Genomic DNA, 60948 nt, shown 5'->3' with positions numbered 1-60948 from the left:
CAATTTATCTATAGGTTTTCTTTGGTAATGATTTGTATGCTATGCTTTTTAGGTTGATTCATTTTGCAATGCTTGGGGTTTCTTTACATTTTACCTGCTACCATATTCATAAGCATTTCATCAATATTGTTCACGAGATTCGTCTATCATTTTATGCAGTTAAAAAAACTCGTTTGGCTTTGAGACATTAATTGCCACTGACGTGAGAAGATTTGGGGATAGAGGAATTTTTTTTTGGATATTTGAGGGGAACCAATGGAAAAGGCAATTTCCAAATTTGAGAACTTATCAAAAGCCATGGGAACAAAGGTTATGGTCTGCTTCATATATCAAAATTCCAATGACATCAAAAACCAGGTACTTATCTGGAGACAAGAAAAAGGAAAAGGACCAACTACAATGACACAAAAAATGCATAATATTTGCATGATTGACAGCTTTTTTTTTTTTTTTAGATTTTTTATACAGTTGAGCGATCAATCCTTTATCACGGTGACAATTTGTCTCATTTGGATGACAATTAAATTATTTAAGGAGTTTGTAGCATTCACTTTAAAGTCAAAACAACTTCATAGTATAGCACTTAGAACCTGCTTCTTCGATGGAGTTTCTACTCACATCGAGTCCCCTTCCCCCCCTAGATTAGGCTAGATTAGGTTATAGGAATTTTATCGTTGCGACAAAAAAAAAAAAAAAAAAAAAAACTTAGAACCTGCTTCTTGTAAGTAGCTGACAAGATAATGAGCAGGAAATCAACAAGAGTATGTAGATGTAGATTGAGACTGAGAATTGAGATGTTATGTATAGAATTTCTTTAACACACGCAATGTGTGGATGTTTGACCATGTAAGAGGTAGTTCAGAGGTTAACTGGTCATTCTCGTGGTTTGGCACTAATTAAGATTTCCTCTTGATTATTTTGTTCGCATGTCTCTATGATCTTTTATCAATTCTCTTTTAAATTCATGTTTTCGACTATTAACAGTCATGTTCTTAGACTTGCTTGGTGCATATCAAAGTTGGTATAAATCTGCAGTAGGTTCATTCATTACTATTAGCATTGACAATTGGATTTTACAGAATCCATATTGTTACTATGAATTACTATGTTAGAGGTGTTTTGCCTCTTTTTTGGTAGTTTTTGAACCATCAAGGGAGTCTTAGAGGTATAGTTTGCATGCTCATTCTCAACTATACGTACAAGTGCCTGATCATAATACATTTTTGCACTGTCTTTAATATTTTGAGAAAGAATAAACTGGTTTCCGACACCGTTTTTGTTTTGCAATGTTCTCCATAATTGCTTTCTACATTTATCTCACCTATTTTTTAAGTTTTCAATTCCCTAGACTATAAACTTACACAATGTACTCTGACAGTCTTTTTTCTTCTTGTATCCGCCTTGATCAGAACTAAGAATTACAGGAGAGGTTTACTCTTAAGTTTCATTGGAGGAGTATTGTTGATTGCATGTTGATATTGGAGTATTTTGCGGTGAAAACCTTTTGACAGAAAAAGTTATTTGACAATTTGAGGTGTGCAAAAAGCACTACCAAACAAGAGTTCGGTTAGCTGTTTAGAGTATAGCTACTGGAGTACTTTTGGATCAATGTAACTTTGATTGTATATCTTATTTCCTCCATGCAGCATAATTGAAATTTACATTACTACTGTACTTTTGGATCAATGTAACTTTTGTTCTCTGTCTTATTTCCTCTGGACAGGATTGAAATTTACATTCATAGAGCCAATTTCAATGTAATTTTTATGTTATTTATTTTTCATCAAACGCTACTGGGCATCATTGAGCAGACTCTACAGTTAACCAACATAAGGATACACACAAGGAGATGTATGACTGCTAGAATATAATGGTATCTTTAATACGGATTTGGGGTAGGAACGGTTGTCAAAATGGTATCTTTACACCGTCCTTGAATGGTGTAATTCTCTCTGCACAAATTGTAACTTCTCCTTAACTATTTGTACATCTTTATAATAGAGGTGTGATATTCTACTATTATTTATATGAGTTCCATATATAATAATTGCGTGTCAGTTAAAAAGTTTTACAAATAGTGCACATATGGTTACAAGCTGTTTAAACGAAATTACACCGTTCAACCGTTCCTGCCCAAGCTAAATAACAGTATTGCGAACGCCTCCGACCAAGAAAGCCTCCAAAATGCACTTTAGCCTTTTCACTTTAATTTTTTCAAGGAACTAACTTTACATTGCACCCTTAAACTTGTTCTACTTCCTCACTTTGCATCTTAAATTTTACTTTTAAATATTTTGCATGCTAAATTCTTAATTTTGGATACATTGCACCCGAAACTTTCAAGTTTGTCCTATTTAAATCTAATCAATAATTACATTTGTAAAATTAACAAGACAAATGATGGTAAAATTAATGACAGTGTACCATTTTGTTTAAATTGCGATCCGTTAACTTTTTTTTTAAATTATTTTCATCACATTGTCATTGATTTATATGGTTTCAATCACTAATGTTGTTAGTAAAATTAACAAGACAAAAGATGGTATAAATTAATGACAATGTATTGTTTTATTACCTTTTGCAAAAGAAAACAAAACAAGCATGCTACTGCATATTCAGTAAAAACACATAGCAGATGGAATTCAGGGGCCATGACAGTTAGATTTGGCCAGTGGATTACAACGTTAACACTTGAATTCTAGCCTTTATTGGCACAGCTATGATTATATGTTTTGTAGTTGAGTAGACTTGATACCGCTCATTATATGTTTTAACTGTGGTAACAAGAGACATGGACGGAAAAAAATTGAATTGGTCTAAACCGAAAAACAAAATAACCAAACCAAAATCTAGAAATAGTTCATTATTGAATTTACTCGAGGAAAGAGAGATAGGGTACATTTAAGAGGGCTTTCGAGTATTAATTTTTTTTTTTTTTTTACAAGAGAAAAGTAAAATCTTAGAAGTATCTACACGAGTATACAAATATGCATCTATATTTAAATGTGCAGTTACATGAGCTAAACCGCCAATATTGTTTCATTGGATGTTTTGTTAAATGGGACATGACAGCAGCATTAATTGCATTGAAAGTCAAACAATGCAAGGAAATTTATATTGCAAATTGCATGCATTGCTAGTTCATTGGATCTCACCACCTGAACATTAAATATTCGGAAAACATTGGATTGAGAGATTCATGATAAGTATAGTACTGTATGTTATGCAACAACACCATAAAGATTGCATTGTAAAATGTCTTCCTTGAAGACGAGAGGAAAGAAGATTTAACATTTTATAGAACTCTAAGTACATGTCTTGTAAATTAGTTTACATACGAAAAATATACATTATCATAATAGTGACTGTTGACCAAGAAATAATCACTTCCCAAAGTATTCTCTGCTCATCAATTGATTTGTCCACAATTTCTCCAGTCTTTGCTGAAAAAGTTTTACTTTTGATCTAAGAGTGATTAGAACAAGAAGAAGGCTAATACTTCTGTGATTCTGTTTTTAGCTGTGATAGATCAGAGAAACTACAGGTCCCAGTTCAACCAGGCCTGACTTTCATATGATGGATAATATCCGTAACCTGCAAATGGAATTAAGATTCCTCAAGATGTTTTCACTGTGTTTGAAGAAGCGTGAGGAACCTGGAAAGGATATGCATGTCGGTTCTATCATGATTGGGATTGAAACATTACAGAAAGAAGCTGAAGGAAGCCTGCATGATGCCTGTCTTGCTGAAATTCCTGAAAGTAAGATCGAAGATTGGGGACCTCTTGCTTCTAATTTGCTGGAAAAGATTCAGAACTTTAAGAGAGAGATCATAGAAATTTCTGCTCTTTTGTTGGATTGCTCTTTGCAATCCAAGTCTTGCAAGGCTGAGGAGATACTTGAATTAATTGATTCTATCCTCTGGAATCTAAAGGCCCTTGTCAACTTGGAAGGGGATGTTCTTGGTCATCTGAAGGACCAAATCAGGGCTATTCAAGAGCAGCTAAGTTTCCTGGGAAATTTTGTTGGCTTCACTGCAAAGCGATGCGTTGACCTGGATACCTTTGAAGATTTCCTGGTTTACATGGGAGATTGGGTAAACAAAGCAGCATGTTTGCTTATTGTTTACTGGCTGCAAGGGAAAGATGAATACATTTCATCTAGATTGGAAATGATGCTATCTGATCTATTACAAAAAGTTACGCCTTGCCTTCCAAAGGTCACAGAGATGTACGTTGCTGTCCTTAAAGCTTCAAAGTCATCAAGATCAAGCAAATTTCTTGCAGGTCAAGTTGTTACAAGCTTTGTTGAACTTATCCTCCAAGACCTGACGGTCCTCATGAAGGATTCTGTTGATGTCCTCAAAGAAGGGTTGGTATTCTTGATAACCTTTCTTATAGATCCTCCAGAGGAATGTGCAAGAGATGTTGGAAATATCTTTTTGGCCCAAATTGATGCCATCATAACTGATTCGATGTCTCTGATCTGCTCAGTTTACATTGATGAAAGCAAAGAAAACTTTTTCACGGAAAGGAGAACTTTTCTTTCCAGGTTCGAGAGTAAGATTAAGAAAATCGAGGCAGATGCAAAAGAGATTTATGTCCAGTTGCAAGTTTTATCCCAGATCAATTTTCCTTCAACAAATGGCATGGGATTTATTGATTCCTTGTTAGGAAATCTGGAGGAAATGCTAAAACATGGGGCCAATTGTCCTCCTTTTGCAAAGCATAAAGTTTTGAAAATCCAAGGGGAACTGCTGTCTCTGAGGCCACTCCTCAAGGATGTGATGGAGTTGCAAAACGAGCATGAGGATTTAAAAGATCTTTGGAAAAGAATTATCAATGTCTCATACAAAGCAGAACATGCTATCAACTCGTGTTTAATTATACAGAAACCAATTTGGTACAACATGATATCTCTTGCTGATGTGGTGGAAGAAATTAAGCTGATCAGGATTGATCTCGAGAAGATTAATGTTGACAAGATGCTGAAACCCAGAATGCCTGGTGCTGATATGAATCTGAATCAGCTCAATCCAGGACAGCTTAATACTTCAAGACTTCAAGACGTTGTTGTGGGCTTCAAGGACGAGGCAGAAACCATAATAAATCGCCTTACCAGAGGATCAGCACAACTTGATATAGTCTCAATCGTTGGAATGCCTGGACTGGGTAAGACAACTTTAGCCAAGAAAGTCTACAATGATCCTGCTGTTAAATATTACTTCAACAGATGTGCATGGTGTTGCATTTCACAAGTGTATAGGGTTAGAGAGTTATTGCTTGACATTTTAAGTGATATTACTGTTTCTAATGTAAGGCTCTCTAGCTCTAATACAAGTGATGAGGATTTAGTTGAACAGCTTTGGAGATCATTGAAAAGACAGAGGTACTTGATCGTTATGGATGATATCTGGGAAATTCAGGCTTGGGAATGCCTAAAAAGATCACTTCCAGATGACAGAAATGGAAGCAGAATCATCTTCACTAGTCGAATTCATAATTTGGCTTTGCAAGCTAAACCGGATTGCAGTCCTCATACTCTTCGTCCACTTTCAGGGGAGGAGAGTTGGGAATTATTAGAACAGAAGTTGTTTGATAAGGCTGGCTGTCCTACAGACCTAGTGGAGATAGGAAAAAGAATTGCAACAAACTGCAAGGGGCTAGCTCTAGCAGTTGTCTTGGTTGCTGGTATCCTCACAGGAAAAAGCAGGAATCTAGATTGGTGGTTGCAAGTTGAATCAAGTATAGGTTCACATATTGTTGCTGCTGATGGGTGCATGGACGTACTGCAATTAAGCTACAAGCATTTGCCAGATTGCTTGAGACCATGCTTCCTCTATTTTGCAGCATATCCTGAGGATACGGTTGTTGGAGTCCAGAAGTTGATGAGATTATGGATCGCCCAAGGATTCATACAAAGAATTGAGGGCAAGAGCTTAGATGATGTGGCAGAGGAATACCTGATGGATCTGATCAGTCGAAGTCTGGTAATTGTTGCAAAAAGAAGTTCCAAGGGTCGGATAAAAACATGTCGTGTGCATGATCTAGTACATGAATTGTGCTTGGTAAAAGTTAAAGAAGAGAATTTTCTACATTGGGTACATGAACGTGATGTTTCTCAGAACTTGGATCCCAGGGAATATGATCAATATCGCTTATGCATAGACAGTGAATGGACACATTTCACCAAGTCAAGCTCTCAAGGTCCACTAGTTAACTCTCTGCAGTTGTTTGGGACTTATGAAATGTCTCAGCCGCATTCTAGTCCATCTTCTTTCTTTAACAACTTTAGACTTCTTCAAGTGTTGGATTTGGAGTGTCTCTATTTGGAACCCTCTTTTCCTGAAGAAATAACATTGATAACTCCTTTAAGGTACTTGGCATTGTGGTGTTCTATCAGGCATGTTCCATCATCAATAGGCAATCTGTGGAACCTAGAAACTTTTATAGTGAAAAGTGCCCAACTTGATGTTCCTTTACCAGATTCATTTTGGAGGCTTAAACACTTAAGGCATGCAGCTGTTGGTGATCTGAATCACACCTCTTTCATTGATTCTGAGCAGGGTGAGTCCTGTCAGTTAGATAACATTGTTACCTTCTCAAAACCAACTCTTGCATTCGGTAAAGATTCAGAGGAGCTAATGAGAAGGTTACCAAGACTTCAGAAGCTGAACTGCGTATTCTTTGAACCACAATATGACCATTTGAAGCCCATTCTGTTCCCCAAATTGAGCTCCTTAAGTAATCTCGAGTCACTGAAAGTATATAGCTACGGCATGGTGTTTTATGGTGAGAAGCGTGATCAATTTCCAACATTTGATTTTCCCAACACTCTAAGAAAGTTGACATTGGGAAGGTTTAGCGTGCCATGGAGCGCAATATCTGTCATTGGGCAGCTGCCGAATCTTGAGATCCTCAAATTAAGAAGGAATTCCTTTTCAGGACCACGATGGGATGTCGAAGATGGGGAGTTCCAAAAATTGAAGTTCTTAGAGCTTTGGCAATTAAACATCGAAGAATGGAATGTCTCCAGCGAGCCCTTCCCTCGTCTCGAGCAGCTTACCATCAGAGATTGTTACAGCCTGCAGGAGATTCCATCCAGCATCGGAGACATTCCAACCTTGGAAAAACTGGAGGTGCACTGGTGCTTCGATGCAGCAAGTTCGGCCAAGCAAATTCTTGAAGAACAACGGGATATGGGAAATGATCTTCTTGAAGTAATTATTCGGACTTAATCAAAGTGTTTTCATTGAGAACAGGTATGTCATAGACAAATTTGTTTATTTTGTTCTCGTTAATTAATTTACACTAACATCAACTGTTACTGGAACTTAAAACACGTTGTTAACTTGACAGTGGGGTGCCTGTACTGACCCTTGCTATTTCTTCGGCAACTTGAAGAGATGCAGCCTAGACTTTGGTACATTTCCACCACGAAGACAATATGAGAAAATCCCTTCTGGTCCCGGAACGTTGCAAGGACAATTCTTTTAACAGCAAACGGATGAAATAGAGGGCCTGAATGTAGTCGTTTCAGACTCTGAAAGTTTGAATTCCAGATGAAGAACTGTCATGTATATCTATAGCTACGAATTGCTAGAAGGATTCAAGCAGTTTTATTTTGTATAGGTACTAAATTGAGGTTCTTGATTTGTTTCTAATGCCTGAATCTAAATCTTGTAGAATTCAACCAATGACTATAGCAGCAGGCTTCTGAATTCTTATGCCAAAATATGGAAGCTTTATCTTTAATTGGATGATCATTTATTGGTCATCTCATCACTACATTTATTCAGTCGCTATTTTTCTTAGTTTTTTATTTTTTGAATATCCTCCAATAGATTTGGAATTCTCCAAACTTCCTCCTGATAACAACCCAAAAAATCTGACCAAAACTTTGCAAAAGATTAACAATGACTTGACAAATAATTTGTTAATGAGACAAAAGCTAGAAAACAAGAAAGTGATAGAAGGTGTCCAAGTTAGCATCTATGTGGACGTGGCTTTGGGTTGTACTTTTTGCATATAAAGTAGATGTCTAAGAAAAATACTTTTTAACTTATAAAACAATTAAGATAAGAGGAAAAAGCATTTAACTAATGAAGTCACTATTTCTCAAGGGCAAGGACTTAATTTCAAATTTGGGGAGACTGGGGGCAAGAATTTCTATATTGACCGGTTTCTTGAGGTAAAACTTCATATCAATAGACTTATGAAATTCTTGCTCCCCCCCCCCCCCCCCAACAAAATGTTCCACCAGCGCGCATTGATTGGTCACTTGGAGTTCCAGATTCAAATCCCTCACTTCCAATTGTATAAAAAAAATAATAGAAATAAAAAATAAAAATAAAATGATAACTCTATTATTGCGAGTCATCAATTTGATATATATTAGTAATCCCATCAAACAGAGAGTTCTGATTCACAATGTTGAACTTCTATTCTAATTGTGGATCTTGTTTAGAAGGTTTTTTTCCTAACAAGATCAAAATTTTGGGTTTATGCTACGCATCGGGATGATTTTGTCCATTTTGCTGAAACTTGTTTTAAGAATCTTGGCAACCGACTTAGATATCATGAGCGCATGCATGACAAGGAAGCAACATGCAGGACTTTGGGACAATAGACAAAACTACAAGGAGGTTATATGTAATTTAATTACAAATTAATGATAATACAAAAGTGATCAAAAGTGTCACGGTATTGTGACAAAATTAAAATAATATATTGTCATTAATTTATACAATCTTTTATCTAATTAATTTTACAAACAATATTACTGATTTAAACCATATAAATCTGTGATAATGTGCTGAAAGTGATTAAAAAGTTAAGAGATCGTAGTTAAAACAAAATGATATATTGCCATTAATTTTTGCCATCCTTTGTCTTGTTAGTTTTGCAAACGTAATTATTGATTGGATTTAAATAGGGCAAACTTGAGAGTTTCGGGTGCAATGTATCCAAAATTAAGAATTTAGGGTTTAATATTTAAAATTAAAATGTATGATGTAAAGTGAGAAAGTAGTATAAGTTTAAGAGTTCAAAGTGAAGTTAATTCTTTGAAAAAATAAAAGTAAAAGGCGAAAGTGCATTTTGGAGGCGTCCGTAATACTGTTATTAAAGATACCATAACATATTTATTGTGTTCTGGTGGTCATACATCTCCTTATGTATATTACGGCTGCAAATGAACCGTTGCCTTGATTAGCTCGAGTTTGACTCAATTTTTATCAGAATCCAAATTGAGTTTAAAGTCGATTTTGATCTCGATGTAGAGTCTCAAGTTCTAGTTCAAACTCAAGTTTAAGTTTAGTCGAATTCAAGTTTGAACCAAATCGAGTTCAGACAAAAATAAAAAATAATGATAAGATTTCTTATTATGTATAAAATAGAAATTTTACTCTAATAAATAATAAAAATATATATAATTTCGTTACTTATAATATGGGAGAAATGAAATTTTGGTACCTAATGTTTGATCCGTATGCCAGATTGATCCCAAATAATTCGATCAAAATAAATGTGGTCCCAAAAGTTTCTAATTTTGAGCAGATTTAGAATAGTTGACTTCTATTAGTCAACTATTTTGACTTTGCATTTTTAGTCCCCCAAAGTTCAGAATTTGCATTATTATCATCCCTTAACTTTCAAACAATAACATTGAGCATTTTAGGATGAAATTAGATATGAATTGTGTTATATATACCCGAAATTAAATACGAAGGTCAACTTTGGATTCAACTTTTTTTATTTCTTTATTTTATTTATCCATGCAACTAATTACTAGTATGTTTCTTCTCGACTGCATAGTTGGTCTCAAATTTGACAAAATACTTGTAGTCATATCAATAATTAATTGATAATGGATTTTATCATATTTTTTCACTTAGACTGATAGTTAAGTACTCAATTAAATATCACTTTAAAATGTAAAACACTCCATGTAAATTAAGTTGATTGACCCATAGATTTTCTTTTTCATTTTTTTGGCATTTAAATCAGTTATAAATTAAGTTTCAAATGAAATAGATATTTTATATAATTGTTTTTACTAGTATATAATCAGTTAAAATATTTTTTTTAAACTAGTATATGAGTATATCTAATTAAAGTTTGCTATTGTTTATAAACTAAACTTACATACCCAACAATGATTGAGTATCGTTCGATTTATGAATTATGGATGGACTAGTAAAAATTTTAAAGTTTGCTATTGGTTATAAACTTCACTTACATACCAAACAATGAATTTAGTATCAGTCTATTGGTGAACTGTGGATGGATTAGTAAAAAATCTTATCATGCTATCATCACTTCACCAAAATGCCTAATTAATAGTATAGGTGGCAAATAAACCTATTTAAATAAATTTATCCATACCCGGCCATGAATAGATGGATATAAATTTCTTAAGTTTTTGCATATAGATGTAAATGTGTTACCCAATAATACTCATTTATTAAATGGGTATTATTGAGTAACCCACCAAACCCAATTAACCTATTTAGAATTGTCTTCCCTAAACCTCCTCTCTTCCCCCACCCATTTAGAAGAAATTTGAGGCCTGCATTTGATTATTGAACTCATTGTTGGAGACTTTCATGCATTAATATTGCTGAAGCCTTGTATATAGTGAAATGTTTTATTTTTCAGTCTTAACAAACATTTGATGCATTTTTGACGCAAATAAATATCCTTCTTAATTTTTTTTTTCAAATTCTTTGTTTTGTCATGATGTTAACTACTTTTGTTTTATTATTATTATTATTATTATTATTATTATTATTATTATTATTATTATTATCATCATCATTTGTTGATTTTATCTTATCATTTTATTTTCTGGTAGTTTGTTAACTTGCTCATTTTTTAGCATTACCAATTTATGACAACTTTTAGCCTCCTGTCTTGCCTTTCCAAAATGAAATTTTAAATTTTCACACAAAAAAATGCTAGGGGTTCAAAGTTTTTTAATTAAGTTTTTATGCTAAGTTTCATAGTACTTAGTTCAAATTTTTGTATTCTTATTGTTGAATTATTAAATAGTATGTAATTTTGCGACATAAAGAATGGTTGGGAAAAAATTGGTAATTAGGCACGTTGAGCATTATAGGTCAATATTCAAAAGTAATGATGGATGCAAATGGTGGTATAAATTGATAATTTAGTTTGCAAAAATGAATTTACATGAGTTTACAAAAAGTTAAAATAAATGGGTAATTGCGTTACCCAACTCATTTTTTGACTTATCCATTTATACCCATCTAATTAAATGGGTATAAATGAGTTAATTCACTTATACCCATTACATATTTCAACCCGCGCAAATTCGTTTAAATCACCCATTTTGACACCTCTAGTTAAGTGTGAGCACACATTAACCAAGAGGTAAAAATTAAATAATTCAGACTTTGGCAATAAGAAAACCGAGGCAATAACTAAACTAATAAGAAGTCAGAAGCCTAGAATCAAATATCATCTATAAACGTTTAAAATCAACTCCCCATTCAAAACTTTCTCCATCCCATTTCTTGGTTAAGTAATTATATTTTTATTTTCTATCTCTAATGTTTGTTAACCATGACCAACTAGTCAACAAATTGTTGATGGTAACCGAGTCTTTGTTCCAAACCTCCTGTTCCATCTTTGAATGTTCGAATTCTTTTTTCAATCTTTGAATGTTCAAATTCTTTCATCAACATCTTCAACTGGTTCTTGATTGATGCAACAATGAAAAAGCTAAAAGAGATTTGAGCTGCGTACCACTAATATATAACCCTCCTAGTACAAAACAACGTATCAACATGCTTTTCATTTGGAAAGCGTTGTCCATATTAACCAACTTCTCAAAGATTCGAGAAAATTGTTCATAACATACCTATCAAAAACAAGTCATACAATTCATAAAGTGTACCATATGCGGTAAATGATGAACACTAAGGCATAATAGAGTTTGATGGCAAATCCAACTACATTGGTATTGAAAATCAAAATGCCACCAATACAGATGAATGAAAGACCATAAAATATCCATATATATTGCACAATTCAACGATGGTGCAAGACACGGTTTTTTCGTGTAACTCAGATTTAATCCATATATAGTATTGTTAAGGGATTGGGAAAGTCGAACAATGATTCTATTTTTTTTTTGTTTTTTCTATATATGTATGTATTGTGTGGGAACAATAAAATGATGAAATAAACAAGCCAAACATATCACGTTTCTTTGATAGATCAAGTAACTATGATTAGAAGAGTTTATATAAAGGGAGAAAAATGAAACAAGCACCGTAAAATTTTTACTTATTTATAGAAAGAACTTAATTTTAAAAAACTAAAGCTTAAAAAAGATTAAGATTCTTCTTTTTCTTAATTCACAAGGTACTATAAACCTTATAAAGGAAAGAGAGGGACGGGAGGACTTAAAAGTCAAACAAAAACTAGTTGTTGGTAATGTCTTTGCTAACTAAGTTAGGTTTTGGACATAGATAGATTGAGATTATAGTATTTTTATCAAACTTTTAATTTTAGTGCATATGATATTAAAATCATTACAATTCAACTAGAAAACGACACTTAAACGTGTTGTGTTTGTGCAGTGCAAGATTTTTGTAAAAATTTTTTATTTTGCTGTTTAATTTGGCTTCTAATGTTTGCTAATGTAATCTAGTGGCTGTCTAATTATATGAAATGAAATGAACCATCAATAATTTAGCTAGTTAGGCTAGTCTTGAATAAACGAGAAACATGGTATATATAGGCGATGAGAATAATTAATTAAGCTAGCTAATTTTTTAGAAATCGCCAGACTTCACTTGATCTTTGTCCACCATCTCTAATCTTAGTATAAGTGGATGCCTACAACCACAATCTGTTGAGAAAATCATGGAAATACAAAAGAAAACGGTTAAAACAAATTTGTATTGTAGAAAATTTTAAAATTTTTCAGTCCAATGAGAACAAACATGTAAAACATACACTGCAGATCAAATAAAAGAATCTAATATTTTTCTTACAATTGTAGCGACTTTGACTTCTCAAAGTACACAAATCATATATATGTATAATAAAGTCATATTCTCATTCTTATCGCTTTATACTTTCTCTTTCCTACGTGGCTTAACGACAGGGCAAGTGGTTTCAACACGCTCTATAAAATAACATACGCTCTTCCATCTCTCTCTTCTTTTTGCCTTTGTTCATTTATTCCATGATTTCCACTTTTTTTTTAAAAAAAATAACCTATGCTTTCATAAGCATGAAATCAATTATCAATATCTATCTAAATTAAATTTTAAATATAAAACCGTCCTTATAATCCATGTATGTCTTATAAAACCGTCCTTAGCATTCTATCCTATATTCACGGCCGATTATCATTCTATCATAATCATATATTTGCGGCCGCTTGCTCCTCTTTTGGTTTATGAACTTCTAGGTATAACAACAAGGTATGACCCGCATAATTTCTTTAGCATGCACGCCTTTAGTAAAACTAATTTTTATTATCATCTTTTTATATTCTTATCAATATCTCTTTATATCCTTATCAATTCTTATTTCCTACCCAAAATTATGTATTTTAAGCAACTTAAACGAAGATAAAACTACTTTTAATATTCTTATCAATTCTTACCCAAAGTTACATACTGTCAGCAACTTAAATTAAGATAAAACTGCTTTTAATATTCTTATCAATATCTCTTTATATGCTTATCAATTCTTATGCCTACATATAGCTTCTTTATATGGTTAGGTATTTCCAATGCAAGCGGTTGACACATTAAAACATCGATTTTGGGTTTTCACTCCTCTTGATTATCAGGTAAATCTTCCTTCGATACACATTTTTCTTTCTTAAAAAGACATGTTCATCTTCAATTGTAAGAATTTAGTAACATATCTTGAATTTTGTGTGTTTTGGTTTTATTTCTATTTGTTTTATATGAAGAGATAGGATTTAAAATAGTATTTTCATCGTAAGTTTTCATATAGAAACATGTTAAATGTTTCCACCGAATTGGACAACATTCATATGCTATAGGATGTATGTTAGATGTTTGTTAATTTGCCTTTGTTTCGTTTGTCCAAGGTACTCTCTCTTCTTTTGCCTTTGTTCATTTATTCTGGTTCCTTTTGCGAAATTTATGTATGTTGGTGTTCAAGGGTCAACGCAACAAGATTTTCATGGGCATAATATATAGTCAACTAAGTCTACAAATGCAATTTAATGTAAAAGTATTGCCCATTTTAATACATCAAATACCATAAATAGTCTAGCTAATTAAATGTACAATATTTTATTTTAGCTCAAATTAACATTATTGTATCATTGCACATTTATATTTACACTTAATTTATTTAATGGTATTTATGTAGGAATCATGAATCAATCACGAGTTTTTAAAATTTCATTCAATACACTTCTTATGAATCATTCATCAGAGGGTTCAACAAAAACCACAGAGGAATGGAATCCTCATAAAAAGGTTTGCATGAGGAGGTAGATTTAATATACTATCTTACTTTCTTAATCTATAATCTTTATGTATTGTCTTACACAACTTTGAATGTGATAAATCATTTATTTTTTTATACTTAGTTGTCCTACTTTGCTATCATGCAGTGATAATGAAAAATCAATAAATGCTGATTTGCACGGATAAATGGAGGAGAATGTTCAAACAAAAGAAAAACGAAAAAAAGGTTCTGAAGAGTAGAATATTATTTGGTACTATTTACTGCACTTTTTATTTCTTTTCAAGTTTTTGAATGTTATGGTATTGTCGAATGTTATTTTTTCCATTTTTAAATTATTATTTACTGAATTAGATTTTCACATTTATATTGTAAGAATACTTTATATTATGATGCGCACATAGTAATATACTTAAGAAAGGTTATAATAAAATATACACTAAATTTGTATTTCATATCGACATTTTTATAAAATTGACTAAATAATTTATTATTTTACGAAGATTCCCGTTTGACGAACGGGTACAAAACTAGTTGAATCAAGATAGCAACACAAGTTTAGAGAATATGGATATGTCCTGGCAGTCTAGATAACATAGATAGGAATAGATATAGAGATTACCCAACTCTTTGAGAGAGAGAGGGAAAGAAAAGTATCTTTTTCTTTTCTTTGCTTACGCTCCCACCCCTCCCTACGCGTAACTGCCACCCTTTCGACTTTCCCCACTCCAATTATTCGGTACAAAATTTGAACCCTGAAACTAACAGTGAGGAAAATTCTAATAGCTGTTCCTTGATCGTTAGTCTTGTATCAAAAGTTTTGTGGTACATTCTGGTAGTCTTCAAAAACAAATTCTTCCTCTCGAAAGTTGTTCTGGAAAAGTTTGGTTAAATGGTTAAAAAAATATTTTGTATAGGTACTAAATTGAGGTTCTTTTCCACTTGGTATTGGATTTACAAAACCTCCATATTGGCTAATAGTAGTGTTATCAATTCTCTTTGCATATTTGTAATGACTTTGCAAGCTAAACTGGATTAAACGTTTGGATAGAATGCAGCAGGATTAGTCAGTTAATTAGGTTCATTTCCAGTTCGTCGCAGTTACTTCCAAGTAATATCAATCGATACAATCTCTCCTTCTACCCCAAATTCTTGTTCTGCAACTTCTCCCTTTATCTTTATTCTTCATTTTCTTTCATTTCCCTTTTCTAATGAAATTCTTGCTCAAGCGATTGCTACGTTCAAGGAATTTAGGTGGTGAAGATTAAAATGGTGGACAAAGATCATGTGAGGTTCCTTCTTGAAATTATTGGTGAGTTCTAAATAGTTAGCTAGCTTAGATTATTTGCATTTTCTCTATGTACGTGGTGTTCGTTTATTCATGATTATCAGTCAAATATTACTAGCTTAAAATCTTGAAGATATGTCTCAAATTACTAGACAGCTGCCATTGGCCAGCCAGCCAAAGGGCTGGAGGTAGGCATGGCCACGGTTCCAGAACCGCCGGTTCTGGTTCCAGAACCGCCGGTTCTGGTTCCAGAACCGGCCCAGAACCGCACCATATAAGATGGTTCTGGTTCTGGTTCCAGAACCGGCGGTTCTGGTTCTTCAAAGAGGTAGAACCAGAACCGCATAGTTCTGATTTCGATTCCTTATGGTTCCGGTTCCGGTTCCGGTTCTGTATGGTTGTTTCTTTCTTCCGTTGAGAGCCCCCGAGAGCAAAAATTGAAGAAGCTCCCTTTTTTTCTTCGAATACAAGCTTTTTCTTTGGAGCCCTTCTTTGCAATTTTTTCCTCTTGGATCCGTTGAGAGCTTGGTCAAAAGGTTGTGGTGGATCATGATGATCATCATGATGTCTCTACTTTTATTATTTTTTATATTAATTATTTTTAATTTTTTTAACGGTTCTGGAACCGGCGGTTCTGGTTCTGGTTCTATTTTTTAGAGAACCAGAACCGGAACCTTTATCCAAGGTTCTACTACGGTTCTGGTTCCACGGTTCTGGTTCCGGTTCTGGTCCGGTTCCAAACGGTCCGGTTCCGGTCCGGTTCCCGGTTCCAAATGGAACCATGGCCATGCCTAGCTGGAGGGATCCTATCATGCGACCTGGGATGAGGGGCAGGAGCGATCATCAGATGGACCGCTCCTGAGCTGTTCATGGCCAAGATTTGGGCTAAAAATATTGTACAATCCATATCACTTTTTGTACTTCATTTTTAACAACATGTGTGGAACTTACAAAAATTTGTTCTAAAGTTACGCTGTGTTGTAAATCACATTTGTGGTGCTCTCTTATTCATTAATTACCTGGCTTAGTCATTCTTTGAAATTAGAGAAATATAGACTATTATGCAAATTTACGGTACAAAAAGTCTTGAAACTAGGTGCTTAAGACACGGATGACTTTGATTAAACTGCCTCTTGAAATTGACTTCGACACATTTATGGGAAAAGAAATCACTGCCAAAGTCAGGATGCTAGGAATCCCGGTCAAAGAAAAAGTAGCACCTCAATGAATCTTTAATGACAAGCACCACAATTGATGAATAATTTAACAACCACCGCAATTATTTTTACCAAAATGAAAAAACCACGTGATTGTGTTTAATCGAAGTAAAAATAAAAAAAGGGCAAATTCCACTTTACCCCCTGTTGTTTAGTTTTTTTACATATCTCCCTATAGTTTCAAAAAATATACATAACCCCCTCATAATTTGGATTAAAGTGTCTAAGTGATAAAAATGATCATTCGTAACGTAATCAACTAAAATGTCAAAAATACCCTTATGTAAAGTTGAAAATTATTCATTAATCAAGGGGGGTTATGTGTGTATATTTTAAAAACCATAAGGGGGTTATATGGTAAAGTATTAAACCATAAAGAGATTATATGGTAAAATATAAAAATCATACGAGATTAGTTTGTCATGTATTTATAAGGGTAATTTCAACATTTTTAAAAGTTCCATTACAAAGGACTGTTTTAGTCACTTTGACACTTTAATTCAAACTATGAGGGGGTTATGTATAGTTTTTAAAACTATAGGGGAGTTATGTGAAAAATACTAAATCACAGGAGATAAAATATAATTTATCCAAAAAAAACTTTTACAATTATTATTTTTATATTGGATTAATTTTTCTTATACTGTCAGTGAATTTTTAAGCGTTAAAAAGACCAACAAAAATCTATGGAAAAGCATTCCCCATTCTAGTGCCAATTCCCAATTCTCTCGGTTCCTGGAATTCTTTCCCAAGAAAGTACCATAAGCTGCACAGAATTCACAATGGATGCCACGATAGTACCACAGACCTGTTTAGCTTGAAAAACTCCAGCGCTACTAGCATGCCAAAGTTCATACACTGTCTAAGGACTTCGTAGCTTCATGACTCAATTACACAATTCGCAGATGTTAGCTGCACACTTTTTAATACCCTTTTGGATTTGTTTCTTTTAGACAATAGTTTGGCAGCAGGTGTACTGATTGTTGTATATACTATCTTTTTTTTTGTCCCTTTTTTGTTCTGCATTCTTGTAGCTATGTTGTATTTGACATTAACTCGGACACATTCGTGTAAGCTGTGAGAATGAATGAGAAGCCCGTGTAAATTTTCTGAACCATACTTGACCACTTCTTTTTGTCTATGGGCAGGTCCAAAGGGTGCTGATGCACTTTCGAGATTCATTTAGCTTGGATTCTATGCTTATTATTACCTCAATGGAGTACTAATTTTGGGGATGGTGATGACAAAAAGAATTAGAGGGTTAGTTGTGGAATTTCACTCTACACTTTTAATACAACAGTTTTTGCCTTTTTATTAGTATCTAAAACTTGCTTTATTTAGCACTGTTGGCAATTTTATTTGTGGTGCTCTCATTTTCTCATCACCTTGCTTAATTAGCCAAGCGAATAGGCCTAAAGATTTAGTACTACTTGTTTAGATTAGAAAAATATTCACATTATATGCGAATTAACTGAAGATAAACTTTCCAAGTTGGGCCCTCGAGATAATAAGCTGTGGATCTCACAAACGAATTTGAGTCTGATGCACAAGAAAATGATTTTGAGATAGACGACACTGACATAACGTTGAATGAAGTGACACAACGTGCAATGTATGTGCTCCAAACAAGCAAAATAAAGGAGTAGTGAAGAAGAAAACAAATAGAAGAAAAAGAATATATTACTTGTCATGATCCTTTTTTCCCTTTCCACTTTTGTTGATGTGTGCGATGTGATTGAATCAAATCTTATTGTCTTTCCTACCCCCAACAACCAAATCTTATTGAATCATGCTTTAATGTGGTGTGGTAAAGTTATAGCGTAAATATGTACTCAGTGAAACTCAAATTCAAACTTAAGTAGACCTAACTCAAATTCACACAGCTGATTTTTGGCTGCTCGAATAGCGTTACGACCTCGAACTTAAGCATTATGCGTGCGGCTTGAAACATCAATCATCGAGCCTAACACATATTCATTTAATTTTTGGTTTTGGTTAGTGTAAAATTTGTAGTGTATCATCCCTTATTTAGAAAACACAAATATTAATTAATGTTGCATAAAGCTCGTTTGATCTTCATTCAGTTAGGGTTGATTGAGTTTGAAATCAAGTTCAATCAAACTAAAATTATAATTGAGTCAAGCTCGAGTTTCAATTTCAAGAAGAATGTTGAAATAGACGTAGTTTATAAAAAAAGGGAATGAAAGAAAAATTGTGTTTGGATTGCATTTTCCGTGATTTTTCGTAGAAAAATTACTGTAGCGATTTGATGTATGTGAGGAAAAAAGATAATAGGGAAATGTGATCACGGAAAATGACGTAATTTTTCGACGGAAACCGGCAATCCAAACAAAGCCAAAGAAACACGGAATGACGTTGCCAAAATAAATAAATGAATAAGTAAACTGGATGACAGCTGTGCTTGACTGTTCGCAGAATAATTTATCCCTGTGCTTTGGCATAGTTGACTGTACTAATTTAAAATTGGAACTGTCAATTAGTCTGCGTCACATCATTTTATTGGTGTCTCCCATTTTCCATGAGGCCAGACTTTCTTTTCTTTTTTTTTCATTTTTTCTTTTTCGGTTTTTTTTTGGGTACAACGCTAAATTATTGCATAATTACGTGTAGTTTTTGGAGTTTTAATGTCAGATGAATTTCCTGAACCTCCCTTGTTTCTTAGTTAATTATTTGATATTTCTAGTTTTGCCTTGTATCAATCAACAATTCTTCTCCCTATTTCTGAATCTCTGTCTGGTACAAATTAACAGTGATTTTGAAGTTACAAAAATCATATTGTTGTGTATGTGTGTGTCTATATATATATATAAAATAGTAAATAGTAATATGGGAGGAATTGATAGTAAAAAGTCTTAGATTTAAAATTTTTCACTTATTTAAAAAAAAGAGTCGGGGAGAAGGGTTGGGTTGCCGCATTTCGTTACCTTGTATACATTTCGCTCTATTATTTGCCACCTAATTAAATTAATAACAAGAGGAATCAGCACAATTGATTATGGTACCTCAATAATTTCATATATTTATATGTTTGTTGATTTCATAAATCAGGAAACATATCCTTAATCATTTTCTTTTTCCATCCTAAAAGCATATATATTTTTGCATAAACCCCTTCGTTTCTCTGATATGCCTTCACTAATCAACCAAAGTTTCAATATCTCGATCCAGAAAAACTGAAGAAAAAAATTATGAATATATAAACTCACAAATTGATCATGTCCATGTTTACTGTTTTGAAGTTTTGGTTAAAGTGGGGTTGACAGCTCATACCTGTGCGGGGAGGCTTCATTCAACGAATTTGTTGATGTTGAACTCTCTAAACTTTTGTCTAAGTTAATTAACAAATATTTTATTTATTGTGTTTCTTTCTTTCTCACTCATATATTCTTCAGATTTTACATGCACTAATCACTTAAAATATCTAACTGATTAGTAAAACCAAATTTTAATCACATACTTATTGTCCAATTTGCAGGTATATGATACAAATAATAAAAGAAAGGGTATATGTAGGATTAATTACACTTTTCCCCTTGTGGTTTAATTCTTTTTACATAATCATTTTATGGTATTAAAAGGTATATAACCCTACACGGTCAGCACACGTAATCTTGACATCTCAGGTGGCTTCATTATGAAGAATGTTTATGTCATTTTGGCAATAAAGTCAAGATGGAGAGCTTTAAAATCATAAAAGGGTTATTTAGAAAAACGCTAAACTGCAAAGGACTAAATTTAGAAAAAGCAAACCTAAATGGATCAGCAAAAATATCATGTATTAATAACGCCTATTATTAATAATTTGTAAAAAAAGTACAATGATAAATTCAAAGCAAATAAATGAGAATTCAGCTTTCAGGTTCTAATACTAGCATTGAATGAACAATGCTGCATCCTTACCTAAGCAAAACACTTGCTACACGTTTCTGACAAGGTAGAAGGTATTGTCATAAGATTTCATCCAACAAGTGATCTTCTGAAGTGCGATATTGTCTCAACTACCATTAATTTTTTATGTCTTGTTTCTATTTTCAGACAAGTTTCTATTTTCAGACAAGTGATCTTCCTGTCTCTTGTTATGCCAAATCAAAGAATAAATTATCTTTAGCACTATCATGACACCACTCGAATAATCAACTTATGAAGGTCACCACTATGCTATCCTCCTCCTCTCTTCTTCTCTTCATATTGCTCAGTTCTGCAAATCCATATGCAAGAGCCCTTCAAGAAGGAGGCAATGGAATAGAAGAAGAGCTTGAAGATGTGAAAAGATCAGATTTCCCAACTGGATTTCTCTTTGGTGTTGCCACTTCTTCCTATCAAGTATACAAATCATGTGTTTCTTTAACTTTTGTGTATTTGCCTGTGTTTTTGGTGATATATTTTTCCATGCAGTTCTCTTGAAATTTGTCTAGCATGACACTACTCCAATGGTTTTAGATTGAGGGTGCAATTCTTGAAGATGGGAAGAGCCTTAGTAACTGGGATGTTTTTGTCCATAAAAATGGTGATAGTGATAATTTTTTACTGCTGCTTATAACAAGGTCTTTTTCTATACAATTTTGGATAAAGAAATCTGATTAAGTTTCTACTTTGTTTCAAATTGTATTAGGGAATGTAAACAATGGAGACACTGGAGATATAGCCACTGATCATTACCATCGTTACCTGGTACCAAATTAACTAAGTTACCAACTCCAGTACTCTGATATCCTTTCACTTTACCCTTAACATTTTACTTGAATGATATGAAGATGTACATTAAAGATTTCAAGTAATGAATCCATTTAAAGCATGTGGCTTTTGAATCATTCATGACAGGAAGATATAGAGACAATCCATTCTCTTGGAGTGGATGCTTACCGGTTCTCCATTTCCTGGTCAAGAATACTTCCAAGTGTGTTATTTTCCTTCCATGGATAAACTACTTAAGGAGTTCCTAAACTATTTCAATAATTAAGTTTTGACTTCTCATCTATTTCAAGTCTCAATTTGGTCCATCAACCATAAAAAATGTCAAATTTTGATCCTTTAGTCCATCTCCACTAGTCAAAGTTGACAATTGAAATAGTTTAGAGGCCCTTTAAGTAGTTTACCCTCAATGGTATAATCGCTTTTGGTCCCTTCTTTTCTTGGAATGCCACAAACTCACAATAAATCTTTGAATGGTTTGTTTAGATGGGAAATTGGGTGGTGTTAATGCAGCTGGAATCATGTTTTACAGTAGTATAATCGATAACCTTCTACTCAGAGGTATTGAGCAAACATCACATGTTTCTTCCACCCTTCATCTCTTATTTATTACTACTGTGTCGCTTGAGAGCTTTAGATCACATTGTATCCAACGCAGGCATTCAGCCTTTTGTGACAATTCACCACTGGGACATACCCCAAGTGCTTAGTGACGAATATGGGGGCTGGCTAAATCCTCTGATTCAGTATGTTGAACTTAATATTATGCTGGATTTCTGATTATGGATTTTATGTGAATGGTATATAACTCCGCAATATGATCAAAATCTTGGGTCTATGTGAATTGAATTAGGGATGACTTCGTCCATTTTGCTGAAACTTGTTTCAAGAATTTTGGTGATCGGGTGAGGTATTGGGTGACCATCAATGAACCAAATTTGGCTGCAGATTTTGCCTATGAAAGGGGAAAACATCCTCCAGGTCATTGCTCCCCTCCTTTTGGCAACTGCTCAGCTGGTAATTCAGATACTGAGCCCCTGATTGCAATGCATAACATGTTACTTGCCCATGCCAAGGCTTCCAAACTCTACCGCGAGCAGTTTCAGGCAAGTAAAATACCTCGTTGGCATCAATGATATACAGTATCCGCTGTTTTACTGGATTATACAGCTAAACTACTTTTTTTTGTCATACCAATCTTGGGACAGCCCAAACAAGGTGGTGTAATTGGAATTGTGGTCCATGCAATTATGTACGAACCATTTACTGATGACGAGCATGACAAGGAAGCTGTAAAGAGGGCATTGGCTAATAATGTGGCATGGTAAGTGTTGACATCTCCTCCTTAAGCTGTGCCATTTAGCCTGCGATTGGGAGCTTTTACTGTCCTCTCCTCTCACGCGATTGAAGCCTCGTTGGATTGAAAGATTGAAATCAAGAAGCTTCTCTACGTGAAATAAATCAAAATAAGACAAGATGACACGTTCTTGATGTGCTATGTTTATAAAACAGGGCTTTCGATCCTCTAGTGTTTGGTGATTATCCTCCAGAAATGCGTCGCTATCACAGAAATGAGTTACCCAAATTTACACCAGAAGAAAGGCTGCTCATAAGGGATAGCATTGACTTCCTTGGACTGAACCACTATGCAACTCTTTATGCTAAGGACTGCATACGCTCAAGTTGTGCCAGCTCCGACTCTGCCTGTGCCCCTGGTGGAGACCGTGCCATCTGCGGCTTTGTCTGTACTATTGCAGAGCGTGGTGGTGTTTTGATTGGGGAACCGGTACGAGAATCAGATATTCGCTGAAATATCAAATTCAGATTGCTATATGACTCTGAAGATTAGTTTTTTTTTTCCTCATGATTTTTTTTTCTGGTTTAAACAGACAGGGTTGCCAACATTCTCTGTTGTTCCAAGAGGAATGGAAGAGATTGTGGACTATGTAAAGAATCGATACCATAACAAGCCTATGTTTATTACTGAAAATGGTAAAAATATACTTTCGATAACATGCTTCTGTTATCATTTGTCTTACCATTGAGAACTCATAAGTTTAACTAATCTGTAGGTTATTCTACACCTCCACAACAAGAACAAGTTGATGACTTCCAACTTGATGTCAAGCGAATTGCATTCCACAAAGCATACCTTGCCTTCTTGGCTCGAGCCATGAGGTGGTATTGTTCCCATGATTGTAGTCACATTTATCTATCCTCATATACTGCCATTAATGATGCTTTTGTCGAGCAGATTCTTCTCCAATTATGGGATAAATATTCTCTTTTCTACTGATTTAGAAACTAAAAAAGGTTTATAAATTTTTCAACACTATTGGAACATTTTTTCTTTAAGAAGCTATAGCCTGCAAGCCTTCCCCTTTTGCCTCTCATCCTTCGGGCAAGGTATGAATGCATTTAAACAAATCATATCACCTCTCGTACAAAAAAGATTCATGATTTCATGTTTTTCTTGATGCATGCTTTCTTTCGTACTTAAAATCTTTGCTAGAATAGCTGATCAATTTACATACTTTTGTCTGACAGAAATGGTGCAGATGTGAGGGGCTACTTTGTCTGGACATTGATGGATGACTTTGAATGGTCATCGGGTTATGATGTAAAGTTTGGATTTTATTCTGTTGATCGTGCAACCTTGAATCGAACTCCTAGGTCCTCCGCCAAGTGGTACAGAAACTTCCTGAGGAACATCAGCTCCGATAGCATGAAGCCAAGAACTGCAGTTGCATTTTGGAGCAAAGTTGGTAGAGCAGAAGAGTGATGAACTGGTGTTTTCTGTTCATTTTCCCCTTTGTATATTTCACCATTGTTTACACATATGTTTATGGATTAATCTCTCCTATATTGTTAGTATATACATTGACGGAGTTGAATGGCAGTTGGGATCCTCTGTGCCACTACTCCGTGCCAAATCCAGTGCCAATCCCACTAATCACGTGATGGTTGAAGAAATTTAAATAAACGACGTATGACAAATTAAATAAATAGGACATTTGGCATAAATATAGAAGTAGCACTGAGGATCCCGTGTGCTGGATGCTACATCATCTGTATTTGAATTTAAATCTTAAATTTTATATATGTAGCATGCATCTAGACCCGCTGGTATGTTCACCGTCAGTATATAAAAGATTTACCCTATGATGAGGAAATAGTATACAAGCTCAAACTGAACCTCACTGCAATGTGGATCCTTGGTACATAAAAACATATTTGTGTCTTTTAATTTAACCAAAACTACATAATTGTCATTTCATGTGTAAGTGTCATTGATCATTATCTTTTGACACTTGTATTTTGACAAAGTGCTTTTGAATTTTTGTTCATAAAAATTTCCCAATATATTTTGTTGATACCAAATTTATTAATTTCTTACACGCTCATTTCCTTTTATAATTCTTGAGGTTAAAGATTTTAGGGTTAATTGTAAAGTTTTGAAAAGGTATTATGCTTGATGAGGTTATTTATAATTTATTGTCAACAAAAATTGACTACATAATTTGCTAATTCTATTCATTTTTCCCTTGGATATTTACCATTACTTGTACATATGCTTATCCTTGGTATATAAAAGTATGGTGAGGAAGTAAGAATCCAACAGTTGTATTACGCAGGATGAAATGTGCTCTTTCAGCGCTGAGAAGAATTGCAAAGTCTCATGCCTATTGAGAGGGAAAAAAAATTTTCTGTCTCTTTTCACCAGGCGCGGTTCCTCTTTGTCCAAGAATAGGAAAGAGAAAAAATATCCCATTTATTAATATATTTTTCTTTCTTTTTTTTTTTGGTTAGTTATATTAAAGTGGTTAAAAATTTACAATTAAAATAATTCATTGAAATTTAGGAACTTTTCCCTAATCAAAGCCTTAACATGAACATCAAACTTCATTCTTTGATGCAATGCTGAAATTACCTCCTCCAAGGGTTCATATAATTGCAGGAAGCTCCTCTCCAATTAATCACTTACATTTACCTCCCTTGACTCAATGGAAGATGGAACAACCACAAGAACACACAATCAATATTTTAACAGTTAAAAAAGAAAACAAAAAAAGTAAAATTAGAATAACACAATTATTGGATGCTTGGATCAATTCATGGGACAATAATAAAACTAATAAGTATTGCATGATTATCTACCTATCTCAGTCCCTAATCAAACCTTCTTCCCTAATACCTTCCACACAGCCTTCTTCATGAAAAATTGAAAATTCCCTCAATCTATTTGCCTAATTACCATGTCATTCCCATAGATTATGGACACTAACACTATTACGGATTTTATGTCTTATGCGTATATTTTAGTAAAAGGATAGTTCAAGTTTGTTTGCCAGGTTATAGGTAGGTAAGGCCTCAGAGTCAAGAATCATTTTAAAAAACGGAAAGGAGTACATGGGAATAAATTAATAAAAATGACAAAATAAATTGTAATTACTAGATGGGTGCTCAATAAATTTCAATCATTGCCTTTCGAGTCCAAGTGTTCTCATTTTTAAATTTAACAAGTTTTCCTACTAATTCATTATGCAAGTTTTCCTAGTATAGAATTCAACAGGACAAAAGCCTAAAAGCATTTGGCTGACAAGTGTCGAGCCTGTATAATAACAAATACCTACTCGAGAAAAATACAAACTTATATATAGCGGTGAGTAGGATCGAATCCATAGGGATTGGGGATAATTTATTTCTTTTAGAATCCAGAGTATGAAGGCTTATGTATAGTTTTTGAAACTATAGACGAGTTATGTAAAAATATACTAAATCACAGGGAGGTAAAATGTAATTTATCCAAAAAAAACTTAGGAAAATTACCTGTTTCATCCCTTACATTTTACAAAAATATTCTTTTCGTCTCTCACTTTTAAAATGAAGCAAATTCGTCCTTGACATTTAAAAATTAAAACTATTACATCCCTGAACCTAATTTTCAATCTGAATCAAACCATCCAATAACCCAGCAATAAATTTCGAAAATAGAATTGATAGATCATTCGGTCAACTTCATCATATTCACATGACATTTATTAAACCAAAAAAATAAAAATTATAACATAAAAGGCCATTCTTTGTCTTGGAATAGTGGAATTTTTTTTTTTGATAAATCTTTTCATGCACCGTTAGTATATCCGCTTGCGAATCTAAATGTGTATCATAAATATAAAATTTGGTGTTTAAATTTAAATTAAAATGATATGGCGGTACATAAAACCGTCAGTGTACACAATGATAATGTAGAAAAGATTAATCTTTCTTTTTTATGTTATAATTTTTTATTTTTTATTTTTAGGTTCATTAAATTTCACATGAATATCAAGTTGAGTTAACCAAGTAATCTTTCAATTACACCCCCAAAATTTGTAATCAGGTTGATTGGTGATTTGATTTAGATTGAAATTTAGATTTAGGGATGTAATAATTTCAGTTTTTAAATACCAAGGATGAAATTGCTTCATTTCAAAAGTGAGGGACGAAAAGATTATTTTTGTGAAATGTGATGGATGAAGCCGATCATTTTTCCAAAAAACTTTTACAGTTATTATTTTTATATTGGATTAATTTTTCTTATACTGTCAGTGTATTTTTAAGTGTTAAAAGACCAACAAAAATCTATGGAAAAGCATTCCCCATTCTAATGCCAATTCCCAATTCTCTCTGTTCCTGGAAATCTTTCCCAAGTAAGTACCACAAGCTGCACAGAATTCACAATGGATGCCACGATAGTACCACAGACCTGTTTAGCTTGAAAAACTCCAGCACTACTAGAATGCCAAAGTTCATACACTGTCTAAGGACTTCGTAGCTTCGTAGCTTCGTAGCTCAATTACACAATTCGCAGATGTTAGCTGCACACTTTTTAATACCCTTTTGGATTTGTTTCTTTTAGACAATAGTTTGGCAGCAGGTGTATTGATTGTTGTATATACTATCTTTTTTTCCCCTTTTTGTTCTGCATTCTTGTAGCTATGTTATTTTTGACATTAACTCGGACACATTCGTGTAAGCTGTGAGAATGAATGAGAAGCCCGTGTAATATTTGTAGCCTATAATGTTAATAATTTTTTTTTTTGTCACAGTTTTACTTGGAATATAACTAGCGTGTAAAGCATATATTTAGTGGAAGGAAGTCAAAATTATATGATCGAAGAAATGAACACGATTACGGACAACAAATATCTTGGAAACAGCAATTGGACATGTTTTCGATTGGTCTATGATGCCTATGCGTCATTCTTAAGTTTGCAACATCTTCACTTGCACAAATTTTTCTTGAGTCATTTGGGCAATTTAATACTTTTTTTTCTATACATGGTTCTGAATGTAGTCAACTATAGGACGAAATCAATAACAATAACTTGAAACAAAGAGAAAATAAATAAATAAATTGCTAGCTATCCAATCAATGGGTATTTGGAACATCATCATGTACATTTTGCCAATGACAGTCACGGTTCGGGTATACTAAAGCTAATTTCCCTCCTATATTGTTGTTGGCAAAATACAATGCCTTTGTTTGGATAGAGTATTATTTCAAATAATTATTTGGAATAATTACTGTAGCTTTTTTTGTCATGTGATGTATATGAGATAAAAAGGAGGTTGATAATATAAAAAGGTACATTGGGAATTGTGTTTATGATGCAAGCGAAAATTTTTTTTTGGAAAAATTGGCTATAATTAATATTTTTCTTATGTCATTAACTTTTGATTTTTTTTTTGACTCATATTTGATTCCTTCATTTTGGTAAGTAATGCTATCTCTTGTTAATTTTCTTAATGTAGTCATTGAAAGCATTTCTTCAATTTAATTTCCTTGTTTAGCTAATTTTTTGAATTAAAATTTTCTGAACCATAATTGACCACCTTCTTTTTGTCTATGGGCAGGTCCAAAGGGTGTTGATGCACTTTCGAGATTCATTTAGCTTGGATTCTGTGCTTATTATTACCTCAATGGAGTACTAATTTTGGGGATGGTGATGACAAAAGGCCGTTCAAAATTCCGACAACACCCCTCGAGTCTAAAAAGAATCCATAGGGAGGATATATGTCTACTTTTTCTTTTAATTGTACTATTGCTTAGCAGAAAAAGAATTAGAGGGTTAGATGTGGATTTTCACTCTATACTTTTAATACAACAGTTTTTGCTTTTTTATTCGTATCTAAAATTTGCTTTATTTAGCACTGTTGGTAATTTTATTTGTGGTGCTCTCATTTTCTCATCACCTTGCTTAATTAGCCAAGCGAATAGGCCTAAAGATTTAGTACTTGTTTAGATTAGAAAAATATTCACATTATATGCGAATTAACTGAAGATAAACTTTCCAAGTTGGGCCCTCGAGATAATAAGCTGTGGATCTCACAAACAAATTTGACTGACATAACGTTGAATGAAGTGACACAACGTGCAATGTATGTGCTCCAAACGAGCAAAATAAAGGAGTAGTGAAGAAGAAAACAAATAGAAGAAAAAGAATATATTACTTGTCATGATCCTTTTTTCCCTTTCCACTTTTGTTGATGTGTGCGATGTGATTGAATCAAATCTTAGGGGGTGCTTGGTTCATGCTTTGGAATTGGTATTGGAGATGGAATAATATACAAAAAATCAATATGGATTTGAACCCCTGGTATCATTCTAAAGACTGGTGCTTGGTATAAATATAGTTGGAATGGTATCAAAATTAATTTTTTATTTTTTTAATTATTGTTCTCTTTCCTGGATTGATAATCACGCCCACCACCAAATCACTACCAATCCAAATCTTTTTTTGTTTTTTGTTTAACAATTACCAACAAAAACTCATGACTAATCAATAAAAGATCTGGATATTTGTCATTTTTTTTCTTTTCTCAATAAGTTGCAACTGGAACTTTCAAATATTCGCAAAAATTTTGCAAAAGGAAACGGCAAATTGCATCCTTTGCTGAAACGTATGAGAAACACCATACAATGCAATCCAGCTAGAGACCTTCACAAAGAGAAGAGAAGAGATCAATTGCGATGAGGAGAACGATTTGATGGCGAGGGAGGAGAGGAGAGGGTCCACTGGGGTGAGGGGGGAGTGACCGGTGGTGGGAGAAGAAGAGTGATTTGTTAGATGCCATGGAAAAGGAAGAAAATCGGAAACAAAGGAGAACGAGGTGTTGTTAGATGCAAGGGAGGAAGGGGAGGGCAGGATTGTTGAAGTCAAGGGAGGAAGGGGAGGCTCGACAGTGGAAGTCTGGGAGAGAGAGAAAGGAAGTATTTTAACAAAATATTTTATTTTTTGTTTATTCACTGTTGGAAATGAGTTGAGAATTTTGAGTGAATCCTCCCAATTTACTCAAGAATCATGAATTGGATATGATTCTAATATTTCAATTGCCATTACAGTGTATCAGGAACTAAATATTAGAATTATTGTCATTCCATATGCCAAACCCCTCAAAACAAGCGGCTGTCTTTCCTACCCCAACAACCAAATCTCCACCAACCAAACAAAAGAAAGGAAAAAGAAGAAGAAGAAGAAGAAGTCATATAGCCATGAATATCATGCTTTAATGTGATGCGGTAAAATTATAGCATAAATATGTATTCAGTGAAACTCAAATTCGAACTTAAGTAGATTTAACTTGAGCTGATTTTTAGCTGCTCGAATAGCTTTATGACCTCGAACTTAAGCATTATGCGTGCAGCTTGAAACATCAATCATCGAGCCTAACAAATATTCATTTACTTTTTGGTTTTGGTTAGGGTAAAATTTGTAGTGTATCATCCCTTATTTAGAAAACACAAATATTAATTAATGTTGCATAAAGCTCAATTAAGATTGTTTGATCTTCATTCAGTTAGGGTTGATTGAGTTTGAGATCAAGTTCAATCAAATTAGAATTATAATTGAGCCAAGCTCGAGCTTCAATTTCAAGAAGAATGTTGGAATAGAACTTAGTTTATAAAAAAAAAAGGAATGAAAGAAAAATAAAGAAACACAGAATGACGTTGCCAAAATAAATAAACGAATAAGTAAACTGGATGACAGCTGTGCTTCACTTTGAGCAGAATAGTTTATCCCTGTGCTTTAGCATAGTTGACTGTACAAATTTAAAATCGAAACTGTCAATTAGTCTGCGTCACATCATTTTATTGGTGTCTCCCATTTTCCATGAGGCCAGACTTTCTTTTCATTTTTTCTTTTTCGGTTTTTTTTGGGTACAACGCTAAATTATTGCATAATTACGTGTAGTTTTTGAAGTTTTAATGCCAGATGAATTTCCTTAACCTCCCTTGTTTGCAAGTTAATTATTTGATCTTTCTAGTTTTGCCTTGTATCAATCAACAATTCTTCTCCCTATTTCTGGATCTCTGTCTTGTACAAATTAATAGTGATTTTGAAATTACAAAAATCACATTGTTGTGTGTAGGGATGGCAACGGGGCGGGGTTGGGGCGGGGGTCCCCCCCCCCGCCCCGTTGCCTATTAGTTCCCCCCGTCCCCCGCCCCGTCCCCCGTTTCCTGCTCCCCCCGCCCCGCCCCACCCCCGCCCCGCCTTGCCCCGCTTTCCCTGCGGGGGCACCCGCGGGGTTAATAAAGTTTTATTATATAATTTTATTATAATTAAATTTTAATAAATAATCAAGTACTAAAATATCAACACATCACCAAATTATTATTTATTGTAATTTTACAATTGAAACTCATAAAAATAATCAAACAAAAGTTATTTGAATACAATCCAATATGATGAAATAAATATAACTAAAATAGTCAAGTTTTCACTTTTAGTACAAATGCAATCACTAATTTTTTATTGTGTTTGTGCTTTTTTTTGAGCAAAAAATGTTATTCTATTAAGTGTAATTAGAAATTTAGTATAAATGTATTAGTAAATTTAGTATAACTAATTAATAAATTCTATTAGTAGACATGCATAATTATTCATATAATTGATAATATCAATTATATTACATAAACTAATATACATTATATAATACATCTAACTAATAATATCATTATCATAAGTTTATAACTAATTAACTTACATATTATATATATATATATATATATATATATATATATATTTTTTTTTTTTTGTTTTGCGGGTGGCGGGGCGGGGGATGGGGCGGGGGTATACTCCCCCGCCCCCCGCCCCGTTTCTAAGCGGGGGGAAATAATTCCCCCCCACCCCCGCCCCACCCCCCGCCCCAACCCCCGCCCCGAGAGCCCCCCGCGGGCACCCGCCCCCATTGCCATCCCTAGTTGTGTGTGTGTGTGTCTATATATATATATATATATATATATATATATATATATATATATATAATAGTGAATGATAATATGGGAGGGACTTTTTTTTTTTTTTTTCAGGCACACGGGATATTTGGGCCTTCAGCCCGACTAATCCCTTGCGACCCGAGAGGGGAGGCCCTACCCCCTCGAACGCGGTAGCCCTAGGCAAGACTCGAAACCTGGTAAGTGTGGCTTGAAGAGGCACTTGCTACCAGAAGAGCTAACACAGGGAGGGCAGGAGAGACTGATAGTAAGAAATCTTAAATTTAAAATCTCTCATTTATTAAAAAAAAAAGGTCAGGGAGAAGGGTTAGGTTGCCACATTTCGTTACCTTGTATTTATTGCACTCTATTATTTTCCACCTAATTAAATTAATAACAAGAGGAATCAGCATAATTGATTATGGTACCTCAATAATTTCATATATTTATATTTTTGTTGACTTCATAAATCAGGAAAAATTATATATATTTATATATATTTATATATATAATGGCAGGGTAGAAGGGTTGGGTTGCCGCATTTCGTTACGTTGATACATTGTGCTCTATTATTTGTCACCTAATTAAATTAATAATAACAAGAGGAACCAGCATAATTGAATATGTTACCTCAATAACTTCATATATTTATATGTTTGTTGACTTCATAAATCAGGAAAAAAAATCCTTAATCAGTATGATAAGACCTAAACATTCCTAAACATTTTTTCCATCCTAAAAGCAAATATATTTTTGCTTAAATCCATTCATTTCTCTGATATGCCTTCACTAATCAACCAAAGTTTCAATATTTTGATCCAGAAAAACTGAAGAAAAAAATTATGAATATATAAACTCACAAATTTATCATATCCATGTTTACTATTTTGAAGTTTTGGTTAAAGTGGGGTTGATAGCTCATAGCTGTGCGGGGAGGCTTCATTCAACGAATTTGTTGATGTTGAACTCTCTTTAACTTTTGTCTAAGTTAATTAACAAATATTTTATTTATTGTGTTTTATTTTATTTATTGTGTTTCTTTCTTTCTCACTCATATATTCTTCAGATTTTACATGCACTAATCACTTAAAATATCTAACTGATTAGTAAAACCAAATTTTAATCACAGTGTATGTCAACAACAGTTACAGCATAATTAGGAAAACTATTTTTGGTAAATTATTTGAGCAATAGTATGTCTGTGAGGAAAACCCGCATTTTATGCTATGGCCTTTTACTCCATGGTTGGAATTTAAAAGACTTTGCACCTTGATTAAATTGATCTCATATTTATTGTCCAATTTGCAGGTATAAGATACAAATAATAAAAGAAAGGGTATATGTAGGATTAATTACACTTTTTCCCTTGTGGTATAATACTTTTTTACATTATCATTTTATGGTATTAAAATGTATATAACCCTACGTGGTTAGCACACGTAATCTTGACATCTCAGGTGGCTTCATTATGAAGAATGTTTATGTCATTTTGGCAATAAAGTCAAGATGGAGAGCTTTAAAATCATAAAAGGGTTATTTAGAAAAACGTTAAACTGCAAAGGACTAATTTACCCAAGAAAAAGCAAACGTAAATGGATCAGCAAAAATATCATGTATAAATGACGCCTATTATTAATAAGAGTAAATCTTATATACACTAACAGTGCATACGTTATCACTATTAGATCTATGATACATGTGTAAAAATTAAATTTCAAATTTAAATTTTGCATGGTTGTCATTCATCCAATGCTGACAGTGTATACGCTGTCAGTGGAGGAAAGATTAATCCTAATAATAATTTGTAAAAAAAGTACAATGATAAATTCAAAGCAAATAAATGAGAATTCAGCTTTCAGGTTCTAATACTAGCATTGAATGAACAATGCTGCATCCTTACCTAAGCAAAACACTTGCTACACGTTTCTGACAAGGTAGAAGGTATTGTCATAAGATTTCATCCAACAAGTGATCTTCTGAAGTGCGATATTGTCTCAACTACCATTAATTTTTTATGTCTTGTTTCTGTTTTCAGACAAGTGATCTTCTTGTCTCTTGTTATGCCAAATCAAAGACTAAATTATCTTTAGCACTCTCATGACACCACTCGAATAATCAACTAATGAAGGTCACCACTATGCTGTCCTCCTACTCTTTTCTGCTCTTCATATTGCTCATTTCTGCAAATCCTTATGCAAGAGCCCTTCAAGAAGGAGGCAATGGAATAGAAGAAGAGCTTGAAGATGTGAAAAGATCAGATTTCCCAACTGGATTTCTCTTTGGTGTTGCCACTTCTTCCTATCAAGTATACAAATCATGTGTTTCTTTAACTTTTGTGTATTTGCCTGTGTTTTTGGTGATATATTTTTCCATGCAGTTCTCTTGAAATTAGTCTAGCATGACACTACTCCAATGGTTTTAGATTGAGGGTGCAATTCTTGAAGATGGGAAGAGCCTTAGTAACTGGGATGTTTTTGTCCATAAAAATGGTGATAGGGATACTTTTTTACTGCTGCTTATAACAAGGTCTTTTTCTATACAAATTTGGATAAAGAAATCTGATTAAGTTTCTACTTTGTTTCAAATTGTATTAGGCAATGTAAACAATGGAGACACTGGAGATATAGCCACTGATCATTACCATCGTTACCTGGTACCAAATTAACTAAGTTACCAACTCCAGTACTCTGATATCCTTTCACTTTACCCTTAACATTTTACTTGAATGATATGAAGATGTACATTAAAGATTTCAAGCAATGAATCCATTTAAAGCATGTGGCTTTTGAATCATTCATGACAGGAAGATATAGAGACAATCCATTCTCTTGGAGTGGATGCTTACCGGTTCTCCATTTCCTGGTCAAGAATACTTCCAAGTGCGTTATTTTCCTTTCAAGGATAAACTACTTGAGGAGTTCCTAAACTATTTCAATAATTAAGTTTGACTTCTCATCTACTTCAAGTCTCAATTTGGTCCATCAACCATAAAAAAGGTCAAATTTTGATCCTTTAGTCCATCTCCACTAGTCAATCTGATGGATCTAAAGGAAAAATTTAACGGATCTAATGATAGGAATTGACTAAATTATCAAAATTTGACAATTTTTATTATTAGTGGATCAATTTGTGTTTTAGAATAAATGAGACGTCAAAGTTGACAATTGAAATAGTTTAGAGGCTCTTTAAGTAGTTTACCCTCAATGGTATAATCCCTTTTGGTCCCTCTTCTTTTCTTGGAATGCCACAAACTCACAATAAATCTTTGAATGGTTTGTTTAGATGGGAAATTGGGTGGTGTTAATGCAGCTGGAATCATGTTTTACAATAGTATAATCGATAATCTTCTACTCAGAGGTATTGAGCAAACATCACATGTTTCTTCCACCCTTCATCTCTTATTTATTACTACTGTGTCGCTTGAGAGCTTTAGATCACATTGTATCCAACGCAGGCATTCAGCCTTTTGTGACAATTCACCACTGGGACATACCCCAAGTGCTTAGTGACGAATATGGGGGCTGGCTAAATCCTCTGATTCAGTATGTTCAACTTAATATTATGCTGGATTTTATGTGAATGGTATATAACTCCGCAATATGATCAAAATCTTGGGTCTATGTGAATTGAATTAGGGATGATTTCGTCCATTTTGCTGAAACTTGTTTCAAGAATTTTGGTGATCGGGTGAGGTATTGGGTGACCATCAATGAACCAAATTCGGTTGCAGATCTTGCCTATGAAAGGGGAAAACATCCTCCAGGTCATTGCTCCCCTCCTTTTGGCAACTGCTCAGCTGGTAATTCAGATACTGAGCCCCTGATTGCAATGCATAACATGTTACTTGCCCATGCCAAGGCTTCCAAGCTCTACCGTGAGCAGTTTCAGGCAAGTAAAATACTTCGTTGGCATCAATGATATACAGTATCAGCTGTTTTAATGGATTATACAGCTAAACTTCGTTGTTTTCGTCACACCAATCTTGGTACAGCCCAAACAAGGTGGTGTAATTGGAATTGTGGTCCAGGCAATTATGTACGAACCATTTGCTGATGATGAGCATGACAAGGAAGCTGTAAAGAGGGCATTGGCTAATAATGTGGCTTGGTAAGTGTTGGCATCTCCTCCTTAAGCTGTGCCATTTAGCCTGCGATTGGGAGCTTTTACTGTCCTCTCCTCTCACGCGATTGAAGCCTATTTGGCTAGAAAGATTGAAATCAAGAAGCTTCTCTACGTGAAATAAATCAAAACATGACAAGATGACACGTTCTTGATGTGCTATGTCTATAAAACAGGGCTTTCGATCCTCTAGTGTTTGGTGATTATCCTCCAGAAATGTGTCGCTATCACAGAAATGAGTTACCCAAATTTACACCAGAAGAAAGACTGCTCATAAGGGATAGCATTGACTTCCTTGGACTGAACCACTATGCAACTCTTTATGCTAAGGACTGCATACACTCAAGTTGTGCCCGCTCTGACTCTGCCTGTGCCCCTGGTGGAGACCGTGCCATCGGCGGCTTTGTCTGTACTACTGCAGAGCGTGGTGGTGTTTTGATTGGGGAACCAGTACGAGAATCAGATATTCGCTGAAATATCAAATTCAGATTGCTATATGACTCTTAAGATTAGTTTTTTTTTTCCTCATGATTTTTTTTTTCTGGTTTAAACAGACAGGGTTGCCAACATTCTCTGTTGTTCCAAGAGGAATGGAAGAGATTGTGGACTCTGTAAAGAACCGATACCATAACAAGCCTATGTTTATTACTGAAAATGGTAAAAATATACTTTCGATAACATGCTTCTGTTATCATTTGTCTTACGATTGAGAACTCATAATTTTAACTAATGTGTAGGTTATTCTTCACCTCCACAACAAGAACAAGTTGATGACTTCCAACTTGATGTCAAGCGAATTGCATTCCACAAAGCATACCTTGCCTTCTTGGCTCGAGCCATGAGGTGATATTGTTCCCATGATTGTAGTCACATTCATCTATCCTCATACACTGCCATTAATGATGCTTTTGTCGAGCAGATTCTTCGCCAATTATGGGATAAATATTCTCTTTTCTACTGATTTAGAAACTAAAAAAAGGTTTATAAATTTTTCAACACTATGGAACATTTTTTCTTTAAGGAGCTATAGCCTATAAGCCTTCCCCTTTTGCCTCTCATCCTTCGGGCAAGGTATGAATGCATTTAAACAAATCATATCACCTCTCGTACAAAAAAGATTCATGATTTCATGTTTTTCTTGATGCATGCTTTCTTTCGTACTGAAAATCTTTGCTAGAATAATTTATCAATGTATATACTTTTGTTTGACAGAAATGGTGCAGATGTGAGGGGCTACTTTGTCTGGACATTGATGGATAATTTTGAATGGTCATTGGGGTATGATGTAAAGCTTGGACTTTATTCTGTTGATCGTGCAACCTTGAATCGAATTCCTAGGTCCTCTGCCAAGTGGTACAGAAACTTCCTGGGGAACATCAGCTCCAATAGCATGCAGCCAAGAACTGCAGTTGCATTTTGGAGCAAAGTTGGTAGAGCAGAAGAGTGATGAACTGGTGTTTTTAGTTCATTTTCCCCTTTATAGATTAATATTTCCTGCATTGTTAGTGTATATAATGATGGGATTGGATGAATATCATATCATTTGAATTTGAATTTAAACAATAAATTATATATATATGGCATGTATCTAAACCCACTAATATATATACTGTCATTGTATAAAAAATTTACCCTATGTTTATTCCTGGTGAGGAAATAGAATACAAGCTCAAATTGAACCTCACTGCAATGTGGATCGTTGGCCCATAAAAACATATTCGTGTCTTTTAATTTAATCAAAGCAACATAATTGTCATTTCATGTTTAAGTGTCATTGATCATTATCTTTTGACACTTGTATTTTGACAAAGTGCTTTTGAATTTTTGTTCATAAAAATTTGCCAACATATTTTGTTGATACCAAATTTATTAATTTCTTACAAGCTCATTTCCTTTTTTAATTCTTGAGGTTAAAGATTTTAAGGTTAATTGTAAAGTTTTGAAAAGGTATTATGCTAGATGAGGTTATCTATAATTTACTGTCAACAAAAATTGACTACATAATTTGCTAATTCTATTCATTTTTCCCTTGGATATTTACCATTACTTATACATATGCTTATCCTTGGTATATAAAAGTATGGTGAGGAAATAAGAATCCAACAGTTGTATTATGCAAGATGAAATGTGCTCTTTCAGCGCTCAGAAGAATTGCAATTTGCAAATCTCATGCCTATTGAGAGGAAAAAAAATTTGTCTCTTTTCACTAGGTGTGGTTTCTCTTTGTACAAGAATAGGAAAGAGAAAAAAAAATCCCATTTATTAATCTATTTGCCTAATCCCCATGCCATTCCCATAGATTATGGACACTAATACTGAGTGTGTCCACCTTATTTATACACACTGATTTATTTGTATTATTAATACATTTTTCAATCACCTTTTTATCTCACATATACTGACCCATTGGAAAGGAGAACTCCATCGCTGATATCAAAAAAGTGTTACAATATTTTTTCATAAAATTATCTCAAATAATTTACTATCAAAATATCTTATGCGCATATTTTAGTAAAAGTGTAGTTCGAGTTTGTTTGCCAGGTTATGGATAGGTAAGGCCTCAAAGCCAGGAATCATTTTAAAAACCGAAAAAGAGTACATGGGGAATAAATTAATAAAAATGACAAAATAAATTGTAATTACTAGATGGGTGCTCAATAAATTAAGTGTTTTCATTTTTAAATTTAACAAGGTTTCCTACTAATTCATTATGCAAGTTTTCCTAGTATAGAATTCCACAGGACAAAAGCCTAAAAGCATTTGGCCTTTTCTTAATATAAAATCTTTGGCCCTTTGTCCTCCTTAATCAAAAGAGAATACACTTTATCGCCACCCAAGACCAGCCAAACGTTAAGTTTGAGTTGGATTGTCAAAAAAAATGTCGTGACTAAATTGTCCTTTTATAGCGATTAATGGGCAAAAATACCCTTAGTTATTTAATCAATATCCTTAGAATTAAACACAAGTTTACCTCCTCTAAGTTTTGGAATTTATAACGCTTTAAAAATTTAGATATCATAATTATTTAATAACATAACAGTCTCTGTAACAATTATCCTTATTAATCCTAGAAAAGATACACCTTTTTGTTTAACTATAATTAGTTACTTTAATATTGCCTAAATTAAATATAGATAGACATTGCTAGTAATATGAAGGCAAGTTTTCTATTATTAAATGTTTTATTTTAATAAAACACATTTTTTGTTCCAGCGGAGCAAATAATCTAAGTTTTGAAAACATTTCCATGTCTTTAGTTTAATCAAAACCACATAATTGTCATTTCATGTTTAGAGTTCATATTGATCACCATATTTTGAAGCATATATTTTGACAAAGTGATTCCACAATTTTTTATTTATAAAATTTTATCAAAATATTTTGTTAATACCAAATTTATTAATTTTTTACAATCTCATTTTTTCTTTGAGATTAAAAATTTTAAGGTCAATTTTAAAGATTTCAAAAAGATATTATGGTAAATGAGGTTATCTATAATTCATTGTCAACAAAAATTGACTATAGAAACTGTTAATTCTATTTTAAAAATTATAGAAATAAAATGTAAGGAAATGTTGAAAACATAGTAAAATTCTAGGATATTTCTTTTAAAATTTATATGAGATATTTCATCAATAAATTTTTTGGAATAAAATATACTGGTTTTAAGTATTATAGATTACATTATAACTTTATAACCACTTTAATATATTTAATAAAGATTATTAAAGAAATGCGTACATTTTTCAGTTGAGGAGAACAAAGTGTGATCAAACACTAGGGGCATAGTTGGAAGAAAAAATTTGTGTATGTTTTGAGGCTATTATTGTTCGCATGATTAGGTCTGTCATTTCAAATGAGTAGTACTCTTAATTTATATTTTTATTTATGCGGTTGTTAAGAAGGTAAGATTTTATATCTCTCTTCTATTATTTACATTATTATATTAATAAAATTTGATCTGGCAACTCTCTCTAATAGTATACGACATTTGCCAAATTAAAAATACGAAAAAAAGACTATTATTCCAAATAATTACTGTAACACTTTTTGTAATGTGATATATATAAAAACGTAGTTGGAAATATAAAAAGGTGGATTGAAAAATGTGTTTATGATACAAGTGAAAAATTTTGTTGGAAAAATTTGCTATCCAAACATCTATATTATTTTGATTTGGGAAGACAACGTAGCTAGGTATACCCCTATTTAACATAAAATGCAATAAGGCAAAGTCCAAAAATGTTTACATTTTTCCTTTTAAAGACCTTGTGCTTTTCTCTTTTCGTGTTTTTTTTTTTCACATCACATTTTCTATTTTTCTTTCAATGCCTGACTTGGCAAGCTCTAGGAGAATTTAATATTTATCATTCTCCATCTAATTTTATTATCACGTATTATCGTACTACATTAGGGTAACATTTCAATGTCGCTTTGGAATTGCAGTCATGATCTTGTGCTACATTTTGTGTTATGATTTCATGTAAAGTTGATTAATTTTTTTTCATTGTTACTAATTTCACTATCAAATACTACAAAGTTGTATAAGAATTTTTTAAGAAAAAAAAAGGAATGAATGAAGAATAAATAAACACAAAATTAACCTCACATGAATTTCCTTAATCTCCGATAATTCCAGGCTAATGAATTTCTTTAGCCTTCATTATTCTAAGTTAATAACTTCTAGTTTTGTCTTGTATCGATCAACAACTCTTCTGACTTCTCCCTATTTCTCGTCTCTATCTAGTATTACTTAAGAGGATATTTTTTGGCATAATAAAGTTTTAGATATGTTTCCTCATGGGAGATAATATATGCCAAGTTTGTTTGTTACAAGTTTTTTAAAAGTTTTAGCTACAGTAACTTCAAAAAAATTTTCAAAAATTTTAAACTATACACTCAAAATATTCAAAAATTTACATATTTCAAAAATTTTTTTAAAAACTTCTATAGTAAGTTACAGTAAAGTTTTAGACAAACTCCCAAAAAACTCACTTGCCAAACGGGGCCATAATCCATGGGGCAGAGTTTTATTATTCTTTCTTAAAAAGGCTATAGGAGAATTTAGATTTTGATAACTACCCAAATTTATTCGCAATTTTTCCGACAAAATATTTTGCCATTGCCTCGAAATGTTATGCACTAAACATTGCATTAGTATAATTAATCTGCAACCTAATTAAATTGAATAAAACATTAATCAACATGATTGAGTACGGTACCTGAATGATTTTGTGTATTTTATGTTTGTTGACTTCATAAATTGGGAGTAAAAAAAAAGATCATTAATCAGCAGAGCTTACGTCATGCAAACAAACAACTTTCGCATGATTCTCGAGTGATAAGACTCCTCTCACCGACTACGGTAAAACGTGAACATTTTTTTTCCTCTCTTTTGACTTTTAGTATAAGTGGAAAGGTTTCGAATCCGAAGTTTCTAACTTGCATTTAGAGATGACAACGGGAGCGGGTACACGTGCGTGCCAGCCTCGTAGGGGAATAATGGGATGGGGTAGGGGGAATTTTTCTCCCCTCATTTTAAATGGGGCGAGAGGCAAGGAATGATATCCCGACCCCATCCCTGTCCCGTCCACCGCTTCAAGTTATTAACATAAATAAATGTAATATATTATATAATCTAATAATAATAAATTTAGAATATTTGACAACTAAATGTAACATTTATCCCATTTCTATCTAAATTTCTAGTTGATATTTGGCACGAGCAATTTATGTGTTCTATGAGTATTCCCAAGTGCTATTTATACAATCCAATTGAGTTTCTTAATTTTCTTGGTGTTTTATTTCAATAATTTTCTTGTTTTATTTTTCTTTTTTCACTTTTTCAGCGCTGTTTTTTTATTCTATTCTTTGAATTTAGCTTTGATCTATTGAATAAAGGATCCTAAAAAACAAATCAAATTATCACCCGCGAGGGAAGCGAGGCAAGGGGTGGGTGGAATGGAGGCAGGGGTCGGGGGAGTTTTTTTGGCAACAAGGCTGGGGACCGGGGGGGATCCCATGCTCCAAACACGCCCTGTTGCCATCCTACTTGCGTTCTTTACTCCCTTTTTCCTTGCTAAAAGCAAATGAATTAAGGAAACCTGCCTTTTTTTAAACCCCTTCATTTCTAGTTTCTTTCTGGCTCAAATTCTTTAGATTTTGCATGCACTAATCACTTAGAATATCTAGTTTTTATATTAATATTCAAATTTTAACTACACTGAATATCTTGAACTGTTACAAAATGTGGAAATCTGAATTTTGTAAGTTACAAAGTAACAGTTTTTGAGTGAGGATGCTATGGTCTTTTAATAATGTAGCTGGTTGGAATTAAAAAAATTGCATGTTGATTAAATTGATCTCATAGTTATTCTAGTAATTGCAACTAAAACATACAAATAAAAAAAATGAATTCATCAGATAAAATTCGTGTATTTATAAGGTCTACTATAACATAAAAAGATTTGTCAAATGTTGATTTCAAGGCAAATGAATGCAAATTCAGCTTCCAAGCGTAACGCAATATGACCAACTTGTAATTCATTCTAGATGCTTGTACAGCTTTACTCTCCTGCCTCTCCCCACACCTTTCCCACATTCCAACATAGTTTTCAACTTTATAGCGGGAAAGACTCTAAAAGGAAATATGTAATATTTAACTACGATTCATTTGGATTCTATATGGATAAATTACTTTTTACTTCCCTATAATTTAGTGTTTTACCACATAACCCTTTTATGATTGAAAAACCTATATATAACCTCTTCCTAATTTGAGTTAAAGTGCCACCGTTAGATTTTTTCGTCAAAACTAACGGTCAATGATAAAGAATCAAAATCAAAGTAATAAATTGACAAATTTACTCTTCCATTACTTCTTTTCTTCCTCCAGACATGAAAGAAAGAAATTGAAATAAATAATGAATAAATAAGAACTAGAAAATACCATTAAAAATATGGTTTAAACACCTATAATAATATTTGTAGTAAAAAAAGATATTTTTTGTTTCTTATTTATTTGTTTTATATTTTCCTTCCATCTTGTTAGTTTCTTTTCTATTTACTTTTGTTTCCCTTTCATCTCTTTTGTCTTTGGAGAAAATTAAGATTTTGTAAGCCAAAGTATAGATTTTCAAAATCATCTCTTCCGTTCCCAAAAAAAAAAAAAAAGAAAAGAGAGAGAGAAAAGGGAAAACAAAGTAGCGAAAATGGTGAATTTGTAAATTTATTAGGTTGACTTTGACTTTTTACTATTAATTATTAATTTTAACGGAAAAACTAACAAATGACACTTTAATCCAAATCACGAGGTGATTATATAAAAGTTTTTAAATCATAGAGAGTTATCTAATATAATACCAAACTACAAGACGTAAATGGTGTTTTACCCATCCCATATATAACAAATGTGTCTTTTTAACAAAATTGTATAAATAATTAATAAAGAATTACAAATTACTCAAATCGTATAATACAAACAACCAGGTGGCAGGCAGTGTTCGGCACTGTTCAACGTCATGGGATTTCATCCGACAAGTAATCCTCAGAAGCTGTATGTATCTTAGCTACCACCAAACGAACCCATGAATATTTTAAGTCTTGTTTCTGTTTCTTGACAAGTAATCTTCCGTTGCTTCTTCTACCAAACCCCCGACTGAAGTGTCTTTACTCTTCAGAACCATCAGTACACCTCTCTTATACAACGAAGGTCATCAACATGCTCTCGTCGTCCTCTTTTCTGCTCTTCATATTAATCATTTCTGCAAATCCTTGTGTAAGAGCCTATAATGAAGGAGGCAATGGAATAGCAGAAGAGTTTGAAGATGTCAAAAGATCAGATTTCCCAGCTGGATTTCTCTTCGGTGTTTCCACTTCTTCATATCAAGTATATAAAATTACAAATCATGTGTTTCTTTAACCTTCTTGTTCTTGTCTGCATTTTTTGGTAGAATACTTTCGATGAAATTCTCTTGGAATTTGTCTAATATGAAACCACTTCAATGGTTTTAGATTGAGGGTGCAATTCTTGAAGATGGAAAGAGCCTTAGTGACTGGGATGTTTTTGTCCGCAAAATTGGTAATAAGTGATACTTTTAAACTGCCTCTTGCAGCTATGTGTTTTTCTATACAATTTTTGTTCAGTGAATCTGATTAAATTTCTACTTTGTTTCCAACTTTTTAAGGTAATATAAAGAATGGAGACACCGGAGATACAGCAACTGACCATTACCATCGTTACATGGTACCAAGTTACCAGCTCTGCTACTCTAATTTCTTGTTTTTACTTATCTCAATGTACCTTAAACATTCTAGATGAATGATATGAAGATGTAAATTAAAGATTTTGAGCAGCAAAACGATATAAAATTTGTTTGCTTTTGGATCGTAACAGGAAGATATTGAGATAATCCATTCCCTTGGGGTGGATGCTTACCGTTTCTCCATTTCCTGGCCAAGGATACTTCCAAGTACGTTTTTTTCCCCTCAGGTATAACCCCTTTTGGTCCCATTTTTCTTTGAATGCCACGGACTTATATCTTTGAATGGTTGTTTAGATGGGAAATCCGGTGGTGTTAATGCAGCTGGAATCATGTTCTACAATAGTATTATTGATAACCTTTTACTCCGAGGTACTAAGCAAACATAACATGTTTCTTCCACCTTTCATCTCTCATTTACTTCTATTGTTTCAGAGGCTTAGATACATTGTATCAATGCAGGCATTCAGCCATTTGTGACAATTTACCACTGGGACATGCCTCAAGTGCTTAGTGACAAATACGGGGGCTGGCTCAATCCTCTGATTCAGTATGTTGAACTATAAATCTGATTATGGATTTTGTGTGGATGATATTTAACTCTTCAATAAGATCACAATTTCGGGTATTTGTGACAAATTAGGGATGATTTCCTCCATTTTGCTGAAACATGTTTCAAGAATTTTGGTGATCGGGTGAGGTATTGGGTGACCATAAATGAACCAAATACAGTTGCAGAATGCGCCTATGAATGGGGAAAACATCCTCCAGGTCATTGCTCCCCTCCTTTGGGCAACTGTTCAGCTGGTAATTCAGATACCGAGCCCCTAATTGCAGTGCATAACATGTTACTTGCACATGCCAAGGCTTCCAAACTCTATCGCGAGCAGTTTCTGGCAAGTTAAATACTTAGTTTGCATAAATCATGACATCAACTTGCATTACTGCATCCCTTTGTTTTACAGCTTAACATTGTTGTTATCGTTTCAACAAAGGAGGCGTATAATCTGAACCGCACATTTTTTGTTGCAGCCCAAACAAGAAGGTGTAATAGGAATGGTGCTCCACTCGTTTATGTTTGAACCATTAACTGATGATGAGCATAACAAGGAAGCTGCAGATAGGGCTTTGGCTTTTAATCTGGCTTGGTAAGTCATGACATCACCTTAAACTGTACCCTTCACCCTGGGACTGGAAGCTTCCACAGTCATGTACTAGCATTTTAAATTTTCCCTTTTCCTGTCACTCAATCGCAGCCTAATTAGCTAGAAGCATTGAATTAAGAAAATTTTCTATACGAAAAGAATAAAAAAATGACAAGATGCCCCATTTTTTATGTGCCATGGTTCAATTTATAAAACAGGGCTTTGGATCCTCTCGTGTTTGGTGATTATCCTCCAGAAATGCGTCGATACCATGGGAATGAGTTACCCAAATTCACATCAGAGGAGAGACTGCTCATAAGGGATAGCATTGACTTCATTGGACTAAACCACTATTCAACTCTTTATGCCAAGGATTGCATACACTCAAGTTGTTCCTGCTCTGGCTCTGCCTGTCTCCCCGGTGGAGACCGTGCCATCCTAGGCTTTGTCTCCACATCTGCAGAGAATGGTGGTGTTTTGATTGGAGAACCTGTATGAGAATCAGATTTATCCTGATTTATTGCACTGACTGTATATCAGATTCTATTTGTAATATAGCTTAAGATTAGCCTTTTCCTAATCTTGTTTTTTGCTGGTTTTAACAGACAGGGATGCCTAGATTCAGTGTTGTTCCAAGAGGAATGGAAGAGATTGTAGACTATACAGTGAATCGATACGATAACAAGCCCATTTTTATTACTGAGAATGGTAAACATATACATTGGGAAATATCTGTGATTTGGTTTAGTTTTGAACATCCACAGTTTTTGCTCTTACTCTTGTACTCCTGTTCCACATTGACTTGGCTCTGATCGTGTTATTCAGATAAATTTGCACCTGAAGTGCAAGTAGATCTATGTTTTTCCAGTTTTACATGTCATGTTGTCTCAAAAACTGCTACCTTGTCATTTCTTATTTTAGCTATTACCAGACAATAATCAGATTTTTCGAACAAGTGCTCAATGGATACTCGTGAGTACACAACCAATTTAACCGAACTTACCATTTGAATGCATACTCACATTTATTACTCCCTGCATTTAAATACTTTCTCGATTTGATCTCACTTTTCCCAGTAATTAATACATGAAATCCATCTTATTGAGTGTCCACTGTCCAGTGACCACTAATCATTGTTAGACAAGCTCATAATAACTCTATCTTACCTACAGGTTATTCTTCGCCACTGCAACAAGATCAACTTGATGATTTACAGCGTGATGTCAAGCGAATTGAATTTCACCAAGCATACCTATCATCTTTGGCTCGAGCCATGAGGTGAGATTGTTCCTCTGATTGTACTGAAATTATTTGCTCGAATAACTAATGAAAGCAAGCATTTTTTGTTTGATAGAAATGGTGCTGATGTGAGGGGCTATTTTGTTTGGACTTTGATGGATAATTTTGAATGGTCATTTGGGTATGATGTGAAGTTTGGACTTTATTCTGTTGATCGGGCAACGTTGAATAGAAATCCTAGGTCCTCTGCCAAGTGGTATAGAAATTTCCTGAGGAACATCAGCTCCAATGGCATGAAGCCCAGAACTGCATTTTCTCTTTGGAACAAAGTTGGTAGAGCAGAAGAAGAGTGATGAACTAATGTTTTCAGTTCATTTCCCCCCTTTATTGAACATATGTTTATCTTTGGTATATACAAGTATGGTGAGGATATTGAATAGCAAGCTCGAACTGTGTCGCACTGCATTATGTTGTATTATGGGAGATCAAATTTACCCATACAGGTTACAGCACTAAGAAGAACTGGAAATTTCGTGGCTATTAACAAAAATAAAAAAAAATTCGCATTTTCTTTCACCAGGAATGGCTCCTCTTTGACCCTGTGTTTCGGAAAATGCAAGATATTTTTTTTTAAAAAAAATTCTTTGGGTCAATTACACCTGTCTCCTTTGTGGTTTAGTGGTATTGTAAATAACGTTCCTATAGTTTCAAAAATAATACATAACTCCTTCATAGTTTAAATTAAAGTGTCTTTTGTAATGGAATCAATTGAAATGTTGAGATTACCTTCATTTATAAACTAAGATGATTGGAGTGATCAAGATATATAAACATAATATGCATGAAACTTTAACTTATTATGGTTCATTGCTTTATCATATAATCTCTTTATAATTTAGCATTTTATCATATAGTCTCTTTATAGTTTTCAAAATCTATATATAACTCCTTCTGCTTAACAAATAAAATTCATCTTAACATAAGGGGTACTTTTGGAATGTTATTCGACTCCATTCTGTAATTTTGGCACTGTAGTCAAAATTATGAGGGAGTTATATATCATTTTTGAAATCATAAGAGAGATATGTAGAAAAGTACTAAATTATAGGGGGCAAAGTGTAAGTCATCCTTTTCTGGATTTTTTTTTTTGTCGCAACGATAACATTTGTATAATCTAGTCTAAGGGGAGGGGGAGTTGACAAGATTTTCCCGTCGGACGAAGTCGCAATTAAGTGGCAAATTGGGAGGCAAGGGACTCTTGACCTCCCACCCCCACCAAGATATTTATTAACAGCCCAAGAAGTTGTTGGCTTTTTTTAGGATAGTCACATTTAATTTTTTGTTATTTTGTCTTTTTAAAGAAGATTAATAGTGGTTCTTCTTTTCTTTTTTTGTCGCAACGATAACATTTGTATAATATACTCTATCCTAATCTAAGCAAAGGGAGAGCCGATGGGATTTTCCCATCGGAGGAAGCCACAATTAAGTGGCAACCCTTTAAGTCTTGGTGGTACTGACGACCCAAGAGGTTGTTGGCAATAGTGGCTCTTCACTTACTCTTTTGATGATTCGAACCATGACCTTTCAATTATACGCAAAGTATCTTACCAACTATGTCACACTTGATTGCCAAATCATATTTAAGTAGTCAAAACTTTCCAATTAGAATAAGGGTTAAATACCCAAAACCCCCCTGTGGTTTGACTAATGTTCATTTTACCTTCTTATGGTTTGAAAACCTACAATTTGACTCCCCGTCCTTTCAAGTAAAGTAAAAGTCTGACGAAAAACATCTAAACTAACGTCTGAAAGGAAAATGCCAAAATTGTCCCTCTATAAGTCAAACCCTTGGAAGAATGTTTCGTGCATTTGAGAATGGGTAAAATACCAACAACCCCCATGTGGTTTGTCAAATGTACACTTTATCTCCCTATGGTTTGGAGCCCTTGAAGTTTTTCTTAATATTATTTAGAGCCCTTGTAGTTTTCAAAATCGCTCATACCTTCCCTAGATTACTGGTTCATAACATTGTCAATCCCTTTGGGTTAAATTAACATTAAAAAAATGTGTATTATAAGAGAGATAATATTTAAGTTTCATCTCTACCCTTATACTGTCCTTTAAATCATTATTAGGACAACAATGGAAATAGAAATAACACTGAAAGAGAAAGGTCAAAACAGGAGGGGGCATACCTCCAATAAAGAGCAAAGTTGCAGCAACTGAGCAGTTTTTTTAACTATTACCTAAGGTTGCAAACGAATCAAGTCGCTCGCGAGCAGTTCGAGTCAAGCTCGACTCGAGCTCAATCAATATCGTCGAGCTTATTCTAAAAAAAAAATTTATTTTTATTTTTTCGAGTTCGAACTTCAAAATTGTCAGCTCGTCGGGTTCAAATTCGAGTTCGAGTTTGATAAAACTAAGTCAAGGCTTGGTTTAATTAGGCCAAAATTCGACTCAACTCGGTTCATTTGCAAGTCTATTATTACTGCAATGAGTAGTACTTCAGTTTTTATAACTCTTTTTTTCAGTTTTTCAACTACATAAAAATGCAACAACACAACAAGAGAAGGAACATGAATTCAGCAGCAAAAGATAAAAGTTAAGAACAAAATTGGGAGATGATATTATAGCACAACATGGCAATTTCCAATAGGAGGGCGCTCTTGTAATTGGCCAACATCATTTACCATAAAGAATGATATTATGGAAGGTCCTCTTACAATTCACCAACACAATTTGCCAAAATATTTTTAACAACAATAACGATGATAATATTATGTTAACACTAACATAGAAGTGAAACACTAAAAGCTGGGTGATTTTAATGTCTCAATCCTTTTTTTTTTTTTTTTTAAAAGAGTGTCACAATCCATATTTTAATTCCGGAGAAATGTTCTTTTCAAATGACACATTAATCCTTTTCAATGTGAAGTCAATCTTTGACTGGTTGAGGGTGCGTCCGTTAATTTAAAATACAATTGCAGCAAAATTAAAATTTGAAAAACCATAAAAGTATCCCTCGAGAGTTGGGTTTTATATTTTTTAGTCCCTCACTTTTAAAATAATGCATTTTGGTCCCTTATTTATGAGGTTTTATACTTTTTTAGTAACTCACTTTTAAAACAGTGTAATTTGGTCTTTCACATATCCAAAAGGCATCATTTTCACCCCAATTCTCATTTCCAGTTACATATTCACTTATAATTCTTAGTTTCATCTAAATTGAACCAAAGCTTAATATATATATATATACATATATATATGTATATGTATGTATTTATATTATTGATGTACCTAAATTCATTCTTTGAAGATTTGAATCCAAGATTTATAGATATTGAATTCAAACCCCTTGCCCTATGCTTGTTTCTTAAATCACACCAATCTCTTGCTAAAAACAGATCAACTATTATTTTTATTTTCTAGATAAAAAAAAAACTAGGTAAAGGCAGAATGTTTAATTTTAGTACTAAAATTTTATTGGAGGTGATTTCAGGCACAAAAATAATATGTTTGCTTCATAATAGCATATTATGAGTAAAGTTAAAGAGTTCTTAAAAATGTTTTCTTTTCTTTGTAATAATTTAAACTTCTCGTCTGAATCATGATAGCATTAAAACTAAGGCGGTTTCCTACTCCAATTTAGCTTCAAATGGTACCTGTAGACACCAAATTTTTGGTGTAATTTCATTTACTGTTTATTTTTAGTTTTTTATTTGTCGTGTTAGTTTTATTCGATTTTTAGTTTTTAGTTTATAGTTTTATTTTTATTTGTAAGTTTTTAGCATAGAATTTCTTGAAAAAAAAAAAAAAGAAGAAAAAGGAAAAATCATAAAAAAAGGAAAAAAGGGAAAAAGAAAAGAAAAATAGCAATTTTGTTTTATTTAGCTTTATTTTAGCCATTTCTACTTAATTTATCTTTTATTGTTGTTTGATTCATTTAGAAAAAAGAGAAAAGGTGAAAAATGAAAAAAAACTATGAAAAAGAAAAATGAAACAAAAAAAGATGGAAAAATGGCTATTTTTGTTGTTTTTAGTTGTTTAGTTTTTTAAATTATTTTCGTTATTGTTATTATTATTATTACTCGGTTTTTGTCAATTTGTTATTATAATTATTTTTTATATTTTATCATTTCTGTATTTGTTAAGTTAAAAAAAAAAAAAAAAAAAAAAAGGGATCGCGGTTTGCAAGCTGCATTTTTGGCAGCTTGCAAAGGGCACTTTCATGCGTGCCATGAAGGGGCAGGATGAAGGCAGAGGCTAGCCTTCATCCTCGCCATTCAAGGAAGGGTTTTAGGGGATTGGGAGATGATATAAAAGGACAAAGAAGATGGCAGCCGCAAGAGGAGTTTTTGGAGGGGAGAGGGTTTCGGAAAACAAAAGAAGAAAGGTTGAGAGGATGGAAGAGAGAGTTGACGGGCTAAGGAAAAAACTGAGGGGAGAGTTGGAAGGCAAAAAAGAAAACAGAAGCTAGAGAGGGAGTGAACGGCTGAGGAAAACTGAGATAGCTGAGCCGAGAGCGAGAGAAGGCGGAGAGAAAGGGGGCTGGGCATTGAGTGATGGCTAAAAAATCTGAAGGAAAAACAAAGCAAGCAAGAGATTGGCAGCATGGGTTCTGAAAGAAAAGAAACGAAGAAGCAAGAGAGGGAGCAGTGAGGAGGGTTTCGGCTGCAAAACAGAGAGGGAAAGGGAAGGTATCGCCTGCATCAACGCTGGAGCCTCTCGCAACCCAGTTCGCGGATTTCTATTGCCGGAGCTGTGCGATTCCCAGGAGCCTCTACTATTTCGCTTAGCAGCATTGGTGTTTCCAGGTAGTCATGGATTCTTCTCCATCTTAGTTTGACATAATTTCCTTCCTTTCTTAAGTTTTGCCGAGGCTGAGGACGTGACTGTAAATCACCCTTGTCTTTCTCTGGTCGTCCAAGTTGTGACCTGATTGTTTTTCGTGCTTTTGTTTATCGCTTGACTGAGAAATGCCATGAACTCGTTGGCTATCAAAGCTGTGTTAGAACCTCCTTGATGCAAGTTTAGGAACCAAAAAAGCTGCTAGCTTGCGTGCTTTCCTTATCTTTCGAAACCGAATGAATGTCGTTCATCATGAACAAGTCCCTCCCCTAGCCTCTATGCTGAATTCATGACTCTGATGGAAATAAGCTAATGTATGAGGTTTGGATAGGTTTCACTTTGCACGAACAAATTTTGGGATGCACGAAAAATTGCAGAATTTTTATTTCCTAGCTTTCTGTATGCGCAATTTTTTGTGACTCTGTGAATTCCATGCTCAAAGCTAGCAAAGGTTTGGATGAGCCTTCTCGCCTGTGTCTAGGATGTTTTTTTTTGTGTCTAAATGTTTGATAATGTAAACTCTTGATTTCACACGGTTGAATGAATGATTTCTGGATTCACATGAAATTTTGGTGTTTGCTGCAACATTTTTAGAATCGCAGAATGGCTACTTCGTTGCTTTGCTGCATTTCTGGTTTACTTAATTTGATTAAATCATCTAGGACGGGGGATTATGTTAAGGGCAATGGGTTGAAACTGTAACATTGGGTTTTGAATGGGTTCTGACTTGATTGCTTCACTATTTCATGGACTGATACGCATGCTTGTGGCTGTTTTCGTGTGATTAAAAAGAACTGGTGGAAAGTTTTTCTTGAATGAACCTGCAAGTGCTAGCTTGTTCCTCATTCCAAATTTTTCTCTCTTGTGTGCATAGCATAGCACTTTGAGGATGAATTTAGAAGGCTTAATGAGAGCTTGAGGTTGAATCCTTGTTGAAATTTTTGTTGCATAAGTTTTGCTGAAATTCCAAAGTCTCAAGACTGCCGAACCTTTTTTTTACATACTTTTTCTCCAGCATTGGCATGAAGTTCCTTCTACGGTTTGAGCTGGTTTGAATGTTGCAATGATGTGTTATGATGTTTAGATCCGTTTTAGGTGTTTTGTTTAAAAGATTTTTGGATCAAGGCTGATGATTGAGGATGATATGTTTCCGTAAGAATAAAAATTGCTGCTAGCTGGCTGCAGAAACAATTTTCCTTCGTAAGTTGCATGTTGTGCATGAAAATATTTTCTGAATTTTTGCCTTTTGATCCTTCAAGTCCCCTTGGTTTCACTAAGGCCCAATCATGAGCTGATTTCTTGCAATTAGATTCTAAGATAGTTGCAATTGGCACCATGGTTTGACTTCTGCTTTGCCATTGACCTTTAAAGTCTCTTGAGTGTTTTTAATTGGTCCTACATGATTGGTTTGTGTTTGCAATTGAACCCCTTAACTTGTGTTTAGTGCTGCCATGGCCCAATTAATTGGAAAACTTAATTAATTTTGTCCTCCTAATATGCCATTTCCCTTTTAATTCATCTTGATTTATTTTGGGTAGATACTTAAGGGGTTGTAGAATGGATTTAAAGGGTCTAGTAATATCTTTTTCCCATATTTGTAGTTAATTTGATTTTTCTTGGATTCTTTGGCATTTTGTTACTTAGACACTAGTAAATTGCTTCTCATTTACCTTTTTGTGAAATTTCTTGTTTGATTTGGTTTTGTTTCACCTTAGATTCTTAATTTTATTTTATGTTTTTTCAAGTCCCTTAGTGTTTATAATAAATTGGCTCTTTAAACCTCTTTAATTTCTCAATTGGGTCGTTGCTTGTCTTAATTGGTTAAGTACGAGTAGTTTACTTTCTTTGGAAGGCCTCAAGTGATTCAACTTGGCGTTTATTTCCATTTTTTTCTGATTTATTTGATAATTTAAGTGGTACCTTGACCTTTTTATTATTTTGGAGGGTAAGTCAGTGATTTCACTTCATTGGGCCCCGATTGCAAGGGAGGTACACTCTATCCCTCACTTGCACTTCATTTGACCCCATGTGCTCCTACGTGTTATGTGAATATGCCTGTCTACTTCGCTTTCCTTACCTCCTTGCATGCGTTTACTTACTTTTACTTTTATTTAAGTTTTTATGGGGTATGTGTACACCTCTTGGCTTGTAATAGATAGGGCTCGGAGAGCATCTGGTCCATTTCCCCTTCCCCTTTATGCTTTTATGGGGTATGTGTACACCTCTTGGCTTGTAATAGATAGGGCTCGGAGAGCATCTGGTCCATTTCCCCTTCCCCTTGGTTGCTTGTTCTTGTTGCTACATGTTTAATTGCTTTGTTAGGGCCTTGCATCTAGTCGAGCATGCTAAATGTTATGTGCTATGTGTTTATACGTGCTTGGCATGTCTACTCGTTTTCTATAGCATGAATGAATGTGATGGATGAATGTACGTCACCACACTAGTCCAATGCTAGTTGTGACTCATTATTTCATTAGGAATTCATAGAAAGGGCTAGTCCAACGCTAGACCCAATAGGATTTTTCCTTTGTTTTTCATTAATGCATTATTTGCCTGTTCACTACATATCATGCATTTTTTCTTAGTTTTATCATCTGGCATGCTCCTCGATTCCCCTTTCCCCTCACTTTAGGTCTTGCATCTCATGCTAGTTAGGGTACATTTGCCTGAGAGTCCCCTTCTGATAAGGGAAACGAGCGAGTGTGGCTATTCGATAGCCTTAGCACGCTAGTTTCGCCTTCTAATCAAAGGGAAAATCGAAGTCGAAAAGTTAGGAGTCATTCCCATACCCGACCTGATGCATTCCCTTAGGTTCATTCATTCTCATTTATCACTTACTCATTCTTTTCAATTCACATTTTCCTTACTGTTCATTTTGATTTCTACTTCACCAAATTGCATTTAATTACACCTATATGCACTTATCACTATATTTCATACACTTGCACACAAACACTTGGAATTTTCATACAATTGCACACGTGCACCTTTTCATACACTTGCACACAAACACTTGGATTTTTAATTTCTTTCATACACTTTCACACTTGCACACTTGAGTCTCATTTGCATTAATCGACCTCTATGGGGTTTTCCTTTGTTGGCCGCCACAATTCATGTGGTTTGGGACCAAAAGCCTCACGAGAGACATCGTAGAATTTAGGATTGCATTTTTCTTTCCGTTTTGCATTCATATAGTCATATCCAACGTGCGAACATATATTGGGTAGAAAATTAGGAAAGGTAGGGTTAAGTCGCGCAACTAGCCTTGGCTAGGTCAATGGGGTGCCTTGGATTCTATCCTTGCCTTCCCCTTTGTCAAACGTGACCCCCGAACCTTTTTCTTTGGCTTACGTGGACTAGGAGTCGTTTTAAAAAGGGTTTTCACTACTTTGTCTTTAAAAACACTTTTTAGGTGACTTGGTACACCTTAACTCATTACCAAGTGGCGACTCCGTTTTCATATTTAAAAAACCCTTTTTAAAATTTCATTTGGCCAAATCGTCGCTTTCCAAAGTCCCATGGCCTTTTACTTTTTCCATTTTTTGCACACGTTCACACACCACACTTCACACACCACACAAACATCACATCACACATTCACAAACACACTCATTCATCCGATCGAAAAGTGGGGCGCGACAGTTGGCAACTCCACTGGGGACTTCCTAAGTGGGTCCAAGCATTTGACTTAGCCATTCGTTTCCTTTTTCTACCCTTTTTATGCATTGCATTTGGATATTAGGGTTGCATTTTCTATTTTTAGGCCTTTTGCCTCGCGCGCGTATCCAACTATTCCCTCACTCACGTACGTGTGATTGGTTGATTGGATGTATGTTTACTTGTTTATCTCGCGCTTGCATTGCATTTGGGGGGGTGTGTCACCTTTAGAGCCTCGCGTGGTTCTCACCCCTTCCCTCAAAATAGGGGAACACTTCATACGTGCACGTTTACTTGCTTTATCCCATTTTATTTTTATTTTTCGTGGGCGCCATCCCACACCGCCCTGTAGGATTAGGATCGATTGCCTTGGGTAGGCGGCTGGTGTGCTCTGCGCCCATAGCGCTACCTAAGGGATCACTCGAGCCACCGATCAAAGGCCCTGGGAGTGATGACCCTTCGCCTTTAGGTCTGAAGGCTTGGGAGCCGAGACTTATCGAGTCTAGTTGCATTAGTGAGCCCCAGCCTCATGCATCCATGTTAGAGTTTGCCTAGGTTAGAGTCAACCTCACCCTTTTAAGCACATTAGGCACGAGGGAAGGGGTTCCACCCCTTTTACTTGCTTTTATTGTATTTCTTTTCTTAATTGCTCCCAATGTGTTATGTGTACTATCAATTGCACTAACCATTCTTTTGTTTTCTTGGCTTGCATTCATGAGCCATAGCAATAAGAGGCCTCTTTGGCACTCTTTTAGTGACTCACCCACTAGATAACTCACATGTTTAAATTTCAGTCATTATATTTAATAAATGCATTTCATGTTTAGACCTTTTCCCCCGTTGCATTATTTATATCCTTTAGGCCATCTTTGTCACATATTTACATCGCTTTAATAAATGGCATCATGCATAAACCCTAGAAAGGGAATGCCATTTAGGGGATCCCGTGTTAGGAATGAACCCCCCCATGTCTCGGATATATAATCCAAATGAGACTTGCACGTTTACCTTTCTCGTACCATCCGAAGGGGTAGTGCACAAGGTAAGGTAAAGATCCGATCATTTTCATAGAGTGATCCTTGGAATATGAGCATCTAATAATCACTTTTTGGCCGTTTTATCAAAAATTGGTAAAAATCCCTTGCGTAAAGGACATTAATTTGAAGAAAATTCACAAGCGATTCCTCATGGTTGAGATGATAAATATGGAGGCCAAATCTTGATTTTAGAAGGCTCATAGACTAATTTCCTGAAATCACTAATAGCCGGACAATTCAACCAATCCATTTTGCCAATTCATTCAATAAATCATCAATTTGACCAATTTACCCTTTTAGGGTCACCTGGTCGATTTTTGAATAAATCGTCAATTCATTTGACCAATTTACCCTTTTTAGGGTCATTCGGTCGATTTTGAATAAATCATCAAATCTTTTGACCAATTTACCCTTTTTAGGGTCATTCGGTCAATTTTGAATAAATCATCAATTCATTTGACCATTTTACCCTTTTTAGGTTCATTTGGCCAATTTACCCATTTTTAGGGCAACCGAGCCGATTTTGAATAAATCAAGTTTCGTTCCATCTATTTGATCAATTTACCCTTTTTAGGGTGATTTGATTAATTTCGGATAAATTAAATTTCATTTAATTCATTTGACCTGTTTTCCTTTTTAGGGTCATTCGGTCGATTTTAAATAAATTGTCAACTTCATTCAATCCATTTGCCCTATTGGGGTTTCATTGTCAAATTCCAAATTGGGAAATCTAGTCAATTTTGAAGAAAACCGTCCATTGCATCCAATCACTTGATCAATTGGGGTTTTGACCCGTAATTCACTGAGAAATTTTATCAACGAATTTCAATCTCTTTGATAGGAAGTTCGTCAAGGTCAAACCCATGCGTTTTGCAAATCAAAGGTAATCAATCCCTTCGGGCAGGGTTCTCATTTTGACAAACGTCTCTTCTTATTCCAATGGGTCAAATTTTTCAAAATTATTTTCACTCCATAAGCTGATTGGATCCATCAGGTATTGTATAGTGCCTGCTCTGGAGGATTGCATCTTCATGCTAGGCCTACCCTTGGCACAAAAAGGGTTCCCCCATAGGACATGCATACCGATTTTATATTCTTATTTACTAACTCAGGGTATTTTTTTTCTTTTGTTTTTCCCCCTCCCCTGCATTCATAAAAATGTTTCAATAAGGCAAAAATATTTTTCTGTATCTGATGATAATTTGGATCTAATAAAGTGTCAAAATTACAAGTATTGTTTGATTCTTGGGCAGATCCAACAATGGAAACATGAAAGATCCATTTGAAAGCTCTAGGCTAAGAGCTTCTAAGAGATTTCATAATTGCTTTCAAGGAAAATTCTGTGTATTTGACTTGTTAATATATTTTTGTGTCAAAAGAGAAGGAGACAAAAGGGATATATATGTGGAGCTCTTTAGAAGCTTTCTATTCTCATTTGTATCATAATTGAACGAGAAATTTTGTTTCAAACTTTTTCAGCAATAAAATTTTTGGGCAATTATTGTTTTGTGTATATTCATGTACATTTCATTCTTTATTGAGCTCATTAAGAGATTTCATGGTGAATTTTAAGAAATAAGCTCAAATTGAGATTTTTCAACCTTTGGCCTGAAAACTCACAAATGTATACACTAGATTGGTGATCCGAGCTACACAATAAGAGTGCTCAAAAATTGAGAAAGGTCATTCAGAAGGCCCATGAGATACCTTTTCTCCTGCACTTAATCCCAAAATAAAGTCAGTCACATTGATTGATAACTTGGGGCAACTTTTGCTTGAAAATGTCCGCGGTGTCTAATCCGATTCAATCACATCTAAGTGAAAGCAAAAATGTGCATCATTCTTGTTTATTTTGAAAATTTAGAATGATACTTTGAGCATTCGTTTCTCTACCTATACACATTTTATCATTTGCTCTCCCATTTGAGCCTTTAAAAGAATAATTTCGTTTCAAATAAGAGCCCTAATGATCACTACCCTTCATTGGAAAATTTTCAAATATCAAAAGGGGAATGGATTCTTAATGACCATTTCGTTACTTTGGTTGTCATGAGGTGTAAGAATGACGCTTTGGCCGTCGTTTCTACAACCTAAACACTGATCATCCCTTACATCCCTATTTGAGCAAAATTGGTGGTTCTTTTTCGAGTGCACATATGATCGCACCCCACATTGGGGAGGGAGATTGGGGAATTTTTCAAAAAAAAAAAGAGAAAAGCAAAAATTAAAAGAAAAGTGGGAACTGCAATTGGGGAAATTTGATTCTACTTGGGTTCCAATTTTGAAAAAAAGAAAAGAAAGAGATTTGTCCGCGTGGATCGCCTATGTTTCACAAATATGGATGAACAAGGGTTTTCCTCAATCAGTTAATTCAGGTACATGCTAAAAATTTCCCATTAATGAATGCTTCCTTTCAGAGTTATTGTAAGGAATGGAATAAAAGTCAGGCCCTCTTCTTTTCCAATCAAGCATTCTATCTCTAGTTATCCCTTTTGAGCCTTCAGAATAAAATACTTCGTTTGGCGAACCCTGAGAATCGCAAACCCCACACTGGGGGCGAGTCTGAGTTGAAAAGAAAATTTCAAGAAGTGAAAAAGTGAAAAGCCACAAAATCAAAAGGCAAAGGAAGAAAAGAGAACCTCAGTTCAAAAATAAACTGGGGCAAATTTTGTGAAAGTTCGAAAGAATGGCCGAAGGAAAAAAAAAAATCAAAAAGAAAGAAAATGAAAGAGAAAAAGCCTCAATTGAGCAAAAACTGAGGCAAATTCTGATTTTACCCTAAAATAGGGTTGGCGCAACAATGCGATCTCAGATTCTTCAAACCAGTTCTGAAATCCGTTTTCAAGCCTTAACTTTTCTAAGCACCCCACCTGACCCCATTACAAAAGCCGAAAGTCCTGACTTCTGTTCTTTGCAATGGCTCTGTCAAGAAAATTTCTGATGCCAGAAAATTTTAGCTGTATTTCTGAATTGATTAGGTGTGAGGTTGACACTGCTCTTCATGTGAAAACCCGCGAGGGCACTTTTGAAAAAAAGAGGAAGGAAAAAGGAAAAAGCGAGAAAAATGAATGCAAAAGAAAAGTGCAAAAAGATTCGACACTGAAGTCCCTGGTGAACGATGAAAAAATGCAAACAAGGTTTGAGATCTTTTAAGTTCAAAATAGGGGCAATTTTGGAAAAATGCGATCTTCGGTGCCATGTCCTTGAGAATCTTATTTCTTTAACTATCGTTTTCAAGCCACATTACAAGCTAATAAAGTCCATCGTTGACTTATTCCTTCATGACAACTCAAAACAAAGGTCATGCTTTTAAGAAATCCATCAATCATTTGTGATCATGGGAGTATAACCAGTTTTCACAGGTTTAGCTATCGTTTCTACCCATTTTATTGCAAGCCTATCAAGCTTGTATGTTGACTAAGTTTTCTTGGAAAATAAGGGTGACAAACTATTTTGCTTTCATGAAGACGTGATATCGAATGAGCACAAAATAAGACAAATCTTGGCCTCCCATTTCCAAGTCAGAAATAACGCCCATTACCCAAAGCTTTCGATGCTAAAAGTAAGGAAGAAATCTTCTTAAATTTGGTGTTATTTCGAGGAATTCATCATGAAATTTCTGCATGAGTTTAAACTTGACGATTAAAGTTTCTTCACATTGTTGTATGTGCACTCTTTTCTAAATTTTAGAAAGTGCGGTTTTTCTTTGTTCAAGTAAATGGGAAATCATCTAAACCAATTTTTGCAATCAAATGGGCCCAAACTGGGGCAAAATTTTTATTTGCAAAATTTTGCAAAATAAGCCCACACAGGGGCAAATATTTTTGTAGTCCAATTGAGGATTTCGTCCAAGAATCAAAATAATGCATTTTTCAAATCAGTCACGCTCATTTGAGTGCACGTAAGCCCTGTGCAGGTATTCACAGTTGAAGTCGACGAAAAGCATCTGACGATGTAGAAGGCCGATGCCGAAGAAAGAGAAGAAAGAAGGGAAAAGGGCCCTACACTGGGGCAAATTATTTTTGGAAAAGATTCTCTCGAAAAATCAGAAAAATTCAAAAGTCAAAAATCGAAAATCAAGTTCAAATTTTTGTTTCTTGGAAAATCAAAATTTAATTTCTTATATCTTGACAGATCAAATCCAACTTACATTTCTGTCCGGGTCTATCCCGTGGGTCTATCCCAATTTATATTTCTGTCCGGGTCTATCCCGTGGGTCTATCCCAATTTTAAATTTCTGTCTGGGTCTATCCCAATTTTACATTTCTGTCCGGGTCTATCCCGTGGGTCTATCCCAATTTATATTTCTGTTCGGGTCTATCCCGTGGGTCTATCCCAATTTAAATTTCTGTCCGGGTCTATCCCGTGGGTCTATCCCAATTTAAATTCCTGTCCGGGTCTATCCCGTGGGTCTATCCCAATTTTACATTTCTGTTCGGGTCTATCCCGTGGGTCTATCCCATTTAAATTCCTGTCCGGGTCTATCCCGTGGGTCTATCCCAATTTTACATTTCTGTCCGGGTCTATCCCGTGGGTCTATCCCAAATTTACATTTCCGTCCGGGTCTATCCCGTGGGTCTATCCCATTTAAATTCCTGTCCGGGTCTATCCCGTGGGTCTATCCCAATTTTACATTTCTGTTCGGGTCTATCCCGTGGGTCTATCCCATTTA

At 34.3% G+C, this 60948-nt stretch overlaps 4 protein-coding genes and 1 long non-coding RNA gene across 7 annotated transcripts; all 5 read left to right on the top strand.

The window, feature by feature from the left end:
- Positions 1–3234: 3234 nt before the first annotated feature.
- LOC113718736 (putative late blight resistance protein homolog R1A-3) lies at positions 3235–7812 on the top strand. The gene is made up of 2 exons (XM_027243645.2): positions 3235–7260; positions 7358–7812. Exon 1 carries the CDS (start codon positions 3574–3576, stop codon positions 7234–7236), a length of 3663 nt encoding a protein of 1220 aa, XP_027099446.1. The 5' UTR covers positions 3235–3573; the 3' UTR covers positions 7237–7260; positions 7358–7812.
- A 13005-nt stretch (positions 7813–20817) lies between these two features.
- LOC113718693 (beta-glucosidase 18) lies at positions 20818–24761 on the top strand. 3 transcript variants are annotated; one of them, XM_072071704.1, is made up of 13 exons: positions 20818–20952; positions 21047–21334; positions 21452–21518; positions 21624–21682; positions 21833–21908; positions 22190–22264; positions 22362–22449; positions 22557–22809; positions 22912–23027; positions 23216–23489; positions 23593–23695; positions 23776–23881; positions 24251–24761. In XM_072071704.1, exons 2-13 carry the CDS (start codon positions 21152–21154, stop codon positions 24483–24485), a joined length of 1635 nt encoding a protein of 544 aa, XP_071927805.1. In that variant the 5' UTR covers positions 20818–20952; positions 21047–21151; the 3' UTR covers positions 24486–24761. The 3 variants fall into 3 exon arrangements, with proteins under 3 accessions (XP_071927805.1, XP_071927806.1, XP_027099387.1); XM_072071705.1 differs by having other exon boundaries at positions 23776–23884; positions 24251–24389; XM_027243586.2 differs by lacking the exon at positions 20818–20952 and having other exon boundaries at positions 21001–21334.
- A 9275-nt stretch (positions 24762–34036) lies between these two features.
- On the top strand, positions 34037–37658 carry LOC113718469 (beta-glucosidase 18-like). The gene is made up of 12 exons (XM_027243372.2): positions 34037–34272; positions 34390–34456; positions 34562–34620; positions 34771–34846; positions 35250–35324; positions 35422–35509; positions 35603–35855; positions 35959–36074; positions 36263–36536; positions 36641–36743; positions 36824–36929; positions 37299–37658. The coding sequence occupies exons 1-12, from the start codon at positions 34090–34092 to the stop codon at positions 37531–37533; spliced, it is 1635 nt and encodes a 544-aa protein (XP_027099173.1). The 5' UTR covers positions 34037–34089; the 3' UTR covers positions 37534–37658.
- A 6098-nt stretch (positions 37659–43756) lies between these two features.
- On the top strand, positions 43757–47251 carry LOC113718468 (beta-glucosidase 18-like). Its single transcript, XM_072072981.1, has 12 exons — positions 43757–43974; positions 44100–44166; positions 44273–44331; positions 44482–44557; positions 44645–44719; positions 44810–44897; positions 44991–45243; positions 45380–45495; positions 45711–45984; positions 46098–46200; positions 46665–46770; positions 46847–47251. Exons 1-12 carry the CDS (start codon positions 43807–43809, stop codon positions 47082–47084), a joined length of 1623 nt encoding a protein of 540 aa, XP_071929082.1. The 5' UTR covers positions 43757–43806; the 3' UTR covers positions 47085–47251.
- Positions 47252–51096: 3845 nt separating this feature from the next.
- Positions 51097–54742, top strand: LOC140020966 (uncharacterized). The gene is made up of 2 exons (XR_011824921.1): positions 51097–51545; positions 53524–54742. It is a non-coding gene; the product is annotated as an uncharacterized lncRNA (long non-coding RNA).
- Positions 54743–60948: the final 6206 nt, after the last annotated feature.

This window comes from Coffea arabica, chromosome 11e, assembly GCF_036785885.1.
Source record: "Coffea arabica cultivar ET-39 chromosome 11e, Coffea Arabica ET-39 HiFi, whole genome shotgun sequence".
Taxonomy (NCBI): domain Eukaryota; kingdom Viridiplantae; phylum Streptophyta; class Magnoliopsida; order Gentianales; family Rubiaceae; genus Coffea; species Coffea arabica.
The sequence above is the reverse complement of the archived record's forward strand: the minus strand, read 5'-3'. Positions and strand labels throughout refer to the sequence as shown.

What these genes read in the sequence shown, in the direction of transcription:
- LOC113718736 (XM_027243645.2), top strand. Translation starts at nt 3,574, where the DNA reads ATGATGGATAATATCCGTAACCTGCAAATGGAATTAAGATTCCTCAAG.
- LOC113718693 (XM_072071704.1), top strand. Translation starts at nt 21,152, where the DNA reads ATGAAGGTCACCACTATGCTATCCTCCTCCTCTCTTCTTCTCTTCATA. An exon ending in TTGCCACTTCTTCCTATCAA is followed by an intron (nt 21,335 to 21,451) that starts GTATACAAATCA and finishes CAATGGTTTTAG; the next exon opens with ATTGAGGGTGCAATTCTTGA. An exon ending in ATCATTACCATCGTTACCTG is followed by an intron (nt 21,683 to 21,832) that starts GTACCAAATTAA and finishes CATTCATGACAG; the next exon opens with GAAGATATAGAGACAATCCA.
- LOC113718469 (XM_027243372.2), top strand. Translation starts at nt 34,090, where the DNA reads ATGAAGGTCACCACTATGCTGTCCTCCTACTCTTTTCTGCTCTTCATA. An exon ending in ATCATTACCATCGTTACCTG is followed by an intron (nt 34,621 to 34,770) that starts GTACCAAATTAA and finishes CATTCATGACAG; the next exon opens with GAAGATATAGAGACAATCCA. An exon ending in TGGCTAAATCCTCTGATTCA is followed by an intron (nt 35,510 to 35,602) that starts GTATGTTCAACT and finishes GAATTGAATTAG; the next exon opens with GGATGATTTCGTCCATTTTG.
- LOC113718468 (XM_072072981.1), top strand. Translation starts at nt 43,807, where the DNA reads ATGCTCTCGTCGTCCTCTTTTCTGCTCTTCATATTAATCATTTCTGCA. An exon ending in TCTATCGCGAGCAGTTTCTG is followed by an intron (nt 45,244 to 45,379) that starts GCAAGTTAAATA and finishes TTTTTGTTGCAG; the next exon opens with CCCAAACAAGAAGGTGTAAT. An exon ending in CATTTTTATTACTGAGAATG is followed by an intron (nt 46,201 to 46,664) that starts GTAAACATATAC and finishes TCTTACCTACAG; the next exon opens with GTTATTCTTCGCCACTGCAA.